Here is a 60,948-nt window from a genome sequence, read left to right on the forward strand (position 1 = left end):
CTCTGAGCAACAAAAGGCACTTATTGGTTGTAAGGGAAGATTGCTACAGGAAGGAGGACGAGCGGGAATTTGTGCGTTGCAGTGGGCAGCTGCCCATACAGTGAAACAGCCCGGATTTAGCTGAAGGGGAGCTTTGTTGAGGAAAGGAGAATCCTTGCTTGGAATGATTGCCTCTGAGCCAGGGAGAATTGACTGCTCCAGAGTGGAAAAAGGCACTCAGCTACCTCTGGCACAAACAACAGGGCTGTTGCAAATCTGATTTGAGCTGCTAACAATAAGGTATTGAAAAGGCAAGCGGATCTAGCAGTTCTCTCTGTATTCCTTAGGCTCCTAATTTGTGCTCACCTTCACTTGCTGAAGCAAACCTGTAACAACACAAATGTATATGTGGAAACAAGAGGAACAAAAATCTTCAGCAAAAGGCCAGGCAGAAAGGTCCTCAATTTTTTTTTTTTTTTTTCCAAAAATCCAGTTATTTTATATGAAAGAAAAATAGAACCAGTAGTTGGCTGTATTTTCTGATATGAAGCTATGAAATGCCCTCTTTCCCCACAGAGCTCATAAAATTGTGCTGTGCACCAGATGGATTATTTTGTTTTCCATTAAATAAAGAAACTGGTAAACAGTGCTCTGTACCATAGAGATTATAATCTCCACCATCCCCCTCCTCTTTCTTAAACACTGGAGCACGCACTTTGCAGGTTGGACTTGCACCACAGTGGAGTTCTGGCGAAGCCCCAGCCTTTGGTCACTGCAGCTTGGGGGCCAGGCAAGGCATGCTCCTGGCATCCGAGAGCATTTACTGCGTGGGTTCAGTTGTGCTTTTATCAAATCCTATTTCTGAAAACAAATAAAAGTCTTGTTTGCACAGTTTAAATGCCACTCTCTGTGCAACAGCAGCAGTTCGTTGGATTAGATCTGTGGAGCTGGCACCGGTGCAGATAGGGCAGAGCAGAAAGAGGAGACTGACTACTGAACTGGCTTTTATGTAGAAGATAGCCAAAAGTGTTTTATGAAGGAATAACTACTGGTTTTACCAGTTAAGTTGGTATATTTAATTATTCTGCCATCTCTGCAGCTTTCAAGTTTAGGTGTAATGTGTTAAAAGTTTCATTGTGATTCTTGTAACCTGAGCCACAATTCTTGACAGTGCTCTTGTAACACCTATGAAGCAGCACACCCCTCACACCAGTATTTCCCTTGCCTAATCTGTTTGCTTACTATCTTATGTAATAGTACTGCAACTTTTTTTTAATGTAGTTCTTTTATCAATAAGTTTATTGAACGGTTTGCAAAAGCAGGTGCTATTATCATCACTTATGTTTCCATTATACTGGAAATTTCAGCCATAGCTGTGGTGCAGCAGCTTCTCGCACAGTATACGCGGGCAGTGGTCAGTCTATGCCACTTTCAGGGTGGAGGAAACTGCTTTGCTGCAAATCCCATTCACTAATGCTCTTGTGTGTGTTACCATGGGTCTATAACTAGATGCGGTGAGTGATAAAGTGTGAATTGAGACCAAATATGTTGACTTCTGTTCCATCCACTGGACTTTTTGCTTATGTCCTGCTACAGAAAACTGCTCTGAAATTACTGACAAGTTGCATTCTAAAAGCAGAAAATAGCTCAATTTTAAGGTGTACCCACTTAATAAATACTGAACTATACTCTGTTTAGGTGAAGCCTAGATTAGTATTAGATGCTTTTTCTTGTTTTTAATTGATGTTTTATGTCAGTTAAATGTTGGATATTTTTTTTTCCCCTAATCAAGTGTATATGTAGCAAAAATATTGGGGCCAAATGTTTTCATATTGTTGCTTCATTTTTTTTTCCCAATAATTTTAAAATATTTTGGTAGCTCTATCTGTATAATAGTAAAAATACATTTGAATTACTATCACAAGATCTGCACGCATTTCAATCTTTTAAGTACTGAAGATACCTAATACTGATAAATATTTATGTCACCAAGTGTAATACAGAGATGCTTGCTTGATGTAATCATATAACTTTAATTGAGCTATTTGATGTTCTTTACCGTGCCTTGTGAATAAAGTAATCCCTTCTGGATCACAATTTTATTCTTCCTGTCTATGCAGTAACAAGCGACTTGTGGCCTTAGTGCCAAATGACACTTCATTCAACACCAGACGAGCCTACACCAGTGAAGATGAAGCCTGGAAGTCGTATTTGGAGAATCCCCTAACAGCAGCTACCAAGGCTATGATGAGCATAAATGGTGATGAGGACAGTGCTGCTGCTCTTGGCCTATTGTATGACTATTATAAAGTAGGTAACTCTGTCATTATCCCTCCCTGCTGCACTAGCAGGGACCACTCTGAGTCATCAAAAGAGCTAGTTTTCAAAGACAGAAGTCACTGCATCTTGTTTTCTCTCTAATATTGCCATCAAGCACCCATTCCATTATAGCAAGCCTGTCTGAAACAGTTTTGATGTGTATTTAGTTCTGGAGGGAGAAAAACAATATCAGAATTCCCATATTAAGTTTTCTATCATGTTTTCTTTTTGAGTGTAGTGTTCTTCCTCTTCCTTTGCAAGAACATTGGATGATACTTGAAATATTCTTTAAAAAGTGTAAAAGGGGAGGCCTTGTCCATCTGTAGGTTTGTCTGCTTTTCTGGTTCATTCCACACATGTTTTAGTTTGCTCTTTAACTGGAGTATCTCTCATCTGACAGTTTCCCATGTTATTTTTGTTTGTATAATGATAGCAGTAGGCTGTATACAAACATACAGTGAGGTCTAGCCCTTGCACTGGAAGTTTGCAGGACAGAAATGGAGCTGGACACAGAGCCAGAGATCTAAGTCAATTTACAGGCAAAGCACTGACACAGTTTCAGTTTGTCATGTTCTAAACCCAGGGCTTTACATAACATTTTGATAACATCTTTTATTTATATATATATATTTTTTTTATATAGTGTTTAGGTAAAGCTGTGTTTGAGATTTTTGCTGAAATCAGAAGAGAGTCCTACAGGATGCATCTCTGTGTAATGTCACTCTGAAACCCATGCTGAGCTGTTGGTACTCTGCAAACAGAATGAGTGTTGCTTCCCAAGCACTAGAGTATGAAATAGTTACAGTGAAATGAACAATCTCCATACCCCTGAAGTCAGCTATGGCTGCCTTGGACAGATGATCTTCTGTGAAAGCCAGCACAGCAATGCCAAGTCCCCTTGTAATTAATGAAGAAGTAACAGGAATGGAAATTAAAAGCCTGTGCTTTTAATATTTATTAGTACAAATGCTTTTAAAGAATGGACTCCTTCTTTTAATCTCTGATATTGAGTGTTCAGGAGAAGGGGTTGTAGGCAAGATCCCATATACCAACCTTATGGTTAAATATTATTTTAATTGCTTTGCTGATTATATTTCAAGAGATGTTCCTTGCTTCTGTGTGTTGTTGTTAGTAGAGAAAACTTCCCAGTGAGAAAGAAGAAAGGTCCTTTTCTCTGCTTGACATAGTTACCACAGTCCCAGAGTCTGTGAAAGTAAGATGGATTCATAAAATTCAGGATGTGTATGAGCATCTGGATTATTGGCTTCTGTCTTAGTAGTATCTTTCTATACAGCAGTTCATTAATCTGATGGATTTTTATAATAAAACCAGAAAATAACTATCTCAAAACCATGTTCTAAAAGACATGTCTGTTCCTTGTTCCAGGCAGTTGCAAAAGACTTGGGGTTCAGATGGAATAAGGTGGGATTAACATTTCAAAGCCATTTCCAGCATTCAGTCATAACTATTTTTGTCTTAAATAGGGAAGAAATGATAACTGCTGTTGATACTCCCAAACAGGAACTTAAAACTTAACCACTGTGCTGTAATGTGGAAGTATGGAGGACTTCTAGCACACCAGACTCTTGAATTGTCCTTATTTATTATCTGGCTCATTTGTTCTGACATGCTGGATAATATTTTTGAAGGACTTTTTCCAGTTAATAGGAATTATTTGAATTTAACTGTTTAGTTTTTTAAACTTTTCCCTTTTCTTGTAGTGATATTTACCTAAACACAGACCCTCATTCAGAGATAAATATATAATCTTAAAAGGGGAATCAACATATATAAACTATGGCTTTTATCCCAGCTCAAAACTATATGAAGGAGGTTTTTTAACCAGCAGGATGCTTAATAGGGAAAGGGGATGTCCCTAAATGAAAGAGAGGCTCTGGCTAGAACTCTCTTACTCTGCTGCTGTCTTGCAGATAGTTGATGTTATCATTGGCTACTGTAGTGCACTGTAATACTGTTTTTCCTCTGAAGTCAGATAATTTTCTGGTATTTCTTTAAAATATTTAAAGGCAAAAAGCATGGCTTTAGCTCATTCTTAGGTCTATTCTTGCTCTTTAATCCTGAGTTAATTGCTGTGATGGAGTGGATTTGTCTTCTTGTGCAAAAGATAGAAGTTCTAGCTCCCAAATTGCTGGTTCAGCAGGAAAAGAAGAATATGGTCATGGCAGCACCTTTGCCCTTGGTGATTTCATATCTGTGCTGGTGTCAGGAAACCGGTATGTGGGAATACAAATCTTAAGTCACTTGGTGTCAGTTCTGAGTCTGTCAAGGGGCCAGACTTGACTGGGTTTTTACTTCTTGTAGCTGTTGATGTAATCAGCAAAGCAGAAGTCAGTGTTTCTGATGATATACCAGCATGTCCTGACCTTTCCCCATACTAGGAGAGAAAGATCCACAAACTTTCCCTAGGTAGGAGTCCTACACTCTCCAGGCTGCTCTCTAACAGGAGGGCTTACCTGGTGCTTATGGTTTAATTGAAAAGCCTTTTTTGTCTGAGCTAAAATGGTCTCAGTGCAGAGCTCACCAAAGCATCGTATCTTCCTTCTCATCTTGTTTTTTTAAGTGAAAAGTGTGCGTGTGTTTTTGGAATAATATGAGCTTTGATTTTGAGATAGCTTGGCCTAGCTTGATATTCAAAAGATAGAACATAAATAAGAGGGCTTTGCTCCTGACTGGTGTGCCCAAGAACTAGAAAAGAAAACAATTCCTACATTTTTTCTCTTTGGAACTTTTCTTTCTGTTCACAATCAGTCTCCCAAAGAAAAATAACTCCTGGCATCTGCGACCTAGACAACACTGATAGAGTTACATTTTTCTAGTTGTTGCAGTAGAGCAGTCTGAAGCTGCAAATGCCTGACAGTTGCATTTACCTGACCCCATGCCTGGTGTTGTTCTCAGGTTCCCAGAGATAAAAGGCTGTTGTCTGTTAACAAAGTGAGTGATAATCAAGAAGACCAAGATAAAAGGTACGGTATTATTCAAAATCATACACCCAGCTACTGAAAGTGTTGATCAGTTGTGAACTGAAGGAACTGTGATAGCCCGAGGGGTTTATGGTTTTCTTTCAAAAGTTGAAAGAATGAAAGCTGTTTTAGGACGCACATTTTACTCCTTTTTACTTTTAATTGATTAGAAAAAATGGATAGTATTCTCAAACATGCAGTTTGCAAAGTAGCAGAGTTTCGCTATCTGTTTGTGTTTGGTGGTGTTTGCTGCTGCTGCTGAGATTAGTAAAATCAGATTATATTGACAGTTGGCTATTGGCTGTTTTTCTTTGTTTTCTTGTTGTAGAGCAAAAAGTGAGTAGTTTGACCTCAGTAACCTCATTTATAGAGTCTTATTTAACATAACTTAGGGTCTGCCCAGCAAATAAAGTAACTCTCTTAAAATTATTTGCTTAGAATGTTTTTCTCGCTCCTCTCAGATTTCAGCTTTTCTCTGTAGGCTAAAAGTGACTTGAGTCAAAAGAAGCTGCCTCCTACTATTAAGACTTGCAAAAAATAGAGTGCATATTTTTGTAGAAAGAATGAAGTTTTTACATACTGGAAGGTATCTCCGTATAAAATTATGATGCAGATGAGCCACACAAGGTTTATGTCAATGTAGCTAATTTGTGACAGCCTTAGATGGTCTCCACTAGCTGCTCACAAGGTGAGTGTTTCAATAGGTAGTAGTATAAATTTACTGTTTCAAAATAGGCTATGAAATTTTTTTTGAGGGATAGTTTTTCTTCTACAAACACCAGAGAAATTCCTAAATTGAGTGTGATTGACAAAACTGGCCTTCAGTGGAAAGCCAGGAGAGAGGAACTGTAGTGTCAGAGCATTTTTCCTGGTTGAAAACAAAGCAATGTTATACCTACTAAAAGTTTTATGAGTTAACAATTTTGTCAGTGCACTACTATCAGCAATCAGATTGCTTTCAACAGCAACTGTGGGTAAATGTGGGAATGCTGCTGAGGTTACCTTGCAGCCACTATAGTTACTGATCTACTCTGCTACAATGGGATTCCTGGGTTTGCTCTTTTAAAAGAGCATTGGTACCAGAGTTAAGCAAACAGTAGTGGCCTGTCAGCAGCCTGAAAGAACATGCCATCAGCGTATGATTTTTGCTGTTGATATTCTGCCTATTTCATGTGCAAAATATCTACTGTGAGTAATCCATACCTTACCTTACACTTTATTCTTATTTTGTGTCTAAAGGCTGTTGCACTGCTGGATTGATTTTTGCATCCAAATTATAAGCTAAGGCAAGAGCAACCCTGGATACCCAGAATTTATTGTAACAAGTCAAATCAAATGTGTTCTCTTTCCCCATTTGTTAAAGAGCACTGGACCTCTCTGCTTGCCTCACAACTTCTTTTGCCTAGTATTTGTTAATGTATTACTTTTTATGGCAGTGGCTTATCAGAACTGAAAAATCTCCTTCCCTGACATCTAAGACCGTTAAACTATTTAAGGAGGAGATTTCCTCTCTCAGGACAGTTCATAACATTTTTTGGTTTTGTCTCACAGAAATTGTCTTAATACCACGGAAGCTCAGAATAACTTGAGTGGGGGAGAGAACCGTGTGCAAGTCCTGAAGACAGTGCCAGTTAATCTCTCCTTGAACCAAGATCCTTTGGAGTCGTCCAAAAGGGAATACAACACAAATGTGTCTGGGAGCTCAACGCCCATCACAGGGACCGCAGTGACTGTGGTTAAAGCAGAAGAATTCACCCCTGTTTTTATGACCCCACAAACACACTATGCAAGAGGAGAAAACGAGGAACACCGAGGGGTTATCTTTGAACCATATGAAGTGTCCAACATTGCTCCCCACACAAATTATCTCAAAGATGACCAGCGCAGTACTCCCGACAGTACCTACAGTGACACCTTCAAAGATGGAGGAACAGAAGTAAGTTTTTCACCTCAAATTAGCATCTAAGAACTCAATAAAAAGCTGTAAACAAGATTAGGGTATTTGAGCTTGTAAACAAGATAAGGAGATTTGAACTGTCCACAAGAGCCATTAGAAGAACAGTGATGCTTGTTCAACAAATTAATTACTACTCCTTGCTGTATTCCTGTCAGGCTGTGCTCTGATTATAGGGGAGCATCATGAGGCATTTCAGAAGACAGTTTTAAAGATGTTTATTGAAAATTCTGAGAATAATTAATATTGATTTTTGTCTTTGGAGATATTGTGTCAAGTAGAAGATAGTTGTCATTCTGAAAGAAGGTTTATTTACCATTAACAAGATCTGCCTTCAGACCTCTTTGTAACAGTAAGAAATAGCGACCACTTTGTAACAGGGAAATTCTAGATGTTCTTTTGGAAGCACAAATGAGTAGCAACAGCCTCTGCTGCTGGATAAACCCCAGTAATTTATTCAGAAGCTGTTTGTTGCACTAAGCTCTATTCTGCAACACAAGCAAGTGAGAAAAAGTGGCAGAATTAGACTAATAGAGTGGATAGAGAATTCAACAGGCAAAGAACAACAGCATGTATATGTACAGGAATGAGGAGAAGAAAGATAAGAAGAGCTCTGTCTAACTATTTTACAGTTTTACTGAGTCAAAGAAATTTTACAGTCAGCTTTAGTATGGTGAGTACCCTCTGGCTGCTTTTGCCTGCTGCAGAATAATGCAAACAAGCTGGAAATGTGGAAAGGTAAAGATTATTTAAAGTTGACAGTACTCTGCAAATAATTAGAGATATTAGATGGTAAAGCTCCCTTAGGGTTTTTCTCCTCCCAACTCCACAAAATTGTAAACATAGCAAGAGTATAAGGCAGCTACATTAAGGCTGAGCTGCCCTGATTTGAGTGTATGAGAAATTTACTGTGTGTTTGTGGACATGTATTATAGAAAAATGCATTTTCTCCATGAGCAGCATAGATCCAGGATGTCTGGAGGTGAAATCTGTTTTCAGATATACAACTCATGTAGGTCAACTAAATGAATAAATAATGAAGACATCTAGCTTCCCATTGTAAAATCAGTAGGATCGAACCTCGGATTAGAGACACTGCTCTGCGTTATCAAATCACATTATTTCAGCTATTTTCAATTGTTACTGGTAAATGGCTCTTCTGGTACCATTCTCATGTCTTTCCCTGGGGTGCTGTAGCAGAGTGATTCCATTACACTGATTTTTTTTTTTCTGGGACACGCTGCTGAGAGGTTCCCAAACAGTTCATCTGCTCTGTGCAGAGAGCTGTCAAACATCCAAACTTGTTAAATTTGGACGTAAAAAGGAACTTGACATCTATATGTTGGCTTTGCATCCCAAATTCTGTGTTATAGTAATTTAGTGAAAATGGTAATATATTGTTACATGTTTTTAAAATTATTGGTTAATAACAGGGTGCACTACTTGTCATCTAGGCTTTCTGTGCAGTCTGTGGAGAAAGAATCAGTTCAAATCTGCTTGCCAAAAGTAGGTGGAGTGGTTTTCTAGGTGCACTGACTCTTCTCCATCTCCACCTCCCCTATTAATTCTACAAGGGACACTAAACAATTAACTTTAGGTCCCCAGCCACAGTTGTTAGGTGGGGCGTGTGCCACTGGTGGTGTCCTTCTAACCCCAAATGTTCACATGCATGTGGCATGGGAGCAGGAAGAGCTTTGCCACCATGCTGCAGCCTCACTCAGCACTGAGCCTGTCCCTTTGTTTTTTTTCAACTGCCCAAACCCCAGGATGTGCTTTGCCTGGCTGTGCTCTGGCTGCTTCTCCATCTACTGTTGTTTAGGCACAGCTTGATGCAGCAGGTGTGGGGAAACCATAAGGTAAAATGTCAAAACATACCAAAAGAAACTTAGGCTAAATTAGTATTTAGAAGTAGGAATGCAGCAGTTCTTACTAGTTTTCCTAAGTGCTTGCAAAGTATTTCCTAAGTGGTAGTGAGAATGACTGGGCTTGGATTTGCTCTAGTACTTAGAAGCATTATAAATACATATTTAGAAATGGTTTCAAAACATTTGTGGAGTGACTTAGTTGGTTATACTGAAGGAGTGCTGAGTTTTTATAGATCACTGTGGTAGTGAACGCTTTGGTCAATCACGTGCTGTATTCTTTGGATACAATTTTAACAATTATATGAATATACCGTTCTCATCTCTTTCATTTTCTTGATTAGCTGTGCTTAGTTTGTTACTTCTTTATAGTATAAACGAATTCTTTGAGGTTAGGTAAGTAAATTGAGTGTTTTTTACAATGACAACTTCTAACCTTCATATAAAATGCAACTAGCATATTAATATTCACTCAAGTTTTTAGGTATTTTGAGTTTTAATTTGTTGATGGTTTCTTTTGCGTTGTCTTTAGATAAACATAGTTACACTTTTTTTGGTATTTGCCTTTTGATTGTATCAAACAGTGTTTAATTGGTCTTATTTTTCAGAAGTATCGGAGTGTGTCAGTGGGGGCTGAAGAATATATTTATGAACAAACAAGGTATGGCATAAGCTTTGCAATGTGTTCACTGGCATCAGGCAGGAATGTACTGAGGAGTAGCTGCCTGCATCCTCTTCCTACCCTTCCTTTCTTCACCCAGGGGTACCTGCAGGGCTCCCTTGGTGCTGCCAAGCACCAGTCTCCTCTTATTCTCTTGCTCATGTTAGCTCTTGGATCTGGCCAGTTTATATCTTCACCTGTTGCCTTCGCTCAGCATTGTTTTAAATTATTAACTCCTCTGAAGCCTTCCTGAGATACTCAAGATGAAAACTGTTGAGAGGTTCCCCAGACAAAAGAGCATAGCTTTGACAGCCAGGTCATGAAAAATCTTTTCAGGATGGCAGGATGCACAAGTCAAATGTCCAGTTGAAAAGCTTCAAGAAAAAGCTTCAAAAATTGAAGTTTGAAAAGAATACTGTTCTTCCTAAGCACAGAAAAATGTGTATGTAGCATGGGCAAACACTGCAGAGTCCCTTTATCTAGTAAAGACTAGATAAAGGGACTAAAGTTTTTAAAGCTGATGCTTCATTTCATGCTTGGGAATGGTTCTGTTTATATCTGAGAGATTACTCTCACTTTAGAAACAGGAACATGCCTACGTAGTTTTCGTGGATTAGGCAAATGACTGCGACTGTGGTGAAGGTTCCTTACAGCTTGATATTTTTTCTGAAGAATGTTAAAACAATCATTAACTGCAGTGAGCTCAGAACTGAGTCATTATATAGGCAGAAGGTATGAAACAGAGATTTAGCAAAGGCTGCTCACTTACTACACTGAACATTTGTAAAATTGAATCCTGAAGCATTGGTGGTGTTAACAATTCTCACACATTTAAGTATTTTGTGCTATGGTCTAGGTCACGTTAAGAATGAAACTTTTGAATGTACATTAAGAAAACTCCCAGAAAAGATGTATTTAGTTTACCTGGAAGTGGAAGGCTCAGAAATAAGAATTTCAGATTGAAAAAAGAAGTGGTGAATATGAAAGTAGTCAGAAGTCTGCTAGAAGATCCCTTAGTGACTACGCAGGGGTTTAGTTGAGACTCATGGTGAGGTTCAGAATGGTATGATGATAATACAAGTGACTGCAATAAGTTTTAAGAGTGAGAGTAATCCTTCTGGTCTAGGCTATGCTTTGATTGCCCACTGGAAACAAGAAGAAAACTCTCAAATGGTACTGCAGAGAGGCTCCAAAATTGGCCAAGTGCAATGTGTCTGGGATTTACATTTTTTGACTGAAACATACAGAATGCCAGGAAACAGAAGGCCAGCCTGTGGCAGATTGTAGGCAGTTCTGTTAAGGCATTGTGTGTGTCTGACTTTGATCATTCTAAGCCCTTCTCAGCACATATCCTCGTTAGTTCTTCTGCCTGGTTTGAGGTTTTAAGGCACATCTCCCAGGGCACTCAGTGTGCTTTGATGTGTCATGAAGTGGTCTTGAGCACACAACCTGCAGTCCCTTTGTGTGACACTAAATCAAGGCCGTGCCCCTACCTGTAATGGGTGGTCCATCCGTAGGACAAGTGGTGCAGCAGGGTGGATGCTGGGTCTGCAGCACTGGTGGTGTAGCTCTTCCAGTCCACTCAGACAGGTCCACACTTGCCAGTGGTGGCAGTGCCTCTGTTCCCCTTGCACATGGGACAGAGGGGCTGGGCCAGCACACGCCACAGCGAAGGGGATGGCGTGCCTTTGTGCTGCCTTTCCTCTGCATGCAAGAGTCTTCATGGTGGCAGCAGCTGATGGTGTGGAAGCACCAGTGCTGCCATTGGTGGGTTGGATAGGTATAGATGAGTGTTTGCTTTTTATCTTAGTTTTGCTTTGATTTTTAACTTTTAAGCAACTAGAAAAATGGCTGGATTTCAATTTATAAGCTAAGAAACACTTAGACGTTGTCTTCATTTGATTGAATGATTGCTGCTAAACTGAATAATTGATACTAAACTATATGAAACTTCTTTTGGATGGAAAGACTGGATCTGTTGGGTTTTTCTACCTTTTCTTCAAGTGGGGATTTAAATGTAATTATTATTTATGTATTTTGTTGTAGGTTTTTCCCCTCTTGGATAGTTAAAATATTTTTTGTTTTCCCTTTATTTCTATATTGCTATGGCAGTACTATGATGATCCAGAGTATTTTCTTGAATTATAAAGTCAAGGATACGCTATTGTTTTGGACCAACATATATCCTCCTTTTTGTTCTGCTCTGGCACTGCTTAAATACTTTGCTGAATTAGGACCTTTGTGAAAATACTTCCACCGTTATCTCCAGTTCATGAGGACTCCTTGCTTTAAGGTTCCTGTGCAGTTTGAAAAAAGATTTGGATTTTTTTCTTTTTTTTTTTTTTTTTTTTTTTTTTTTTTAAGATCAACATAATTTTCATTTAAGAGAATGTGAGGAGCTGCAGGCATCATTTTTAGTGGATTATTGTTCAAGCCCATTATTGTAGGAGGTGGCTGAAGAGGCTCAGCTAACAGTTCACTAGTTAATGGTGCCTTAACTTTTCATGGTTTGGGAACTGCTTTGAAATTGGAAAGTTCTTTTGTGAAAGGAGGGTCTTTTTAAGATCTAAAGTTTCAACACAAGAGCAAACTGTTTTTCCCTGATATTTTTCTAAAGGGAGATTACTTGATTGAAGATAGAGCTAAATGTAGGCACTTCATTCAGTCTGACTAATTTTGAAAAGAAAGCTTATAAAAACCTTGATTTGCATGTTGTCTTTAAACAAATAAACTTATTGTCCCTTCTCTTTATATTCCTTCTTTGAACTGTGCTGAAAGTAGCAGTTGGACTTTCCATTCTCTGTGTCCATCTTTTGCAACACATTTTATTCTGGTTGGGAATTTAAAAAAATTATTTATTTATTTCTCTTTCTGCAACACTTCTAAGTTTAAATGTCTGTGGAGCTGATGATTTCTTTCAAATCATACTGAATCCCCTTCTGATAGTTGGCACTATCATTGTGGGGTACAGAGTCTTATACTTCATAATGGTTCCTTTCAGAGGAAGTACAGATCTAGCCTTGGATCCAAGAGACTTACAGTCCAGATAGTTTTATGCTTGATTGCGGGACCTGATGAAGCCGAAAAAAGAAAACTGCAATTTTAGATTGCCATGTGACATTTTCCTGGAGTTTTATTAGCTTCTTATGCCTTATACAATGCAATAATTGCATAATAAAAGAGAAAAGGAGAAAGTGATATGGATTTTGTGCATATTTCTCTCCTTGTCTTTTCAGCAGCACTTTTCAGTATACGCTAGAAGCTACCAAGTCTCTGCGTCAAAAGCAAGGGGAAGGACCCATGACCTACTTGAACAAAGGACAGTTCTACGCCATCACCCTGAGTGAGACGGGTGACAACAAATGCTTCCGGCACCCCATCAGCAAAGTCAGGGTATAGTCCCATTTCTTTCCTAGGTGGGAATGGAGCTCTGCAGGTTGATGTGGTTGTGGTTGATTGGCTTTTAATTTTTTTTTTCTTGGGGGAAGGACAGAGCAAGCTTATTCTCATGCTCAATGTAAAGGTGGGAGAGAACCATATTGATGGTGGTAACAAATGTTTTGCTGTCCAGTTTTTTCAGAGTGTGATCTTAGGAGTTAATGATATACATATCTGCCTCAGTTTATGGTTTGGCAGAATGGTGATTACACAGATGCTACACTTGACACTGGTGAACTTATTGCTGTGATTAAAGCAAAGAAGTCCAAGATCTGCCACACCTACTGTGTAGTCCATCTTCACTCGCTGGTGCACTTCATAAGCTGCTTTCCAATGCATTTCAGAGAAAACGTGAAAAGTTGAATCCATCCTTTGTGACATGAATTGTAAATTATTTTCATTGTGTGTGAGCTTTCACTTGATATTCACCCAGAAGTGTAATAAAATGAATGATTTGCATTTTAGATTCTATGTGTAGAACTGTAGTTTGTGTACTCAGCAATATCTACCTGGTGAATAGGCCTCCTGATTTCCTTGGTAATATTTTTGAGTTAACAAATCCTAACCCAGTAACCTTGGAATGAACAATGAGCCCTGTAAATTTTACCCTGAAGCTGGCAGAGCTGCATATGTATGAGGCTGCAAAAGTGTTTGCATCCAAATACATGAAGTACTTCAAAAAATGTTGTGACTTTAGTCGAAGGAACCAATGAAAGTCAATGTGAGCAGAGAAGGAGACATCAACCTGTATGTCACTATCATACATTAAATTTAGAGAGACTCTTCATAAACAGAGGCAATGATTTGGAAACCTGAATTAGCTGTTAATTTTTAGCCTGGTTTCCTGAGGATACAAGGCTGTTGGCTGAATCTGATGTGAGACTGCTCTGTTGCTACACAATGTCTTTCCCTGCCACCCATTACTTCCCATTTTGTGCTTCCAGCTCTAGCAATTGTAGAGCTGAAACTGGAGTCAGGAGCTCACTGGTCTGACTGAAAACCAGTCCTCATATGCCTGGTTTAGTGCACTGCCACATGAGTTTTGAAGCTGTGGCAGCAGAAGGGTGGAAATTACAAAGGAGAGTTGAGACCACATCCTTCTGGAGGATGTAGTTGACAGAAGATTGTGAAACCATGTGCAACTTTCCACAATCATGTTCTGTTTGCCAGGGCCCTACTCAAGTGACTGTTGAATTTATTGCCAGTTCCATCCAAAGCAAATAGAGGGGCAAGAGGTTTTGATGGTATTAAACCTCTACAAGTTCCCTGTAAGTGGCTCACAGAGGAAAAACGTTAGTGCTGTCCTTGGTGGAAAAGCTAGTCTGCATGGCCAGTGCTGGTTAGTGCATCAGCTGGCCAGCCACACACGCCTGATGTCCACCCAGTACATACAGGCATTACACAGGACTCCTCCACAGTGTGTGCTGCCTCGTGTCCATGGAGAGGCTAGCTAGACATGGAAGATGTGGTGATGGTGTTCAGCTTTTATAGGTGGAATGTAGAAGGTCACAGAGTAATGAAGGGTTATGCTGGTGACTGTGTGGAGGGACACAGATCATGAATCTATTGTGATCCAGCTCCTCAGCTTATAAAACATCTTGATGGTGGTTTTTTTGTGCTTAATGTCTCAGGGTTAAAGAAAGAACAGGATATTTAAAAGTGAAGTTTTTGTTCTCTGTGATTTGTTTGCACTTAATTTTAACTGACATGATCATTCTTTCATTGTTTTGTGTTGTTTTGCTTGCCGACAGCAGGGCTTTTTCAAAAAGCCTATATTGCTTGTGTAAAATTTTGCGTAAAAATTCAATCTGTTTCCTTTGAATCACAATTTAACAAAGGGAATTCAGAACATGAATTGAAAACCTCAGCAAAACTCAGTAAATAGTTACACTGAATTTTTTAAATACATGTATGCAAGAGTCCTGTTCCCAAGAAGGGTATTTGGACTGTGTATGCTAAACTGAAAATGTCCTGCCTTTAGCCAGAGAAGATGACTTTTTAAAACTAAGAATATGATTAAATTTGATTTGGGCTATCAAGAACATAATCCTGGGCCTTGCATTATTTTACAATTACATTTCTTCTGCCCTGAGTCTTTATGGACATTGTAATATTGGACTGATTAAAACCCTTCAATCTTCTACGACCAAAGTATTGGGAGAGGGTGGTGACTGGATCAGAATTAGAGGCATAGGGGATATTTTAGTTTTTGTGTTCCTGACTATTAATTATTTTAACTAACGTGACTTTGGTGTTGTTTTTCATAGAGTGTGGTCATGGTTGTTTTCAGTGAGGATAAAAACAGAGATGAACAGCTGAAATATTGGAAGTACTGGCATTCCCGGCAGCACACAGCTAAACAGAGAGTCCTTGACATTGGTGAGTGTAAGAAGATCTCCAGATATTTCAGGGAGGATTTCAGATCTGGAAAGCTCTGTGCCTTGCACAGGAATATGGTGGAATATATTGGCAATGGCTGCAAGGCTTGTACCACAGTTTCTAGGAATGGCTCATTCCTACTAGGACTATGGGGTCTATGGCGCTGGATAGGGACCATGCGGAAGGAATGGTTCTCAGTAGTTACACAGAAGAGCTGCCCCTTGCATGTATATTTAGTGGTGTACCACCTTCTGCAGTTGGGACGCCAAGGTCTGCACCTCCTCAGGCATGGCAGAGTGTCTGTTCCCTTTATTCTTTCAAAGGCTGATCCAGTCTTTGATCCAGGAACAGTTATGTTAGCTAATTGATGTGGGATTGCAGCTCAAGAGTGAAGATGTCATCACTGTGGTGACTGCAAAGGAGTGTGCAGCACTCCTACACCCCTAGAGTTTGAGTCTTGTCAGTGTCAGCAGTGAGGGAGAAGCAAGCTCTGGTGTGCTATCCTGAGAGACTTGTTTACCGTTCATCCCATCTAAAGTATTTGCAAGCTCATTTCAGCCTCAGCTGTCCTATCCACATGCTTGGGAGATTTTAGCAGAGGAAGAGCACGTACTTGCTGCCAAGGAGCCTGAAGTTGAAGTCGGTGGCAGTGTCTAGACATCAAGCGCTTCTCCCCTCCCACATGCAGTTTACACGTGCAGTCATCTGCACAGATTCCAGTCAAAGGAGTCGGCAAGACCAAAGCAGACAAAGTCTATCTTGTTTTGACCGCCTGAGGGAACCAAACCATTGAATGGCAGGAATGAGAAGGGGCAGAGAGGGGGGTGAAACCAAAGTGGGGTTACTTGTAGAGAACATTTCGAGATTTTGGGGGCGATTGAATGGGTGATCAGGGAATCAGTCCCCAAGTGGTCCTAATCACTGCAGTGCCTGTAGATTTTCAAATGCTGCAGTTTCCACTGAGGCCTGGTGTTATTTGAGGTCAAGTGTATTTTGTTCAAGCAGCTCTTCCAGAATCTTGTCTCTGCCTCTTGTCTTATCATCATTATTCTGGCTGAACTGTTTCATTAACGTCTTTCTTTCCCTACTTCCCCCCATTTTCTTTTCTTGCCCTTTGGGGTAGCTAAGGCAGTAAAACCACCACCCCAGACCAAATTACTTTTATCGTGACACATTAAAAGAACAAGCAGGCCACGTCACAGCTGTTTCTGAAGGCTGCCTGTTTTTTTGTGCTAGTCCCTACAAGCTTGTGGTGGTAATGCTCATACCTTTGAAAAGTATGTGCTGAGGAACTCGCTCCACTGTAGTGCCAACACCCTCTGACTCCACTGCACTTGTGGTGTCCTGGCACATTTCAGTTGCCTTACCCCAACAAGTTAACTTATGATACGTATTCTGTGAAATAACACTCTGCAAAATAAGTGTTGTGCATGAGCTGTGTGTTTACCTGTGTTAAGGTGAATGTCTTTTAATTTTCCATTAGTTTGAGGTGAAATAGCTCTGCGCTGACTTTTGAGGCACTCTGGCGCATATTCTTTATTTGGACTGCAAACATGAGCAAAGCATGGTGTAGTAAGACTTACTGATATAGCACTTCTTGTCAGATACAAGAGCTGTAAGAGCATGGTTCACCTCAGTTTTCAGAAAAAAAAGACTTAGATGTTGCTCAGTAGTGTTTTCTTGAGAACAACTGAAATACAGCCATAGCTCTTACAAGTATGGTATTTCTGAAGTCCATTTCATTTTCTTTGGCACTTGCATTATGACTTAACTGGCTTATTAGGCCAGAATGGCTCCCAGTTATTTTTCCCATACAAGTATCAAGCTGCATTTAGCAAAATCTTCTAGTTTTATCATCAAATGATGTAACTGAGCAACTTAATCCAAATTTGAAGTTGGCCCTGCTTGAACCAGATAACCTCCAGAAGTCCCTTCCATGCAAAATTATATTGAATGGCTCTATGAAGATTTCCCTTTACATTAAAAATTCAGATCCCTAAAGGAGTCATCTAAATACTGAGTTAATTTCCAGGCCTTGTGTAGTTAACAAAGAAAATTAAGTGTCTATAACTCTGCATCACCTGTTCCATAGATGTTACTTTTATTTTGATGTTTGTAGCGTGTTTAATATCTGTGAATCCTTTTTAATTGTTTATGAATGCACTTTTAATCTAGAACATGATGTGGTCCTTAGTAGGCAGAGGATCGAATTAATTTGGGATGCTCTAGTTCTGGGCGTCAGCTGTTCAGCTCTCAGATGGGCAGGGGGACTGTGTTTGTGCTGCTTTCCGTAGTGGCAGGGATCTGTCTGCTTTCTGGCCTGCAGTTATATTCTGGAGATCAGAGGAAATAGTGGCTTGCTTCTTCACTCCAGACACACAGGGGTCACTGCTTTAATTTGTTTTGTGTACTGGCTGGTGCACCTCCTGGGAGGAGGGATGCTTGAATGGATTAGGTGCAGTGTCAGGTCTGAAGATGTGTTGATATTAATAAGATAAGCATGTACTTACATGTATGCAAGTCCTTAGTGCTTGAGGAATGAACCTGAGGGCTTGACACTTACTAAGCAAGAAGGCAAGGTATTTTCCAAAATTTAGGCTATGTACTGTAATGGATTTTTCTGAAGGAGTAAGGTGCTTGTTTACTTTTTTTAGCAGGAATAAGGGGGGCAGGGGGAAAACAGTTGACTTTTTCACGGTGCTGTGATATTGGATCACTAGCTTTTTCTTTTAAAAAATGTCAAATAAAGAATACAATACTTAAGTGCAGTGGGTACTGATTATTTAGAATAAGTACAATAATTTGACATACTGGAACAGGTTCAAATGTGAAGAGCGGGTGTGGAAGCTTTGTGCTCCAAAGAAACTTACCCTTGGTTTTTTTCAGGATAGTTTGTATTATTTATGTGCACAATGCAAAAGTATACAATGACATGTAATGCATGATTAGTGTTTAACATTGAAAATTTGCCATTGTTTAATATGCAGTTTTTGCAACAAAAGAGGAAATAATTCTTGTGCAGCCATTTTTTTTTTGCATATTGAACAACCCTGATTTTCTCCTTCTGGTAACTCACAGCAGGAGAAGAGGAAAATTTGTAGTCACTCTAACAGCTTTCAAATATTCTGAGGTGTAAATGCTTTCTTAATGAACTGAGGATCTTTCTTTAATTGCCTGTAAATTGAGGGGAATAGGATGCACCTCTGCTTTTTAAAAGCATGTCACATAGACACTCTATGAGATTTGTGTTTGGCAATTAAAGGAGAGGCATGTGCTCAGATAAGGGAAGGGTTGGTGGGATGTGAGGCTCTGACAGCCTTTTAGGATAAGAAAACATGTGTCTTTACAAGACATCTTGTTCATGTCTTTCCAAAGTGCACCTACACAGCACGCCCATATGCAGCAGTCAGTTGCACGAGGCACTTTCTGGTGAATCATAAATTTAAGAGGTGGGTGGATGTGTGCACATGCATATTAAACTACTTATGTGTCTTCTAATTCCTCTCATTTGCATCCCTATGCTGAATTTAGATAGTGAAGCCAATGACTTCAGTTAGAAAGGAGATCTGAGTTCAAGGTGGGAATGAAAATCCTGCCTGCACTCTCAAACACATTGTTAATTTGCTACATCACCAATTATCTTGTGCTGCTCCTATGGTCTGAACAGTGATTTTTTTTTTTTTTTTTTTACTGTATCCAAAATTATTCCTGTGTCCCAGGGACACAATTTCACTTGCCCAGTGAGATGCCAGCATTCTTGTGTTTCAAATGAGAGAAAAGTATACTGATTGCCTGCCTCAAACATGAAATAATTCTTCTTGCAGCAATGGTTTTTGTTATAAATGATTTTAAAGCAGTTATTACCTAGCAATTATTTTTTAGAGACCAACAGCAAAACCATTTGTGTGTCTCACAGAATACGAAAACATCATCTTTGTATAACTGATTACAAAGCTAAGAATCAGCATGCTTCTGAAGCACAGATTTAGGCAAACTTTAGATCAGGAGTGTAATCTCAGCCCTCTGGCACTGAGTCCAATTGCAACCGTGGAGGGATTCTTAGGAAATGTTTGTCCCAGAGAGAATTGTTCCATTTGTGTGAACAATCTGGAAGTTCCTTTAATCAAGCTGATATTATCTGGTATCTCTTAATCTGTCATCAAAAAGAAGAAAATGTGTTAAACTGTTCAGCAAAGGGAGAGAAAAGCTGCGCTTTTCCTCTTTTCAATTACAAAGAAGATTTGGGAGTTGTCAGTTTTACATAATTTTCCACCCTTACTGTTTTTGTGGGAGGATTAGTCAACTTTGAAATTTTCCTCTCTCTTGCTTTTCATTCCTTCCAAAATGCTAGTTTATTGATGATAATAATAACAGTACTTGGAGAAGAAGTGAGAGGAAGGTGCAGATTTTGTAGTCAGACAAATCAAAAAATTTTTTTTTGTTTGTTTGCTGTTTTAGTAGTGTACATACTTCGGAAAAAGAATCTTTGTGGTTTCAGTTTTGTGGGGGATTTTTTGTTGGTTTTTGTGGAGTTTTTGGTTGTGTTTTTAATAATATATAAATATTAATCCAGTATCCAATGCAGTAATTCCTGGGAAAGTTGAAATGCACACTGGTGATTTCCTCCAGTGATAGCTCTTAGACATCTAGAAAGCTTCTTTAGGATTTACCATAATGTTTTTTCTTAATGTCAAGGTTTGAACAGTCCCTCAGTGCTTCAGTAGTTTTCCGTTAATTTTCCAGTTTTGGCCATTCCTTGGCCAAGGTAATGAATGCAACAACTCATTGCCAGTAGAGTCTCACTTACTTCTTTTTGAGAGCCAACAATATTTTGCAAGAACGTTAGCTAGTGATATATTATGCGTAAGACTTAGGTTGCATTGTATTACCTCTTTGCAATTAAGATTATTCATAATTAATCATAAACAATACAAGAGGTAGTTTTGATGCACTAGACAACCCAGCTTAAGAAGTAAAGAAGTACTATGAGTTGTAAAACAGAAAGTTCAAAATTTTCATGACTCTTTTGGTTTTTTCTTACAGCTGATTACAAGGAGAGTTTTAATACCATTGGGAATATTGAAGAAATTGCATTCAATGCTGTGTCCTTTACTTGGGATGTCAATGAGGAGGCAAAGGTGAGGAAAAGCCATGCAAACGGTATCCCTTTATAAGTACCCCCCATCGTTAGGCACTCTTTGACTTCTCTCCTTTCTGACAAGTAAGAGGGCTTGTTGGTAGGTGCCCAGCCTGAGAAACAGTTAAAGATTTTTTCCTGTTTGCAAAGTCAGGGGTAACACACAAGCTGAGTGTTTTCTTTCTCTAAATTATCAACTTTCTTTCTACACTATAAACATCTCCAATAATCAATATTCTGTAAGTTAGACTATGCCTTCCCTTGTGTTGGTGCCATTATTTTTTATATTGTTACATAGACTATCTTTACAATGGGGAATGAATGTTTTTTTGAGGACTAAGGCTTTTTTTTTTTTTTTTTTTAATGGTCAAGTACCCTCAGGCATGGGGTTTTTCATTCAGGAATGTGCCTGTTAAGTGGACCTATAAACCGGGACATCAGAACACCTTAACTAGTTTCTTACAGATAAGGTTCCACAAAGGCTGTCAGAGTGCTTCAACTGCCTGGACTAGTGTGGGAGAAATGAAAAACTGCCGGTAATTATAAGAAGAAGGTGGCCCCCGGAAAGCAAATAGCAAGGGAAATAGGCTGTGTAAAATGAGTGGGGGTAATGCAGTACTCTTCGGGATGTAGAGTTAATAAACAGCAAACACTGAGCTCGCCAAACTCCTGATACTGTTTTCATGTTGAATACTAAATGCCCAATGTCCAAGTAATGCTATGAATCTTTCAAATACAGAGACATCTTCATGCACGATTGCCCACTGCATTTCTAACAGCATCAGAGAGATTGCATCGTGTGAGTGAGTCCTCTGAGAAATTGTATTGAACACGGAGTGGTAGCATTAACACTTGCTGTCCTGACTGAAAGTGCTGGCTGTTTATAGTAACAGAGATTTTCATCTCTGATGCGCATCTTAAAAGAAGAAACAATAGTTCTGAAAATCACCCAGCTCTTTCAAAAGCAGGTCTTGGTAAACAGAGTTGTACTTGGCCCAGTTGCTAATGGTGCTGTGTTTACTTGTAGTGATTACATTGTCTCCGCCCCAGATATTTCCCTATTATGTGTTTCCATTTTAAAATACAGCTGTATGTTTTCCTCTGCAGTCACAACAGGTGACTGGTGTGTGTGTGTGTGTGATCACTGTGCAAGCAAATAAAGATTTGGGATCTCCAACACAACAGTCTTTCTCAAGGACCTTTATAGAAGCACTACCAGGGCTAGAGCATGGCAGTCTTGTCTCAGGACTGGCAGTTCTCTAAGACATCTGCATTTGCAGCTCCAAGCCAGACTCAGCAAGACGCCATGTTGATCTAGGAACGAGAAAGTCACACCCACTGAGGACAGGTGTTAACCTCGGATGTTTTGTTCTAATCTCACACCATTCACCTTGTTCTTGCCTTGGGCGCCAGAACATTAAGACAACTTTTGCAATGATCACTGGAAATAAAACAAGCCAAGGTTTTAAAATAAAAACTTACTGTTGCTGGATTAAAAAAGCGTTAGGAGTGAAATTTAAGCTGCTTGTATTTCTGCAGGAAATAGTTATTAAAATGCAAATTGGCTTATGCATATTTATTTTGGGGTATCAAATATCTGATCTTTTAGGAGCTTGAACTGTAAATGTATTGATAAAAGAGGATTCATAACATGCTTTAGTGTTGGGCTATCAAGCATAAATCAGATTGTACGTGAAAGCTTATCACCTTGTCTGCACTCAAGTGTTTCCCTCTCTACACATGTATGTGTACATGCTTGCTCCTGTTGGAAAGTCTAATACAATAACTGGTTACACTGGGTCTGGGGATTCCCATAGGATGCCCCTGTGATATTGGAAAGCTGTGGGTTCTGAGGCACGTCACTACAGGCTGTTTTTTCTCCACCAATTACCTCATCCAAGGGAGATGAAGAATTTCAAGGCATAATTACAGACTCCCTTTTCCTAAGCTTTTTGAATTACGATCTTTCAACTGGCTCCATTGTTTCTGTTCAGTATTGTTTTCCATTTTCACCACAATTTCAAGATTAAGACTTAACCCCCTCAGAGGCCCAAAGGCCTTTCTTTTCCAAGTCAGACAAAAGTGGCACACAACAGTTCTTTTCAGGGCCGCTGAGATGGGATGTGATGAAGCACTCTACTGGCCCTGGAAGAAGCAAGAAAAAAACAAACTTCTTGTTGGAAGTGCACAGGGGAGTGATGTGGAAAATCAAACAGAGGCAGTTGAAATCACCTAAACAAATACCCATCTCTCTCCTGGGCAACTAAATCCCACATCAAGGAGGACCTATCCTGAGCATCAGATTTCTCGCTTTCCTACTTTGCCATATTTGTCATTTGAAGTCAGACTTTTCCTCTCACACACAAGCAGAGCAGGCCCTACCCTCAAAGCCCTTCAGGATCAGGGTATAAGAGGATGGGTGTGGCAGCCAGAATCTGCCAGCTACCACTAAGCCTGTGAAGGACTGGTAAGGCAGCATCTCATGTGGGCATTAGTGGAAGAAACAGGAATCCAGAGGGTGCAGGCACAGGCCTCTCTCTGTTGTCCCAGTAACATCAATGGAACTGGGCTGTTGGCTCCAGTTCGCAGTGCTTGGTCCATTGTCTTCCAACTGATGCTTGGCAGAACAAGTCAATGGAAAGCGAATCTTGTACAGTGCAAGTCAAGATGTGGAATAATCACACTATTGCTTTCTGTGGACTAAAGAAACAGCACCAAAGTCAGAAACACCACTCTGCTGGTGTTTACTCTGCTGTACCTGGTTGACAGCAGCAGGCCCCTTTGCCTTCTGGCAGAGCAGAGTTAGTCCTGGCACATCCCTACCCTTTTGTGGAACAACATCCTTTTCTGCTGGGGCTGTTATCTAGAGGTCGCTGTGGGGCTTGCGGTTCAGAGCAGGATACTGGGAAATGAGGGGAAGGCTCTATAGCCATGTCAAACTCAGTGCTTTCTTAAGACAAAAATATTGCTGTAGGGGAACAGAGGTAGGAAGAGAAGAACGGTTTTGTACAGTCCATCTTTGTTTCCCTCCCATATTTAATTCTGTTATAAATATGTAACATTTATGGATAAGGTGATTTTTTGTCTCCCTTTGGTTGAACCCAAATGCTATGTTTGGTATTTTTAAAGGTGTTTAAAAAAAGATGAGGAAACAAACAACAGTTAACAAGAACTGGCTGACTTTTAAACTATGTTTTAAAAGTGTCTCTATAATATGCTAGAAGTTAGGTAGTTGCCTTGCTGCTGCCCTATAGAAGATTTTGCTGCAGCATCTGGCCCATTGACAAAGTTCTAGTGGAGGCTCTTGAACAGAGTTCAGCTTCATTTCTGATAGACATTCATCTATCTACTTGCTTTGTTAGTGCTGACAGAAGTTAGTTTGCAATAAAGATGATTAAAGACCCAGAATTCTCTTGGTCAAAAGATAATATATTTATCATAAATTATACCAGCTCCTTGAGATATGTCTTCTGTCTAATAGGTACTTAGCTTATTTAAATTGGCTATGATGGTGTTACTTCTGAAACAATTAATTTTATATTTCTATGGAAAGTACTTTTTAGCCTTAAAACCAAATACATTACTTCAATGAACAGTTGCTAACAAAAAATGTCACCTTAAAGAGACAGTTTTCAGTGATATCAAGAGAATACAGATTTCTGCGAAGCACTGCAACTTGGACATGCAATAAACAGACATATTGGTGGCTGTGTTATTCAGGCAGGTGCTGGCAGATACTTTTCAGTGAGTGCAGGAGTTGTGTGCTGAGCAGTTGTTGTGTATACTTGCATGCAATCATTGTCCTGCTATATTTAACTGAAATGTAGATCTTTAATCCGAAGTATGCTGAAGCCTCTGGGAACCCTTCCAGTTATTTAATGAGTTTTGGCATGGCTCATACAGTAATAAGCTGTTTTCAAAGAGTGAGTGATTTGCAGGATTAGGTTCTTGGATATTGTGGGCCAAAATGAGCTCCAATTCCAGTGGGTACAGTGGTAAAATCAAGCTTATAGAGCAGCACTATCTCTAGCAGTGATTTGTATTGTGACAATCCATATTTCTTAAACATTGTTAGTGATACTTAGGACAGGCTTTGACTAGTACAAGAATCTTTTTTTCCTTAATTGTGAATTTCCTTCTCAAGTTACATCAAATTTAATTTAATTAGGAAGGAAATTAATGTCTTTCTACTCTCAAAATGTAAAGGTTAAAGGAAAACATGCTTCATTTTGGGCAGTTAGTAGCAGAAATTATGTAGGATTAGACTTGGCAGCTACTTTAATAAACCATGTCTGTGTGTGTAAGTGTGCATATATATATATGAGTGTATATATATATGCGAGACATGCACCCACACGTGTATATATTAAAGAAGAGTTAACCTGTGGTAGCACATAATGTTGAAATTCCGTGTATACAAATGGCTTGGTAAGTATGCATCTGGGATTCAAAGCAAATGGCATTTTTATGTAGTTGCCGGGGTGTGGTGTGGGTTGAGGAAGCTTCAAAAGAGTAGTGTAAACATTTGCTGGAGACATTTGTATTGAAATAAAACAAAGGTCTTACCTTTGTGTGGGATTTATAAGGTAACGGCTGGTAGGAGAAACTATAAAGCCACACTTTCTGTGTATACAGGAATGATGGGATTGATGTTAGTCATTTGAGAGACGAGTCGTTTAACTCTTTGTTGTTATGGTCTGGAGGGAGAAACCTTTTAAAACAGGCTTTTAAAAGACCCGTCACCCGGGTTCTATGTATTGCCAGTATTCGGTAGAAAAATTGCTTTACATTTCTTATTTTGTGCCATAACGCACTCTTCCCTCCCTTCTGCCCTTGGCAGTTTCTGAAACAATGGGAGCCAGAAATGTAAATAGTAATAAAAGGCTTATGTCAGAAGTTTCGTAACTGTAGACATTTAAAGTGTATAAGCTGAGAGACCGCAGCAGGAGTCATGTTGGCTGAATTAAATAATAAAAAGGGAAATGCACTTCTGAGCCTTGCTTTCTCTTAAGGCAGCTTACTGTGTTTGTGTCTTGTACATCCCTAATTATGCTGCAGTATTTAACAAACAGCAATTCTCATAATAGCAGCTACACCGGGGAGGAGTGCCATCCCCAAAAGACTGAGTGCTTTTTCTAGACATGCTCTATAACAAACAGAAGAGTTGTCATTATATTAGGCCACTTGTGAAACTTTCTCAGCACCAAATGTTTCTCAAATTAGTATTTAATTGCCAATGGCATGCCTGAGCTGGAGAGTAGATGGGTGGAACTCTGCCATTAATTGCTCTAATCTAAGATATGCTGACATTAAAAAAAAAGACATCACTATAATGACAACCCAAATGTATTCCAGATAGCAAAACATTGCTAAAATCCAGTTTGCACAGGAAAAAAAAATTCAATCTGTATTCGGGTACAATCATAGTCACTTTTATTAATATAGTTCTAAGACAAGTGTAGACAGGGCTTGGGAGGGAAACAGTGATTTCTCTTCCTGCTACCGTCATTTCTACTTAACTCTACATTTTCTAACCTTGTTAATTCTACTATGCAAAAGACCACAGCAAGGAAGATCTTAAATCTGGGTATCTTCTAAGAAAAGTAGAGCAGCACTCCTTTTCATGGCTGCCCATGGAGTTGATTTGCCCCTTGTCTCATTGAGAGTGGGAGTACATGCATTATGAAGAGGAGCTGGGAAGAGGGGGAAGGTGAGTGTTGCAAAGGGCAAAGCAGGCTGTACTTTGACAAATGGCTGAAATCATTGCTGCTCAGAGCAGGTCACTGCTTTGGGGAGGTGGTTTCTGGTCAGACCAGGGGAGAGAGAAGGGGACTGTCCAGATGTTTTCCCAGATCCTCTTCTCCATAGCAGCCTGCTGCACTGGTGCAAATCTTTAGTCAGGCAAGGAAAAAAGAGACCCTAAAATAAATAATAGAACCTATGTCCTCTTCCCTTTCCCTCTATACACGCCCATGTTTTCCGAATCCAAAGTTAATGTGGTGCTTTACAGGAAAGCTAATAGAGCATTGCATGGAGACAGAAAATGTCCCCAGTATGAATGATCTGTGTTAATTTGAATCTGTCTGTCTGTCTGCGAGGTGCAAATGATATGACAGAAAGTGTAGTACACTCCACGTGCATGAGTGCACAGTCATTGCTCCTCAGAGAGATCCTGATGTATTACAGTGTCAAGACAAGATATTGAGTCTTGCAGCACCTATCTATTATTCATGCTGAATAATCTGTTATTGCTGTATGGGGACTCTTGAAACCATGAAGTCTGTCTTCCCTAGCTGCTCCTACTCTGTTCTGTGATTGTGGAGGCAGTGAAAGAGATGACACAGTGTATGTAGTTGATCAAGGTGGGACAAGATCTTTTTTTGCTTCTCAACTGAGTATGCAGCAGGGGTGGGAGATGTACAAACTGCTAGGTAGATCAAAGCCTGCACATCTTCTCACGTTTGAACATACATTTTGGAAAATCCCTGTGCAGAAGTATGGGCTAAAATATAGGGAGACCAGATTCTGTTTTATGCTAGACTTTGTTCCACTGCTGTGTGTTCACACACACTTTAAACCATTGCCCTGACACTATAAATTATTCTGAAGGCAAATGAAAATTCAGGCTGTCATATTTCAAAGGCGTATTTGCGGTATCTAGCTTACCTTTGGAGCTGGAGGAGATCAACTTGTAATTTGAAACAGAAATAACATTATCAGCTTCAAAATCAGAGTTTCACCTAGGGCCTTTCCCTGCCTCCTTCTTCTCCCCCCAGTTAAAGTTCAACTATTTCATTTGTAAATGCAGCTCTGTGATACAATCAGAAGCAAAAAGGAGGGGCCATTAGCTCAGTCAGGCAAACAAGCTGCTCTGGCTCCATCATAAAGACCCTGACTGTATGTTAACTTCTGCCAGGAGGGTAAAGTATCCCCCACCAGCCCTGCTGGAGCCCTTCTTTATTCTCAGCTGTCTTTCTTAGGGATGTTGCATTCTGGTCACTCATGCTGTTGGTTTATTTTCCCTGTTTGTGGAATGGAGGGGGAGAAAGGGGGTTGTCCTTCATGCTCTTCCTTCAGGAATCCTCCCAGACCCCAGGGGCCTGCTGCCTTCTCCTCTGCCTGATGAAGTGTGCATCAGGTCTGTTTGAGGGAGCTGTTGGAGATCTCTTCTTTCCTGAGTGTCCTTCTGGAGCAGGTTTCACATCCTCCTGGTTCAGGAGATATGTACTGCTGTTTTTTTCTGTCCTTTTCCTTGGTTCACTGTTTTGGGGTTTTATTTTGTTTGGTGTTTTGTTGTTGCTTTTTAAGCTAAGGGCAAATGAAAAGTAGAATGAGGTTAATACACAATTGCCCCAAATTGTTGTGTAATGCACATATTCCTCACTGGGCTGAAAATTAGATTTTGAGTTTTATGCATGCCATCCTGACTGAAAGCTATCAGTGGTATTTCAGTTCATAGTGCTTGCTTTACATCAGAATAGTCCTTGGGAGACTTTGGTGGTGGGAGACCCTTCTCCCAGGACCTGTACAGATGAGACACACCTTGTCCCATGGTGCCAATTGAGTTAAAGAGAGTGAGATGATTAATGGCTATCAAGTCTGTAAGTTTTTGTTGTAGAAGGAGAGCAAGAGATGGATTTCTGAAGCACAGGCAAGCAGGGGACTTGCTAGCTCCGTTGGTTAAAGCATGATGCTCATGATGCTGAGATTGTGGGTTCCATCCCTGGATGGGCCTTTCATTTAAGTGTTGGACCCAATGATGCTTCTGGGTCCAGAATCATCCAGCTCAGATGATTCTGTGATTCTCTGAATGCAATGTCAAGTTATGTGGATGCTATGTAACGAAGAGAACTTCTGAGAAGAGGTCAGGAGTAGTTTTATAAATATTTGAAAAACTCCTTCCCAGTTTGAAAGACAGAATGAGATGCATCTTTAAAATTGAGGGAAGACAGTGAAGGGCCCTTAAGGTGAAACACAGGAGTATCTGTTGATGGGATGGAGAAAGCAGTAGTGTTGATGAGAGTGTGAAGAAAATTTTTACAATAAAAATAAATAGTAGAGTTTATTTTTGTCCCACTGAATTTGAATTGTGAGCTGTCAGATGAACAAGCCATACCTAAGGCAGCTGGGAAGGATGAAGCAAGATGATCTGCACAAATAGTGCAAAGCTACAGAGTAGTTTTGTAGAGTGCAACAAGTAAAGGCTAAAGACCTGACATCCACGTGAAGCACATATTAGGAGGTTTTATCTCAGATTATCTTTAGTCAGTTCCCATGAACTAAGCAACTATGAGCAGGTGGAGGATCTGAGGAGTGCTCCTAGAACACATCTTTCTGGTCTGGCTCTTACAAAAAGGATCCAGTTCATGTATTCTGAACTCTCTGATATGAACCAAAGCATGGTATGTTGGGACAACCAAATAATTCACCTCAAATGTGACCTTCTGATCCAAACTGAAGCACCAATATATGGCTTTCAAGTTTGCCCTTCTTCCCAGCATGGGAGCGTCTTTGCTGGACAGAAGTGGAGGATAAATGTGTGAATTGCCAGAGCGTGCATCATAGCTGAATTAAAACATTTTTATTTTATTTTCCCATCTCTTGTCATGTATTTCTGGAAGTTAATTGTTTGCACCACATTTTAAAAGTAATCTCTCTGGCACACAGATTTTCATCACAGTGAATTGCTTGAGCACAGACTTCTCCTCACAAAAAGGAGTAAAAGGGCTTCCTTTGATGATTCAGATCGATACTTACAGCTACAACAACCGCAGCAATAAACCTATCCACCGAGCCTACTGCCAGATCAAGGTTTTTTGTGACAAGGTAAGTAGAAAGCACAGTTACCATGGATGAAGGGGGAATCTTGTTAGGCAGTTTATTGCTGTATTTTAGACCTAATTAAATGTTGTTTCTTTCCTTAGAGAATTCTATTTTACCATAGCATTTGGACCAGCTGTATCACAAATCTAACAGATTATCATGTAATTATTTTACTGCTTTGCAGCCTTTTGGCCCTGATTCCTCAGCTTGTGAGCAATAGTTGGACTGTTTAAGGACAGCATGTTGTAGGTCATGATTCTGGAATATCAAAAAAGTAATAGGAAGTGCAAATGCAAAGATCTCTACTTGGAAGGTCAGTGCTGATCACAGGCTCATGTACATGGCAGTCTGCCGATGTTGTCCTTTCTAATTCTTACAGCCAGGATAGGTAGCAGGTAAACTTCATGCCAGTTTCTTTGACAGAAAAATGCACTTTTCAGTGAGGGTCTGCTAAGCTCTCTTTTATGATGCAGTGGAATACAGCAAATTCCAGTGACACAGCTGATGGGTCTTCACACCTCCCTTGCTTACAAACGGTTATTTTGGAAGCTTCAATGAGACTTTTATATTGCTAGGATTTTCTTATCAAAAGTAAAATACAAAAATATATTAGCCATTCCCCTTTTGTAATTCAGTAACTATTTTCTGTGTGTGTTCACACCCTCTTAAGCGAAATTTTGGTTTTTTACTATAGGTATGACTGCTCCTGTGTGGGAACCAGTAAGATTTTTCAGCACCTAAACATAGATCATGCCTGAATGAATTAGACAGTGTCATGGTCAGCTGTATATATCACCAGGTAGAAACAGTTGCTCAGAAATGTCGGTGATGATTCTTTGAAGAGAGTGTGACCACTTTTCAGTTTTGCTTAGCATCTACCAGCTGATGACTTTATTCATGCCGAGAAAGATCTTTCATAGGGGAGCTGATGCCTGGATTCTAGTCAAGGTTCAGGGATTCAGGAGCCTACATCTATTTAAGTGACCTGGAAATTTATCCAAATTAGTCTTGCCATCCTACAGGTGGGAATAGAAAGACAAAAGGCCATGCCCCAGGCAAAACGTAACATTAACTTTTTAATGGAAAGGGTAAGAGTTCAACGGTTTCAGGTCTCTGTGTTGCTGTTCCTTCCCCCTTTTCAGTTCATTCCCTGGTTGCTGTCTTGACAACGACATCTTGAGGGCTAATCAGTCAGTTGCGTTAGTGGAGGAAAATCTTTGGAAATAATGAATGTAAATGTATGCACTGAGGTCTTCTTGCAGCCAAAATGCTATGCTTTTAATTGTGACTTTAAATGTCAAATATTGAGAGATTTGAAGCTACAGCTGGGTGTTAAAAGCTCAGTAAAAACCAAAGTAACAAGTCGTTTGCATCTACCTGTTTCTGAAGAGCAATTAGAAAAATTTGAATTATTTAAAATAAGGAAGGAAATTCAGAGCACAAACTCATCAAGGGTGACCTCTATATACAACTGGTGGAGATTTTGAATAATACATATTCATTGCATCTATTGGCTTAATTGGTGCTTCAAATATCCAGACTAGAAAGCAGGAAATGAATGTTCAGTCTATTAATCAAAACTGTCTCAAAGTAGGAGGAAAGATCACAGGGGTAGTTAAAGTGTTATACACATCAAAAATGTATTGGAAGTGGGAACTGAATGGCTCAAGGGTATTGATAATAGGCTATATATCTGTTTAATATAAATGTATGCACACATGTGGAGCTTTTTAACTGAATGCAGGTATAAAAATGACTTGAGCAAATGGAAATTATCGAGATCTATTCACATGACAGTTTGGGCCTTGGTAAGAGACAAATTCTTGCTTCTCTCCAAACTTACGCTGCCAGATCTTTACCAACATCCCTTTGTCACAGGGCTTTTTTAAGTAAATAAATGTTTGGAGAATTTCCACTTGTTGCTGGTGGCACTGGGAGAATCCATCATGCTCAGAGGAAGGTAGCTGGTGTGGCTGGGTATCCTCATCTTTCTAAGATGTCAAAATAAACCCCTGGCTCTGGTTAAGATGGTGCTAAATGGTTCAGTTTCTCTTGCTAGCCTGTGACTCTCCCTCCAGTGACATGGACATAGCTTGCTGTCTCTTTGGGAAAGGCCATGAAGCTGAGACTGTTATTTATTGCCCACCTCCTTGTCATGATCAATTAAAGAGGTACTATAGTAGCATTAAAAAAACCCCAGCAAACATATAATGATCTTTATAAATTCTGAAAGTGTGAACAGCACTGTTAGGCCCCAATCTGACAGCCTCAAAGAGAAGATGATGAGAAAAGTACCTGATTTATTACAATCACCTGGACTAGTGGAACTGCACAGTAAAGTCCTCCTGCCTAAGTATGAAATGTTTTTCATTTTGGAACATGAAAGAAAAAATATTTCTGTGCCTAAGGTGTTATTACAAATGTTTCTTTCTGCAATGGTGGTGCCTCTTTAGGACCAGTATGTGTATTTGTATATTCACTTGGGTAGATCACAGGTAGAGGTGTCCAGTTTTTAAGAACATTCACTGACAAATTTATGTCTTGTAGCTGAAACACAGCATAGCTGTTGTGGAAAGAGTTATCTTTGAAGAAATAAAACTGATGTAGCTAAGTGGTTCTTATTATATATATTTTAGTATTTATTCTGGCAATTCCTTGATTTTAGTAGTAATTTACATATAAACTAGAGAGCAATCCCAACTCACATCCAGTATGTGCTTGGTGACATAAATGTATGGAGATAAATACTGCAAAGGCTGTAAATGTTACTTAACAAATGTTACTTTACCTTACTCCCTATTTGTTCTCCAGTCTTTTGTCCATGTTTGTTTTCCAGTAGGCAATCTTCAAAGCGCTTGTTACAGTCCACATCTTGTTTTCTCAGTGCTAATTCTCTGCCCTTGCAGTCTTTTTATCATGTGTTGATCCCTGATGCTGCATTGTAAGAATATATAGTTTTTATTCCTTAAGTAGGGAAACTTGCTACCAGGCCTATTTATATTTATATATTGCACAATGCTTTAGCCACTGTGTATAAAAGAGCTGGGACTTCAGAGCTATTTGATTTTCTATATGTGATTATCTTGGCTGAAAAGAAGCAGAACTTGACTTGGCAAATACCATAACATTGTTCCAAAATACAATAAATTAATCCAGTTTTCTGTAGTCTGAAAAAAATACATGTTCTTTGGAATATATGCAGTTCTTGCGTCCTTGTTTTTGGTGTGGAACACCATAGAGAAAATGGACAATCATAGAGCAACTCTAATTGCCTATTAATCTTCAGCATTGGAGAGAAGAAGGCTGATGTCTATGTGCCTGCCCAACGAGATGGGGAATGCTTTAGCCTGTACACTTTAGCAAGTGTACACAGGAGCTTCAGAGTTGTGATGGTCCTTATGATGGCAAGGGCTTTGCCAGGCTGGAGCTAGAATGCAAGACTTAAGTTTAAATGAGTTGAAGAATTAGGAAGAAAATACTTTGAGTCAGCTGAAATTCCTAGACTGCATTTTGCTAATGATTAGTAGCAAAAGTACTCCTTGCATATATACAAAGCCCAGATATCAAGGAAAAAATTAAGAACTCATTTCATTATTTCACTGGTCAGAGCATAGTTTATAGTTCCCTATAAGAGGGTTATTTCTTCTGTCCTGAAGATATATGCAAACTGTGGTTTATTAGGTATGTGTCAGATGGCTTAGCTGTCAAAACTATGCAGCAGAAATGCTCTAGTATGCAAAAATCATTTTGTGGTCCATTGTCTTACCCCTGTGATGGTGATGTCCATCATGTAGGCTTGGCTGGCCTCTGCCATGTGCCATGTGGGTTGCTCTGAGCTCAAAAGGGCTGGTAGGTAGTTTTGTGGGTATTGCCTCATTAGTGAGGTGGCTGTGGCATAAATAAACACTGGTGGATGGGAATGGCTGCCCAGCTCAGGGATTGCCTGCACCCCAGAGAACTTGGGGTGTGTTGCCTTGAATGAATGAATGAATGAATAAAGAGAAAACTGTGAAGCTTCACCAACTTCATGGTTACAAAGAATATCACAGAAAATCAGTAAAACATGTATTTTTAATATGTATAAAAGGCTGAGTCCTCCTGAGTTTCTGCTTTCCTGAGAGGAAACTTGCCCTTGCTGCCATGTATGAAATACTTTGGTGGTTCATCCCGTCCCTGTGAGCAGCAGAGTGGCAGCACTGAGTGGCAGGTAGGGCTGCGACCATCTGGCAGAGCCCTTTGTGCACCACAGGTTTCTCAGGATGTGCTTTTTGCCGAACAGTGGCTATGACGTGTATTTTTGCTCCTTTACAAAGAACAGGTAGCCTTAAAGGTTACAAATGTGCCCCTAGAAACAATTTCGATAAGTGCACAACTCTGAATCCTTTGGCTTCTGTGGTTGAGGTCAGTGAGTGACAACTGGACTGGGACCTGGTCTGGAGGCAGTGTTTCTGTTTGACACATTCGTGTTTTTCTAAAGAGCTGTTTCTTCCTCCAGCTCTTTCAGCCTCTGGAAATCTACTGATAGATCACAGCCAGGAGTACATCTTTCCTTACATTCTTTTTAAGCTTGGTTCATTGACTCATGTGTGAATTTTGCCATCTTGAGTGGGTATTTTTTTCTTTCCTTACCTCCCTCCCCTCCCTTTCTATTCAAGAAACTTCTAATTTTAATTTGGAAAAAAATTCTGTAATCTTGCATGCCAACTGTCTGGGAGCATATGGATCTTTATTAGCCTTCACAACGTGACGGGTATTATTTATAAAGTAAATTAGGAGAACTTCAAAGGAGGTGTTGCTGCTTTTTATGTCAATAACAAGTTTTATTTTTTAAACTTGTTGAGAGTGTATTTACATAACAGAAGCTGCAACTTCCCAGGAGTTTCTGGTGCCTAATAGGGCAGTGCTACATTGCTTTCCTATTTCTGGAGAGCTTCTCCTGGTTTGAAATGCCTGTAAGACATTTTCTGTAAGAACCCTTGCAATGTTGGCAAGCTGTCAGCACAGCCTTCTTGACTATCAGTTCTCAAAGGCTCTGCACAGCTGGCTACAGTGGAGCAATGCCACCCCCAGACAAAGTGGGTGGAGGAGAGTATAGGGAAGACCTCAGCACAGACATGATGTAAGATGATAGTAGTCCTGCAGGTGTTTTATGCCATTACATACACGGAATATTTGGCCTGAGCACTCTGTCCATTGCAGAGACACTGGTTTGGGATGCCCTTTGCACGAGTTGTGCTGGCATCAGTCCTGATACAGACTGCACACTGCCTGTCCTGGCTTCTCCAAACCAGCATGGGGATATATGTTCCTCTTGCTGTCTGCAGCCCTGGGAACTACTGGATGTGCCAACCTGAGTCTCAGGCACCGGTGATCCATGCAAAGCCTGGTACCTTCCCAACAGAGTGGACAGATCTGTCTTCAATGGAATAACCAGTTTCTCTTTTAGCATTTCTGTTGTGTCTGTTGCTGTAGTTCCAGGTTTTGTGGAGTACAATGCTCACAGTGGTTCCTCTTTGGGTAATATCTGTGCGTTGTCTTTTTTGCATCAGGGAGCAGAAAGGAAAATCCGAGATGAAGAGAGAAAGCAGAACAGGAAGAAAGGCAAAGGCCAGGCATCCCAAGCCTCATGTAATAACAGTGAGTAAAGCGGGCCTTCCTGGTTGGGGGCTAAGTCATGCTTAACATGCCTCCTTTCACAACCCTGTGCTTTGTGATCCACCTAGCAGCTGAAGGGAAGTTGAGTGCACTCCCTCTGCAGAAAAAGAGTGATATCACCTTCTTCAAAACAATGGCTGACCTGGATTCCCAGCCAGTTCTCTTCATACCTGATGTTCACTTTGGAAACCTACAAAGAACTGGACAGGTAGGAAATAATGAGATGAGCAGGTGCCCACTTGCCATCTGACTGCCTCTGCTCTGGGGCAGGTTTTAGGGAAATAAATCACTATTCCTGGGGGCTGCTTGTTTCAGCTCTCATTTTGATAAATGAAGTTTTGGTGCATCACTTATAAAAGACCTCACAAGACACAAGTACCTTTCTGAGTTCTTGGTGTGAAAAGGGAGTTTATACTTCTTTGACATCTGAATAGTTTGTTACAGTTTTGTCATTCTTTTTCTGGGAAGAAAGAATGAAACAAGTAGTCAAGAATTTTTAAATAGAAGGTTGATTTGTGACTGAAATAAAATCTGGTTTTGAGTGTGCTCTTTGGCTTGGTGAAATGAAGTGCCACCTTGTGGTAGCAGAGATCCCCCTCCCTGTCACAGCTGAAAACAAAGACCAAGCTCTTAGATGTGTAAGAAGGTCAAGAGCAGGGTCACTGAACACCACTACCCATTTTCTGTCGGCATCACCTAGAGATCTGGAAATTCCTTGAAAAAAATATTTTCACTCTTCCAAGTAAAGCTCCATCACACTAATGTTAATACTCAGTATTGGCAGTTATTATCACCAGTAAACATAAGGAAGTCTTTGCTGTCTTGACTCTTTTCTACTTTATCACCTGCTGGGAAGTTGAAAACCTGAATTGGAGGGTCAGCTCTGACAACTTTTTTACTATGAACGTGTTATTTATTAACATTTCAGGGAGTAGAATGAGACCTTTATGCAGGTGTTTATAAAGAAAAATAGTTGATGAGGAAATTTAATATGCATCTTACTGAAAAATAGTAAAATGAGGAAGATGAAATGAAACTGAGTGTTGGAATTGTCAGTTATTTTGAAGCAGTGAGAATTGTGGTTGAGCAAAGCACAAAGAGCGCAGACATTGCAATCGCAGCTGTCACTGCCTTACTCTCCCAAATTGGAAAGACGCCCACTCACATATCAGTGCTGGGTACCTTGTGTCCTCATGGCTTTCAAACCAGAATGTGGATTTGTCTCAAACAGGAGAAGGTGGAAGCATTCCTTAGTATATGTAATCCTGTAAATAATTTTCTAAACTAACTGGAAGATACCCCATTTCCTAGCTCTTAGGCAGCGTTCAGCCATGTCTTTTATTGCTGTAACTCATAGTTACAGACCTCAGCTTTGCACACACACACCTCTGAGCTATTTTCATTGCACAGGTTCAGAAGTGAAGGCTCCCAGTGAGAGCCAAGTGTGCTCCAAGTCCTGCCAGCACAAGTGCTGGAGGCCCACCCGGGGTTCCTTGCCCTGCCCAGCTGGACCAGCTGCGGCACCCTGTGCCTCCACCCCACGCCTGCACCGCAGCTCAGCAGCTGGAGGGCTGGGACACTTGTTGGTGCAGACTTGCAGTGTGGGCATGTTGTGAGGATTTTGGCTGACTGTTCTGTAAAATGTTGGACAACAGACTCTGATTTTATACCTCCCCTACTACTGTCAGCTGCATTTGCTGCTGTTGTAAATTTGGTCCCGGTGACTCTGAGCTATGTGGGTTTACACAAAACTGACTGGGGCTTCTGCCTACAGCCTGTGGAAAAAATGTTCAGCTGTAACATTAGTAATTGTATTTCCATTAGGCCTGTAGTTTAATCTTGTTCTTTATAGTTTAATTAGATTTTCAGATATTATTAAATACATAAAGAAGCTTGTGAGTGGTGTGGCTTAAACTGTATTAGGAGTAATTTAGGCGGGTAGTGATCTGATTTAGAGGATTGCAAAATAATTGGGAAAATGATATAAACCAGGGAAGAGTGTAATGTCTCTCAAACTTTGATATATTTCCGCTAGATGATACTCAGCAGGAGTTTCTCTAAGCCATACTTCTTCCAGATGACAGTTAGAACTATAGGTGTTTGTGTTTTATAGAAGGAAAAGGATTTTTAATAAATGACAAACTGCAAAACATTTGTTGTCTTTTCTCCCTTTTGAAGTTCAGTTAAGCAAGTGCCTGAGTTTTGGGAATAATTGATTTTTATTTCCATCCTTCTAGGTTTACTATAATACAGATGATGAGAGAGAAGGGTAAGATATTTATTGTTTCACAAGCTTTGCAGTTAACAGTTCAAACTCATAGAAAATCTATATAAAATATGAAATCACATAAAACTGATCCCCTTTCTCCCCCTTCCCTCATGTTCTTCCACATAAACTGTCTGCTTTTTATATCTGTATTTTAATACCTTTCCAAGTAACAGGGCCCTAAGGTTCAATACAGGGACAGGACAATATATTTGATAATGAAGCGCTGTCTATGTAAGCATAAGGGATCTCAAATAATTTAAAAACTAGTAATTTTTTATTGAAGCACTGAGCTTCACTGCATTCCTGAAAGCTGTTTAGCAGTGCACACATGTGTATGCAACAAATACAGGAACTGCAGAGAGATTGGCCAAGTGCCAGAAGAGAAAGGCAGAAAGAGAACAGAGAACCTGGGAAAGGAGGAAGGTTGAAAATGGGAGTACCCCCTATCTGACTTTGGAGGGACTGGAAGAACTGATGAAAGTCCCTCTAATAGTTAGAGATGACATGAAATAAGGGTTTTAATATGGGTGGCTGACCTTCAGCCCACAATGTGTGCCAGCCCCATACTTTTGTAAGTTGCTTGAATCCCCAAGTCTGAGATTCTGGAGTAACATAATTACACTCCCATAAACCTGCAAAAAGTGACCTGTGATAGGGAGTGGCCGAGCAACTGCAGTTGACGTTGACTCGAAAACATGAGGCCCTTTTTATTTCTCTTTGAAACGAATGTTCTTCGTAAGGCTTACAGTGGAATTTGAGAAACAAAGGGGTTTATTTCACCAAGCAATAGCCACCCCCTTTCCTCAATATTTAAACAGTTAGGGGCCTTTGGGGTTTTCAAATTAGTGTGTAACATCAGAACATATTTTTCTGTCACCTGTCCCAGCCAGTCAGTCTCGGCAATTTAAGAGGCCTGGATAGTTGCAAATGCTTGCAGTTTCTGCTTTTGGTGCTACTTGAGTAGCCAGTGGGTGTTTTTGCCAGAGTACCAAGTGAGTAATGACTGTTGCTGTTGTCTCCTCTTCTACTGTGAGCACAGTTTTACTGTGACATGGTCCCTGTTTTGTGTATTCTAGTAGCAGTGTCCTGGTCAAAAGGATGTTCCGGCCCGTGGAGGAAGAGTTTGGTCCCTCCCCTTTGAAACAAATCAAAGAAGAAGGTCTGAAAAGAGGTAACAGTCAATTCTTAGCAGTTAAAAGTAATTCTGTGGGACTCAAACCTCAAGCTGGGAAGGGTAGGTGTGGCTTGGGCAGAGTCGGTTGTTGGATGCTAGTGCAAATATGGGTAGATGGGAGAAGAGATCTTTGCATCTGCCAGTCTATAAGGAGGTATTTTAACAAATGCTAGAAATTACTTAAAAGAAAAAAACCAAAGGACTGTGCTCTCTCAAGAAGGCATCAGGACACAAGTGTATATAAAAAAAGCTAGAAAGTTTATTGGTTCCTCGCCAAGCTACATAGTTCATAAAAGTTCCAGTACCAAATCTGTGATGGTCTGTTTTTAACTTTTGCTCATCTTTTCTGTTCTGTCTGGGATCACAAGCAAATACTCAAGATGCATTGGGTCAAATACAGAGACCTTAACAGGCAAGCTCCTGCTGACTGCAGACTTAGATTGGCTGGAATAAAATCTCAGAAATTTCCTACCCTATTAGACATATAAGACATGGAGAGACATCTTCCATCAGAGCTAACTGTATTGTTTAAGAGTTTGTTTCCCTTAACTGTTTTTACTGCCCAGGTGGATATTATTACAGTTGCATTTCATATACTCTACCAACTCCTGTTTTCCAGTCTGCTACAAGTGAAGCTTAAGTTGAATTAACATTGAAGCAACTGCTTAGGTTGAGCTGTTAAACTTTGCACTGGAGGTGGTTTTGTCCACAAAGTCTGTTTTGTGTACAGTTACTTCCAGTGCAGTGCCATTGGTGGTAACTTCCTACACTGTCACAGTAAAACACCATGGATAATATTTGCCATTCCTTCAGTCTCATGAGTTCTGTCATGTAAATTTGTTGACAAACTTAAGTAATTCAAACTTGCAAGTATTTTGAGGTTCACCCGTCAGGTTGTGAGACAACAAAGCAACAATGTACAGAAGGGTTTTTCTTAGTTGCACCATCCGTAAGACTCCTTTGAGCTTTATAGAAATGACTTTCCACAAGCCTTCATTTGCAAAGTTTCTGTGTTGGTTAGGGTGGTGTGCTTGAACCAAGGGAAGCATAGAAGATTATAGGATGGAGACTGGTATCTTCTGGACATAAATGTGAACATATGATTCTTTTAATTAAATCTTAAATTAATTATGTGAGGTCAGCATTGACTATGGACTTGCATTTGGTTGACTCAAGACCTTAGCCAAATTCACATTATCAGGGCTCTATCAAGCAGAAGATGACAGCCATGAGGGCTACATAAAGAACTCTCATTTCCTACAATTTCACCTGGGTTTCCCAGCTGGAAGCCTAGGAAGTTGCCTGCAAGGAGGTATTGGTTTGCTTTGATTATTCCTGTCTTTTGCTGTGGTTAGTTGTTTTGATATCATCCAGGACTTGCAAGTATTTCAAGGGTAAAGTTAGAAAGGAAAAAAAAAAAATTCAGCTGGTGGCAAAACTATGTAAAATGATTAAATCCAGGAGAGGCACAGAACCAGAGAAGCTGGAGTATGCTCTCTTCACATCCCCTTCCTGTTCAGTGTTTCTCTCATCTTGGACTATGCTGGCTTGAGGCCAAGCCTTTCCCAGCACGGCCTTTGCTCTGGTGAACTTCCTGCCATCCGGAGCCCTGCATCTGTGATTGTGCTGATGGAACGCAGCTCAGCTGAATCTACCCATTTGATAATGCTGTCTTTGCCACAGAACTCACTTGGTACTAAAATGTTCCGGGGTTTTTTTTCCCAGCTTTGCCATATTAGAAGCTTCTTTTCTCAAGATTTATTTGGTACGGCAGAATCAATAACTCCTAGAGAGCAGGTGTAGATGGGGTGCTGGTGTAATGTTTGAGAGAGAGCATGTCTGATAGGTGAAAATACACATTAAAAACAATGTAATCCCAAGGTGTCTCATTAGCAGAGCAGTGCAGGTAAGTTGCAGCCAGTGAGGTGTCCAAGCCCTGCTGAAGAACTGAAGTGAAAGTGTGTAGCCTCACCTCTGCCTGCTGGACCTACTTGTAACACTCTCTGGTGGAAGTAAAAATATTAAGGGGCAGCCTTCAAGAGAACAGGTCTGAAGGGGTTTGCAAACAAGGTTCACATTCTCACTCAGGTAGCTGCCTCTTTTTGAATTATTCTTTAATCTCCTTGACCTTTAAGGGAAGTCCAAGCGCCCAACACAGAAATGTGAAGTATGTTAATCTGTACCAAATGTGCATCACAACTAGTTACTTGGCTAGACTTTTTTTCCTGTTTTGAGTTCTCAGTAAGTTTTCAAATCACTTTCCGATTTCATAGGGAGTTTCCCATTAATTATAAATCCGGCAGCTGAGTTATAGATCAGGTGGATTTCCAGTCCTGTAGTTCTCAGTTTCAAGAAAGTATTTTTTTGTCTAGCTTTTGTCTCTTAGGAAAGTCATGTTAAACTACTCTGAAACATTTTGGATGCATAACAATCAGGGGTTTGAGAGCCATCCCTGTGAAGGGCAGCATTCATACTGTCACCAAGGGAATTTGTACTTGGGCAATAATGAAAACTCCAAATGTGAGGAAGGAAAGCCAAATTACAGCTACCAGACCTTCTTTCCTTGACTAAGATGTACCATATCTCCATCAAGAGACCACTTAACAGAGACTGTAGTTGTTGTTCATAGGGTGTCAGTCACAGCACTGGTAGTGCCCAGGCTCAGACCTTCCTGATGTCCCAAGTCTTACTGTCTTGTTGTGTCCTTAGTTTCATTTTTCCACATGTATGTTGTTAACAATTTTGAAAGAGGTATCTGACATTGTTCTTCTGCATTCACACATAAATCCTCAGTTCAGTGGCCTGGCTTCCAGAAGTCTCACTGGTGCAACAACATCCCTTGCCTTGAGCAAAGGCTGTTTACCCCTCTGCAATTTGGTGTATTGGGGCTATTTCTTAAGTAACTAAGGATAAATTCATCTCCCCCATCTTTTGCAATTCTTTTTAACATCTAAAGAATATTAAGGTCTTCAGTGGATTTCAGTGCTGGCAAGAAGGGTTAAGAGCTAAGACCAGGGAGTAGATCAGACAAATTTGAATTTATCTTTTAACTTTCAGGCAAAAATAGCTCATTACCTTGTACAAGATTTCTCCCTTGTTCCCCTCCAAACCTTGTAATTGGTACTATTAGAGCGAGCCCATCTAGATGCTATGAATGTGGTGACAGTAGGATCAGAGGACATAAGTAAGAGTTGTGTTACATGGTCACAGTGATTCAATGGCAGTGCTGCTGCTGAGCCAGTGGAGCCTTTGCAGCCCCTTTCCCTCCTCTCTGGCTGTGCTTCCCGCTGCAGCTGCCTCTCCGCTGCTCTGCCAGCACGAAGGCTTGGGGGGCTGCATTGTGCGCTGAGGCAGGATCTGGTCTGTTTGAAGAGTAACTCAAAAAAAGGGTTTTTTCACTCACATCTGCTGTTTGAGAGAGTTCATCACCCAGGAAAGTTCACTGAGATGAGCCAGAGTAAGAGAGCATAAGGGCAGGGATGAGACAGGGGCTTCCTAAGGCATCACTGTCACCAGAAGTCATTTATGGAAAAGTACCCTACTGAATCAAAGCCAGGGTTTTCATACCTGTTAGGGAAAAGAAAAACGCAACAACCGCGCATATGCTTATTAATCCTTCCTCTCTGTGTGCATAACAGTAATTCAAGTTCAGCACTGGGATTGTCTAGTGTCGCCAACTTTAACCTTGGACCAACTGATTTTTTTTTGCTCCTTTCAGATATGGTTGTAATTGTTAAGGCTGGCAGAGCTCCAGATGTTTGTAAAGCCAGGAGTTACAGGACAACCCGCTGGTCACGAGGAAAATAATTACTAAATTAATATGTGTTAGTACTGGTAAAATTAGCCCTTTGTGTAAGTGCTTGTTCATGCAGTTAAACATATCAGGCATGGTAAAATTTAACTCCTGGTGTGGAATTTTTTTTCTTTTGTATTTTGACAGTTTAGGTTGTGACACAAAATTGTCTCAGCTTCTAAGTGCATTAAAAGGATGTTCTCAGGCTAGGCCCCAAAGAGTTGCTAAAATATAGGTGAAAAGGATGTAGCTCTGCATGCTGTGCTAGCAGTTTTGTGGCTTGTACTTCTGAATTGAAAATGCAAAAAGCCCAACATTGTCCTGCATGTTTGGTTTGTAGGCCAAGTCAGGGGACTTAACTATCCATTATTTTTTTTCCAGTCATTTCAAAACCTGAGCAAAGAAGCTACAGTTGTGTGCAAATGGGCCTTAGTCCACCCTGCTACAGTCTTGGCCTGAGAATTAACTTCTAAACAATTGCTTCTGTATGAAAAATACCATCATATTTTTTGGTTCATCTGCACGCCATCTACTGAGTTACCTGGTGAAGATATCTTTTGGACCACTATAATATGCAGTTTCAAAAGATGCTCTTATCTGTCTACCAAAAAAAAAAAAAAAGGTGGTTACCAATGTAATTTGTCACACAGACATGACAGTGCATGTGTATTTGTGCCTCATGTGCAGCACTGCTATTTGAAAAGGCAGTTTATTTAGGAAACAGAATAAATTGTAGAACATCATATTTAACCTGTTACTTATCAGTCATGTGAGATCATGCCTAAAACACTTTTTAGTGTCTATGCTTATATGGTTTGTAGCTGTCTGCTTTGCTTTTGCCATGTTATAGCAGGTTTCTTCCTTTTACCTGTACAAGTGTGAAGAAAACAAAAGCTAGGGAGGGCAGGGCACTGCACCTGTGGACAACTAACAGCTAGCAGGGCATCCAAGGGAGGAAGAGGAACAGAAATGGCATTTGGATACCTAAGCATGCGGGCACACTGGTAAATGCCTTCCTGCCAGCTGTGCTCTTGAACGTCTCCGCTGTAAAATCTCTAATTACTTTGAACTCATTTTTCCCAGTGTTTATTTTCTTACTGGTCAGGCCATTTCCAGTCATCTGCATGGTAATGTCAGAGAGAACTATTTCTTTACGTTTCTTTGATTTTGCTCTCAAAGGCACAGCTAAAGGCAACCCAGACTTGCCTTTTGAATGTCCTTTCCCAGCCTTTTAGATGAAGCCTGGAGAGGTACAAGCCAAGACAGAGGTTTAAGAAGACCTAGCTTGTGTGTTTTGTCCTATGACCAAGGGACAGGGCCCCAGTGCTTTCTAGCTTCTTTCTGTAAATGGAGATTTAAATTCTGGAAGATAAAGATTCTTCACATTAGATTAAATTTGCTGAATTTTCAGTACTGTGTTTTCAATGCGACTATGATGCATTGTCCATGTCTAGATCACTGATGATATTAAAGGTACATCTTTTTAAGTGCAAACCATCTTCATTTTATCTGTCATGGATTAATATTTGTTTTTCTATTCATTGTGGGGTATTTCTTCTGTGCAATTGACTGAACCTGCTCCAAGTTTGATTTTTTTTTTTTTCTATTTCAGTGCTTTTGTATGTGAGGAAGGAGACAGATGAGGTGTTTGATGCTTTGATGCTGAAATCACCCACAGTAAAGGGGCTAATGGAAGCTGTAAGTATCCAATGTCCTCACATTATTTGTCTTTCTTGGCAAGAAAATCTTGAGGCTTTCCATGTATTATTGAGATAAACTATAATATAAGATGAAGTTATTCTCAAATGTATTTAAAGCATTTCTTAAAGGCTTTCTGGAACGCAGCTCTGAAATGCTGGCATGTTCCTAATTCAGTGTTGTCAGCAGGTTACTGGGTTTAAACAGCATCACAGAGCTGATTATTGGAGACCTGAGCCTTGAGGAATAGCAGTAGTTAACCAGTGTCAGGGAAGGAGAGAGGTGCAAGCTTTATTTTCTGAAATGCTTCTTTCTGAACTGATGGTTCAGAGCCTGTTGAATCATTTCCTGTAATGCTTATCAATACCTTCCCAGCCTGGTTTCCAAGAAGAGGCCCAAGGATGCACTGTTTCTGTGTGAATTTCATATGGCCTTTGTGCAATTGCTGTTCAGCGTGTAAGAGGCAGGTGCTGAGCCAGTGCAGCCTTGTCATTCATACATCATCTCAAATCCCTTCTCTAGCTGTCACTTACAGTGTGACCTACCTACCAGTTGCCTCTTTGCTGCTTCTTTGAGTGGAGTTTTTACTTGTTACCCATTAGGTGTCATCATAAGAGTTCCTGTTTTCATGTTTAATCCTGTTTATATGAGCTGATGACTCGTGAAATTTGGTAAGGGAAGAGTTAAGAAATAATCACGTGTCTCACTGCTTTAGTGGGGGAATGTGAGACTGATATGTGGGATGCTGAGTTGATTTCCAGCCTTGTTTACATGTAGGGGAGAAGATGGAAATGGATGAAAGTGCCCCTGGAGAACTCAGCCAAGTCCTAGAAGTGTGTGTATTCATACTCTCTTAAAACTGTCACAGTATCTTGTTGCATGTACTGAATACTTTTAATGCAGTAAAGATTGAGTTATTTGGTCAATATTTGGCCAGTAGCAGAAGGCAGAGAAAGATTTGTGGGTTAGTGAAGTTGTTTAAAGCAGCTGTTTAGATGAGGGTATCTCTGAGGAGAGTCATGGCCAAGGATGTCCTAACTGTGCTTCTGCCAGTGCTGTTTGTTAGCTGTGACTGCAGCTCAGTCGTTAGGCAGAGCACATGCATAACAAAAACCAGGCTTTGCTTGAAGAGGCTGCAGTCTGATTCATGGTAAGCTGCAACATGATTTCATCTTGTCTTTGCATGGAAGTTAGAAGTATGTTATAATCCTTCTGTAACTGTTCAAGCTAGCATGAATATATTATCTCCAGTAGTCTGTGCCACTCCATGCCTGTTCTCCAGCTCCCATGTAGCAAAAACAAAGCTGGTGCAGAAGCAGGAAAGGTTTCTGCATACCTCAGTCAGTGCAGCTGCTGACTCACTGGCATGTTTTCGGCACCAGAGAAATCTAATCTGTTGTAAAATGTCCCAGTTCACTGGAAGGAACACATTCAGAAAATTTTAATTCTCTTTGGTAGGATATTGTGGGTAAAACAATCCCAAAAAGCTGTCAAAGTGCATATTCTTAAATATTCACTCTACAGTCATTGCAGCAAATCATATAATTTTGTAATTGTGCATATCCTGAATGCTCTGTTCTAGTCTCAGTATTAAGAATTTAGGAACTGAGCCTCTGAGTATTACAGAGCCCCACATGTGAAAGAGAGCTCCAGTGATCCTCAGTCATACCCTCCTTCTCTGTTTGTGGATTTTACTTTTTTTTTCTTTTCCTTAGTCACTATTCCTGGTCTTTGACTTTTTCCTAACTCTGTTATTAATTATATGGTTTTCTTGGATCCTATATTTATTTTATTCTCACATATACCCCCATTCCAAATGAACAATTAGATTCCTTCTCAGATATCTTTCTTTTGGCAAATATCTAGTGGTCTTGGGTTTCAGAAATACAGAGTGTCTCAGGAAGTGATGCAGATGTTTGGTTTTCACTAGTCAGTCTTGATGAACAGAAAATAGCAAAGCAATTGCCCATCACAAAACATCACACATATGTGGTAACTGACCAGCTCTACATCCTGCTTTCAGCCTGATCCAAAGTCAGGATAACTGTGGATCTCAGTAGGTACTCAGTCTTACATTGTGCAAAATTACGTATTTGTGCAAACTACAGAAGGCAGTTAAATTGGGAAATTCAAGCATCTTCCAAAGTCTTTCTATAATTAAAAGCTCAGTTCAATAGAGCTAGTTTAAACTATTAGATACCTCCTTATATATGTGGTCTTCCAGTCAGTGTAGGGCAACAGACTAGACCACGTCATATAACTAATCTGGCTAAGATGGTTTCCTGCATGCTTTGACCCACCCATATATTGCTCTTTCTGGCTTCCTGACTCCAACAGAGAGCATTTCTGGTGGCTTGTTCAGTCAGACAAACTTGCCATGCCAGGGGACTGCAGCTCAAAGGGACACCCAGAGATCTATTTCAGTGCCATTCTGAAGGCTGTCGCACTGCTTTGGGGATCTTAACAGAAAGAAATCTCTGCTTAGAAGATTGACAAATGGACAGTGGAGGTGATAAGGAAAAATATTTCTCCATATAAAGATATCTTTTTAAAATTTAATGTAGCCTACTTGGGTTCAGGTGAGAAATCGTGTTGTTTTGTATGGAAGTTGGCATTAAGTGGTGTTCCCCCTGCCTGGCAGCAAACACCCTGAGAAGAGGGTGTTAAGTGAGATGCCCTAGCAGATGCTTGCTCTCTCCTTTCTCTAGTTCTGCAGCAGGACTTAGCACATTTGTACTGGAGACTGTGAGGGGGAGGCTCTCCCATACCCCCACTTTGAGCCTTGCTTCCACAGCTTGCTGTTTGGTATAATTGGTTGAATCCCAGGGGTTCCTGAGAAATGTGCTTATTCAGTCAGCTGGAAGTCTTTCGCAAAGCTCACTAATCCCTGCATGTTATATAAATCCTACACCTGTCATAGGCAGTGTGACAGGCAAGGCTTTCTCAGCCCGAACTCTCATAGTTTATGTAGGAAGTGATGTCCCAGAGTCCCAAACTGCTTTGAGCAACATTTGGAATGCATGAGTGTTAGGTATGCCAAATATCCTAGGGAAGATTTATGCCGGAATGTGCAGAATGCTGTATATTAGCTGCTATTAAGCCTCCTTGGCAAGAAATGTTTTGCTCAGCTTGTTTATTTGCATGGAGTCAGTGAAAAGTGTCTTCAAGTGCTGATCTTTACAATTTCACTAGGATTCAGAGTTAACAACCCAGAGAGAAAGATCGTTTCCTCATGTTCACACAGTTGTGACACTTTCTACAGTTTCAGGTTGCCAGTTTTTCTCCAATGCCTGTTACAAAGGATTTTTTCAACTGTCTGATGAAACAGAGCCATTTTTATTATTGTTTTACATGAAAAATTTAGGGGTACAACAGAAGCACAGATACAAAAATTCAATACCAGATTGTTTATCTGATGTCATTCTGCTCATGATAAGCAAAGCCAGAGGATAATAAAGAGTAAAGAACAGTGAAACATGCTGGTGCAAGAGAAACTGAAGTAGCAAGTATCACCCAAATTTAGTTTGTATTTTGTTCTCTGCTAGGTGTAAAACTTCAGGAGTGGATGGGTCTATTGTACCTCATCAGTTATTCCCCCTTCTGTTAGCCACAGATGCATGCTAGCAGTCAGAGGAAACTCTTTCCAGTGTAAAAGAAGTTTTATTGGTTCTTGAGAATCTTGGCATTATGCTATAGAATGCCTGTCAAGCTGATACCCTTGTGCATCATTAGGGATACTTTTTAAGTACAAAATTGCTTCTTGGCTAAGATGACAATTACTATTACAGGTGAGGTAGACAAGTATAGGCTAATTAATTCTTTCTTTCAGAGAATCTTGGCTGTCTGGATGGGAGCCATGCTTGGTGTTGAACCTGTGGCTCTTTGAATCTGTCCTCGATGCTGAGTTTATCCATTCCATTTTCTATGTCATGATAATTGCTTTAATGTACTTCTCTAAAATACCTTTTCTCAACTGAAGTCTGAACGCAAACACAAAGAAAGGATTTTACAGTGACTGATGTTTGCCAGTCTTTAAATGGATTTTTAATTGGGCATTTCAGTTCTCTAATGCAGAAGATAAGTAGTCAGCTATTTAGCTGCAACTTCATTTCACCTGGGAAGAGCTGAAAACTTACTTTACTTGGCAGTAGAGTACCACAGGACATTAATCACTGAGGAAAAAAAAAAGTAATTTTTCTGTAACTATTTTGCCTTTTGGGACAATCCTCTTCTAAAATGTGAACTGTGAGACCTGTTCCCTCAAAGAAGAGTCATAATTTAGAAAGCAAACCTGGCTCAGATGAAGGCCCAGGGACACCATAAGCACACCACATATTCACTGCAGATTAGACATCCAAAAAAGTAATATACTGCTGCAAAGCAATGCCAAAGCATCCCAATGAAGTACATGTTGGCATGGGTAATTTGTCAGCTAAGTAGTTCTTCCTTCTAAAGTTTTACTGTATTTTCTGCTTTATTGTTTTAGTAACTGACAAGAAGTTTATTTTACAAGTCCTTTACCTTGATGACACACTTCTCTGTTACATCTCATCTTGTTACCTATACACTCAGATGATGTTTTGTGAGCCAAATAGTGTTTTCATTTTGCTACCATAGTAACTAGACTGAATTACCCTCCCAACAATACAGAAGCTTCTTAGTCCTGTGTGCAGGATGTTGGTAGCCCTCCCACAATAAAAGGTATCTTGACAAAAATTTCAGACAAAAATACCACCATGGAGAGTCCTGTTAGCTTAACAAACCTTGAAATGTCTTTGAAAAATAGAAATGCGCATGTTTTTGTTGTTCCGTTGGTCCGTCAGCTCCTGTTGGGTTGCCATGTGTCTGCCTTCTGCCTGGTGGGAGAAGCCTTTGCTTCCATGAGCCCAGAAAATCAGATTAAGAAACTACAGAAAGATCAGATTGAAATTCCCTGAATTTCAGGTAAAATCTGAAGCTGGGAAGAGCACTGACTCCTTGAACAGAGTGCTAGGAGATGCTGGGGTAATTCTGATGACTCGCACCCTATAAAAACTATAGTGTCCTGTTGAGGCCCTCTCCCTGCCATGTGGCCCTGGGAGAGGGGTCCTGGGGGGGGAGGCACAGGGTTTCCCTGCCCCTGGTCAGCCTCCTTCCCCATTGGTTGTTTTGTGTTCCCCTGCACGGGCAAGGACCCTCGGGTCCCGTGTTTGCCTCAGTTCCTCGGCAGAGCTCCGGCCATGCGGCTGGAGAAATAAACACCTCTGAAACATCTATCAAGAATCGGTCCATAGATATTTCTTTCCCATGGGCCTCGTTGTCTGATACATTGTGTTGCAGTTTCCCTGCTGTAACAAATGGTTGATAATGCAGGCAGAATGATCCCCGATCCCTAAGGACAGTGACTGATTTGTGAGTAAACTCTGGATTCCTCTTCTTGTTTTGTTTTGCTGTTCCATCTCTAAATTATGGAGGAACCATGGAAAGACTCTTGGCTCTCCAAGCCGCATACGGACATTTATCTTAAACTTGAAAAGATTCTTGAACAACGATTTGTAAATTTTAGCTTATTTCAAGCTCAAAAGGAACTGAAACATTTCCTTTCCTGGTTGTTTAAGAACTTTTTCTACGTTTCTTGGGATTTAATTCTTACCAAAGACTTTTGGAAGGCTGTTTGGACACAGTTAATTTCTGAGTCAAAATATATGCCGATGGAAGAATATTTTGTGAATACTATTTAATTACCGAGACTGTTGAGCAATGTCAGCTGTGTCCTGGTGAAGGGAAGCCTGGCGCAGGGACCGTGCGGCCCAGGCCCCGTGCACCGAGCGCTCTGCGAGCAGCAGCGAGGCAGTTCCCGCGTGCGGGCGGAGCCACGCGAGCCGCAGTGTCGGTGGCGGAGCGAGGCGCGGCGGGAGCGGTGGGACCTGGCGGTGCCCACACGGCCCCACACAGCGCGTGGTGGAGCGAGCCCCGGGAACGCCCGACCGAGAGGGGCGGCGCGCTGTCGGCGGCGGGCGGCGATGGCGGTGGAACGGAGCGGAGCCGAGCCCAGCCGAAACACGCGCTGGAGCAGGGCACGGGGGGCTGCCGCTCGGGGGCCCGGCCGAGACGTGGGTGCAGCACCAGGCAGTGGCAGCGCAGCTGAGAGCAGAAGCGGCAGCGCGTGGGGAGCTGAGCGGCGCAGCCCGGCCCGGCCCACACAGCCCCGAATGCGACCCCGGGAAGAGCGCGCAGGCACGAGCAGCCCCGACAGCCCCGGCAGCACTGACAACCCTGGCAGTTTCAACACGGGAGCGAGCGAAAGTGAAAGAGAAAATAAAAACGCAGTGAGACAGAAAACAGCAGCCACTCGGAAAAAGGAAAAAATCACCATAGCTAAGGTTTTAGGAATAGTAAAATGGTATAATGTTAAACAAAATTATGGATTCATAACAAGATGTGACAACCAAGAAGACATATTCATTCATAGAACTGCTATTAAAAAGAATAACCCTAAAAATTACCTGCAAAGTGTAGGAGATGGGGAAGTTGTACAATTTGATATAGTGCAAGGAAAGAAGGGTTTACAAGCAGCAAATGTTACTGGGCCTGGGGGTATTCCAGTCAAAGGCAGCGTTTATGCACAAAATTATAAACAATGTCCATCCCAGCAACTTCCCTACCCATAACCTACTTTCCCCTTTCACCCTATACCCAATATGAACCCTTTCCTAAGTTTACCCCATCCCCAGTTTATTCCTAATCCGTTTTTCACCCCATGGCTTCCCTATACAATTTCCTTTCCCTACAACTCCTCTCCAATGCCAAGGGGGGGATGAAGAGGGGGAGGGAAGAAATTACTATTGTTGTTTAGAGTTCCAACAGGTACAAATGGAAGAAACCCTCTCCTGCTTCAGTTTCCCCACAAAGCATGCCCAGAGAGTCCTGTTTCCCTTCTGTCAGCCTTAAGATGTTCCAGAGAATCTGTTTGGACATTTAAAGACTCAGGAGGGTGGCTTGTTTTGTTTTGAAACTGTCCTTGTTATCTCATGTTTATCCAGTTGTTTTCAATGTTAAGTTTCAAATCTCTTTTGTTAAAAATAAATGGGTGAAATGTTGGGGTCTCCCCTCCTGCCATGTGGCCCTGGGAGAGGGGTCCTGGGGGGGGAGGCACAGGGTTCCCCTGCCCCTGGTCAGCCTCGTTCCCCATTGGTTGTTTTGTGTTCCCCTGCCCGGGAAGGACCCTCGGGTCCCGTGATTGAGCAGTTCCTCGGCAGAGCCCCGGCCATTTCTCCGGCTGGAGAAATAAACATCTCTCTGAAACATCTATCAAGAATCGGTCCATAGATATTTCTTTTCCATAGGCCTCGTTGTCTGATACACGTGTTGCAGTTTCCCCGCTGTAACAGTGTCCGAGTTCCTGGATGGAGACAATTGTGGGTTTTGATTAAGCTGTTCAGGATTATTTCTCCCTAAGTCATCCTTAAATGAAAACATGATATGGTTGTGACTGACTTCCCTGTATAGCTATCCTGTCAAAGTTCGTAGAGATTTTGTTTTAATGTCTTATGTAAGGTAAGAGGTGATAATTTTATATTTCTCATTCATTTTTAGTGATATTTCTTTTATTATTTCAGATCTCTGAGAAATATGGGCTGCCAGTTGAAAAGATTGCAAAACTTTATAAGAAGAGCAAAAAGGGGTAAGTTAGTTAACTAACTAAGGATCTATTTCGGAATCCTTTAGAAGTACTCAGAGATACCAGTTACACTTGGGGCCTCATGATGCTGGGCAACATAAACTCTTTCAGAAGACATACCCATGTGCTTGAACTCTTCATGTCTGTGGAGACTGTAGGCAATGGCAGAGGAGGAAACATGGATCTCCAGTCTGTGTCTGACATAAGTGTTCATAAGCTTACTGTGAAGAAAGACTTTGTGGATATGTGGATAAAGTCTGTTTTGTAGACAATATGCTTAATAACATTGTGGAGGGCCAGCATGGGAGATGCTGCCTTTGCTGTCAATGCAGTGTGGAGTTTTCTTGCAGTGTTAGGAAGTAGGCCACTGTCCTATTCTGAAAGACAAGCAGGCAATGTTTGCTGCAGGGGTTTCAGCTGAGTAAATTTAGACATGAATGTCACAGCTGGACTTTTAGAATAGCTAGGCTACTGCTTCTTGCCATAAAACTAAATCTCTCCACTTCAACTTTTTTTTAGTTCTATTCAACCACAATATTGTAGTGATATAATTTAAACCAATCATTTATTTTCAGCTGTAACTCTAGTTTAGGGCATTGTTGTGTCTGGGGATTTCTTTAGCTTTTGAGAAGACAGGTGAAATTTCTCATGTTTTGCTTCTTTCTAAGTGACAGAAAAAACACTTGGAGGTAAAGAGTGAGGAAAACACTCATATACACTTCTAATAATCATTGTTGATAGTCTCACATCCAAGTGAGTTCTAAGTGTGAGCTGTGTGCAAAGCACAAATTACACTGCTTCCCTGTGTTAGCAACTCACACCACAGAGGTGCAGCAGCTCACATGGCGTGCCTGAGGAGTAGCATGGAGGTGTCTCTGTGGGAGCCAACGCCAGGCATGGGAAGCACCAGCTAGCTGTGTCTGCCAGGGATCTGAAGTGCAGCTCAGCTGTAGGTAGCCTAAGTGTGTTAACATCCCAGCACTGGCGTCTCCACCTCAGCTACTCTGGCAAGGAGCAGCCTCTAATCCAAAGGCTATAAGGGACTACAGGGTAGATCGTGATGATAACTCCCACTAGTGATTCTGTATTGGCCTGTGCTGGAGTCTGGTTTTGTATTGTAGAGAAGTGAGTACATGTGGCAGAGTGCACAGCTTTCCCTTTCAGTACATAAAAACATATGGTACATAAAAACATTGATTTCTGCCTTTGTCACCAGTATCCTGGTAAACATGGATGACAACATTATTGAGCACTACTCCAACGAGGACACGTTCATCCTGCACATGGAGAACATGGTTGAAGGCTTCAAGATCACACTGACGGAGATCTAGCCTCAGGCAGAGCCTTTTTGTAAGGAACCACAGCATTTCATTCTTCTTGGAAAGCAGAAGATTCCCCGTGAACTTGACAGACGTTGATCAGAGAAACTGTTACAAGACTGCATTGAAAATATTGTCCATTCTGCACATGTGCACCCACTGCATACAGACTTGGGTTTGTCAAGCACAAGGCCACTCACATTAACCTGGTCCCTTATTTATTGTTCCCTACTCTCTAGTGTACAAGCAGTTACCAACCCCCATATTTGTAACCAGATGACCCACTGCAAATGTGAAATGCAGCATTTTAATCCATACTTCAGTGTGGATAAGCTCATTCTAAAACATGTTAAGTAACTATGCTGGTCTAGTTTCAGAAATCTGGTATAAATCACTTTACCAGTAGTTGTCTCTGTCATTGCTAAAAATCTGTTGCAGTGCTAAAGATGGGGAAAGTGGCTGACAGTTCACTTGCTCAGACTGATCCATATATCTCTATACTGTATAGTCTTGCCAAATACCTCTGGTAGTTCTCAGCACGTAGCAATGAGGACTTGTAAGTAAGGCATTCAGCTACAAATGTCACTTGTAAGTAAATGGTAAAGAAACCATTTTAACCTTGTATATAATGTTTATAATATGCAATAATATATTTTAACTACTGTATGTGGGCATGTTTACTGCCTCTATGTTTTTGTATGTATTTGGTTTAGGGTTTAATAGAATCTTTCCTAGAGGAGTAAATCGCTGCAATCTGTTAAGGAGTGTGTACTGAGAAGCTGATAACTGAATCTGTACTCATATGCTCCATCCTCACTCACACAGTTATATATTGAAATATTAGAGCAGACTCTGCTACCAGGGGTTGGATGCTCTGGTACAATGGGGCCCACCTTAGGTGCCCAAGTCCCAGCTGTAGATACCTGAGTGTCCCATGCAGCCATAACAAAATCCAAGAGACACCGTGTGTCTGCTGCCTGGTTTGCCTAGAGGTACAGAAAGGAATTCTTCCTGGTCGTCTTCCTTTGATGAAGTGGAGGCTCTTAAAGTGTCCTTTTCTCAAACCTGTAGTGGGAAGGTTCTTTCCGCAGAAGCCAGTACATCAAAACATTTCTCTAGACTGTATGAAACAGGACTTCAAACTCTTCCTCTTAAGTGTACTTGCTCTTGTATTTCGATTGAATGATTCTGTTGTGATTCCTAGGACACTAGGACATATAAGCCTGGGCTTGGTATAAATATTTTATCAAAACTGGAACAATTTTTCCAGTGGAGAGTGAGTATCCAACAACTGAGGTGTGGAGATAGGTCCCTCTCTCAAGGGCTGCATCTGAATCCAAGTTGAACTGCATGGTTATTCCATCAGATTCCACGCCTGCCTTATGAATTCTGTGAAGAGATAAAGTTGTGCAGGCTAAAATCATACCAGGAAAGGGGTTAAAGGCCTGAATGTCCCTATGACATCCAAACCCAACACCTCTCTCTCTCCATTCCAGCTCCTCTGCCTATTGTAAAGAGCTCCTCATGCAGCATATAATTCCATGAGTTTCAGCTGCATTTTATTCTCTATGCACTAAACATGGATCCTGTGTGACAGACAGAAGTGTGGGTCCTTTCCTACATGCAGCTTTTAGAATTTATTCTTTTCCTTCTGAAACCTTTTCTCCTTTAGAACCTTTATTTTTAGGTGGTTAATGGCAGAAAGAAACACTGCCTAGTATAACAGGGCTCACGTAGTGTTTTGAGCTGTGTGGAGGTATTTACATTCAAGCAAAGTAGCTGGGGTAACTGACCAGTGTGATTTGGCCATATCTGCATGAATTATCCTGCAAGTTCTTGCACACTTCCTTAACTTCAAGTAGCATTCCATTAAAATCTCTACTTCTGTTAGAAATGTTAGATACATGTCAAGGTTTCTGTGGGACCAGAAACTATAAAAGGTTCAGGCTGGTAGTGTCAGAGCTAGCATCCAGAATCCACATATGCCTGTAGAGCAAAGTGTGTATCCTGTTTTCCTCCTGCCCTTTTCTTTTGGTATGCACTCTTTCTCCTGATGCAGAATTCTGTAGTAATGTCCTTAACTTTATATAAAAATGCACTCCAGCAAAACGCTCTTGCTGCCCTGCTCAAGAGCAAACATCCTGGGAATACAAGAGATTTAAGATTGTTCCATTTGTTTCTACTTGGCTTAGACTGAGATGAAAAGTCTATGCTGATTTATCCCAGATACTTTTTTCCTAAAGGAAAAAAGAGGACAGTTTGGACAGGAGGCATTAGGAACTGGGACCAGCATGCAGGACTGCTGAGCAATACTGTTAGTTCTTGTATTTCTATGTTGGTGTTTAGAATCCTCAGAATATCAGCTAGGATCTCTCAGCTGGTCAAGATGTCTGGGCAGAAGCTGCAGGTTAAGTGTAGGAGTAAATGTATGCAGGAGTTGAGCCTTGGTTCTGCCCCCAACAAGCCTGCTGTCCAAGGGAATGCCTGGGGCTGGCCTGGGTTGGAATGTGCTGTGTTATGAAAGGACAGTGAGAATTCAGGCATCACAGAGAAGGACAGGCTGTCCTGGCAGCACCAGCACTCAGTTAATGGGATGTTGTTGTCTTACACTTGGGTGGAGATGAGCTGAGATCGGTTGGGTGCTGCAGCATCCTCTGATGAGGAGCAGTGCAGGATCAGTGAGAAGTGCAGTGCTCCAGGAATACTGGGGCTTAAGGAACTATCTTTCCATTGTCATTTTAGGAGCTTTCAGTCAGCCACTATCCAGAGAAGGAAAGTTGCTTCCAAGATTAACTGAAAGCTATTCTAAATACATTTTAAAGTGTGCAAATTCCTGATAGTAGAAAGCTGATACTGCTGACTTTAGTTCCTTCTTACAGTCTCAACGAAGTTATCAGGAAGGCAACTAGATTGGTGGTAAGATTATTTTAAAACAGCAACTAGAGCTAGGTAAGAATGATCACCCTTAACTTTGTCTGCCAGGGTCTGAGGGCTTTGTTTCTATGTCACTAAGACATTAGAAAGAGTATCCATACTGCACCCCTCCAGCTGTAGTTAATAGCATCAGCTGCTGGAGGAGCACTGAACCTTGGATGCTGGTTGTGGCAAGCTACAAGCTCTCAAGGTTCACGTTTGTTGGTCCAAATCAGCCCATCAGAGTGGTGGGAAAGGGGCAGTATGAGTAATGCAAACTTCTGAAGCAGTGAGTACCTTGTGCCCTGCTTGACTCAGATGTCCTGAGGAGTACATAGTGCTTACATGTATATTGTTTAAAATATACATGTTGCTTTTGTATGATAAAAATTATTGGTTAATGCTGGATTTTCCAAATGTTATGAGTTAAGTGGAAGTAAGATTTGGATACTGTTCAGCAGGGGACAGGAATATCTGCCTTGCCTCCTTTTGTCTCTTTGTGGCACTGCTGTGGTTGTTTATTTAAAGGAACAAAATTCTCATTTCCTCTTCTTCTTCAAGACAGTAGTCTTGAATCTTAACTAGTGCAGCCTGAAGAGTGGCTTGCTGCTCAGTGCATTTTCCCTATGAAGAGTTACAGCAGTGCAGTGTCTGTAGATGTTGTGTTTTGAAAGACTCGGATAGAGATGTACAAAAGGAGATCAGTCTTCTAATTTTGGTTCCTGCTGCAGATTTGGCACTTCATCCATCCATTTGATGTTTTATTATGAAACCCTATTCAAATTCTCAAAATCTAGTTCTTTCTCACGGTCAGGTGCTGATATCTCCAAAATAAAGTGCATCCTTTGAGTAAAGCTTTGTGGATGTATGGCGATATCCCCATCAAGACATTTTAGAGGATTTATACTACTGAGTGTAAACTACAAAGAAAAGAATGTTTTCTTCCTGTGTGTCCTCTCTTACAAACATTTTGGTCAATGGAATTCAAAGATCAAATATCTTTCTTATATATTTTTCTCTTTCATTTTATGAATTGTTTAAATGTAAATTAATTCAAACAGTAAAATCTAAACTCTCTAGCTGTCAGAGATGCTGTACATTGATTGAAATGGAACTGGAAAGGAGTATCTTATGACTTATAAAATGTAAAGCTTATTAAATGTTTATATGCTCTTCCATTTCCTATTAATTGAGACAAGATACAAACAAGAATGTTTGTGCCAAAGATTGTGACAAGCCTTCTTTCTGGCAAACAAGGAAACTATGTATAAATAGTGTGCTTTTATATTAAGAATATAGCTCATGTAACTTAATAGTGTTGCAACTGGGAGAGGGGTTTGATAAGCTGTAAATACAGTTATTTTATTTTTTGTACATTTTTAAGAAGGAAAAAAATAAATATTCCTATGTATGAGATAATATTTCTGTTGCTGTGGTGTGTGTCACTACATCTCTCCAGGAGAGACAGTATCAGTATGTGAAAATACCTGAAGGAGGGTGCAGAGAGGATGGAGTCAGGCTCTTCTAAATGGTGCCAATGACAGGACCAGAGGCAAGTGGACACACGCTAAAATACAGGAGGTTCCCTCTGAAATCAGGGACTGATTGTGTGTGTGCGTGACTAAGCCCTGGAGAAGGTTGCCCAGAGAGGTTGTAGAGTCTCTATCCCTGTAGGTATTTAAAAGCTGCCTTGACATGGTCCTGGACAACCAACTCTCACTTGCCCTTCTAGAGCAGGGGGGTTGGACCAGATGAACTACAGAAATCCCTTCCAAGCCCAACTATTCTGTGGTTCTGTGACTTGTTGGAGTGTCCTGGGAACCTGGCTGGAGGCACTGACACTAACATCTTTGTGACTCCTGGGCACCTGGGATGAGATCCTTACTGTGTCTACTCCAAAAGCACTGAAGCATATCTGGGCACACATCTTGCAGTAAAACATTTTCATCAAACATTTTATTCTTCACCAGTTGAGTCTGGCTTTTCAAACAAGAATTCAGGAGGTGAGAACATCTAAGTAGGTGGGAAATTGCTTGGGAAAGCATTTGCCTCAGGAAAGGGTGATGCCCCAAGCAGTTGCAGGACAGCCCTGTCTTACAGTGGGGTGGAGTTCAGTGCTCTGGATGAGCAGTGCAGGGTGAGCCAAGATCGGCTCCCATGAAGCTCTTTAAGGTAATCACGTTTCCTGGGCACTGCCTGTGATAGATGTTTAATTATGTTTTATAGGAAGTAGTTTTACTGAGTGGCTCTTAAAATGCAAATGCTTGAAAGCTGCGTGGTTGGCAGTGCTCCATCTGCGAGGCCATGGAGGGGTGAGGAGGAGTGTGTCAGCTGATGGGAACCACTGCACCCACTGCATGCTCAAGGGTTGGACTGTGTCTGGCATGGCTGAGACGGGGTTTAGCAAGGTGACTCAGGTCACCTTGATTAAAGGTCTTTAAGAAGAACTGACTCCCTCTTAGGAGCAGGGAGCAAAACACTCCACCTCTAGCTCCTGACTGAAACTTTAGGGGACTCACTGGAGCAGCAAAGCTGTGGTTTTCAGCACCTTCCCAATCTCTTGGCTCAGTTTGTGCTGCAGAAAACAGTGATAGATTCTGGAGCATGCTATTTCCTAGATGGGGCCATGAGCTGCAGATCTCAGGTTCCTTCCTCCCTGAAGTGGTGGGAGGTCCAGTCTGGGATCGTGGGAGTGCACCATGTGCTACAGTGCCTGGAGCAGAAGTTTTGCACAGCAAGATGCAGAGATGCATGGGACAGCACAGGCGGTAAGTGGAGGATTTTAGCACCCTGTACAAATAAACACCTCCTTACAGCCCTGTCTTTGTATGCTAAATCGTATGATGGCCCTAAGGGGAGAGTGTCCTGGGGTGATGTTACGAAGCTGCTTTATTCCTTAACCACCCTCTCAATGCCCCAGGACGCTGTGCCTCTAAGATGGATCCGGGGGATGGGGCAGTCGAACGGTTCGGCCCAACGGCTGCAGGTGCTCGGCAGGGCTCGGGAGGGAGTGTGCTGGGAGCACTGGGCTGCTTTTTGGCTTCCTTTGTGTTCCAGCTAGCTGGAAAAGGGTTCTATTGGGTTTTTTTTCTTGTTCTTTTTTCCCTTTCCTTCCCCTTGCCTCACTGCCTCCCTGCCTCCCTTCCCTCCTCGCCGGTCTGGGGAGCCTGCAGGGGTGGCCCCGGCTGGTCCAAGCCCGCCTGTCTGTTCCCTCTCCGGGAATTTGTTATATTTTGAGGAGGTTGTTTTTATCCTGTTCTACCCTGTTTTGTTCATGTGTTAATAAAGAGTTTGGTTTCTTTTTCCCACTGTCACTCCTTGTGACCCATTTGTCTCATTGACGGAGGAGAAGGGGAGGATCACTCATTCCGGAGTGTTTCCTCCTGAAGTTTTGTCTCAAAAGCCAAGACATAAATTTGGTGCCCCAATATGGGGCTCGATCCCACAACTCTGAGATTAAGGGTCTCATGCTGTACCGACTGAGCTAGCCAGGACAGAGGGTGAGAAGAATGTCCATCACAGGAGCCTGGCACACTGGAAGCTTCTGTAAGAAAGCCAGTTTAAAGTTGCACTGAGCACAGGAGATACCTGGTAACTGATGCTTCATTCAGGCTCCAGCCTGTCTCAAGCTTATATTATTAATATGCAGTTCCACAAATAGGTGCTTTTTTTTTTTTTAATCTCAAAAGGAAATAGGCACTGGTTTCTGTTACCTTCCAGTAGGATTTAAACTACTTTTTGCACTCTGCTAATCCCAGCACCAAATTTAACCTAGGTAAAAATTTGAGGAGCTTAAGGAGCATGCACAGAAGCATCAGGCAGCCCCCTTCAGAGCTTGTGTGAGGCTGGCAGAGTCCCTGCTGTGACAAGCTCTGCTGCCGCCTCATCAGCCACATCTCAGAGAGACTAACCACAGCTACCACCCTGCCAGCCTATGCTCCCTCGCCACATCCTGCTCCCTTGATGTTATGATAGTCATTAGGAGATAAAAAATCCCCTAAACCTGGAGAGGGATTTATCTATAGCAGAGAAAGTTGCTGTCAGTCAGCTAAGTTGGCCTTTCCAGCTTCAGGCGATCAGGTCTCTCAGCCTTGTGCTGTCCTTCCTTTGCTTTTATACCCTACTCCTTGCCCAGCTGCTGGCTTTAGCTGCTGGAGGAAAAAACTGCATTAGCAGTGGAGTGCCCAGCCAGCTGCAATGTGCCAGCACAGTGCCCATGCACAGCTTAAGCCCTGGCTGAGCCCCCCAAATTGGCTTTCACAGCTGCTGGCTCCATGCCCACAGCAGTGAGTGCAACAGGAGCTGTGACAGCAGCAGGCAAAGGCTTCTCTGGGGTTTTCTCACCAGACCATGGGGCTACATGAGGCTTTAAGGCACCACCATGAAGGGAGTAAAGCGCATGGCACACCGTAGCTAGCTGCAGCAGAATGTTTATTAGTAGGAAAGAACATTTAGGGGATTTCAGTAGGTGAATTTTTTTGAACTGTTGGTATCCACCATACATTGGTTTTCATCAAGATTGTTCAAAGTCACATATTTATATAAGAAAGCAATAATTCATATTTAGGTGCAATCACTAATTCCAGTATGAAAAAGCACCGTGTCACAAACAATTTACAATACAAAAGTCTTCAAAATCTAACATTTAAAAACAATATATTTGTTAAACAGTAATAACAATACAGTAAAAAAATTCTTATTTCCCTTCAAACAATACTGCTTATATATTTTGGCACTCAAAAAGAAACTATCACAAATGTGCCTTTTTAGCCACACAATGCTGTTCTGTGAGTGTCTATATAACAACAGAAAACATGCTTTTGAAGTCAGTCATTTTGCCAGGTGCAGTTTGAACTGCTTTCTCCATTAAAAAGGAAAAAAAAAACAAACCTGAAAGAAAAATAACTCCTAAGCTGCAGCATGTCTTGTCTTTT

The 60,948-nt window shown here is 41.0% G+C and overlaps 1 protein-coding gene across 1 annotated transcript; it reads left to right on the forward strand.

Moving 5' to 3' along the window:
* Window positions 1-1,488: 1,488 nt before the first annotated feature.
* On the forward strand, window positions 1,489-53,113 carry GRHL2 (grainyhead like transcription factor 2; the record flags this gene model as incomplete). Its single annotated transcript, XM_082287471.1, has 16 exons — window positions 1,489-1,493; window positions 2,100-2,289; window positions 5,215-5,282; window positions 6,831-7,215; window positions 9,704-9,756; window positions 12,993-13,149; window positions 15,462-15,573; window positions 20,617-20,711; window positions 29,378-29,536; window positions 35,083-35,170; window positions 35,257-35,396; window positions 37,426-37,457; window positions 38,534-38,628; window positions 44,037-44,122; window positions 51,721-51,785; window positions 52,999-53,113. 16 exons carry the CDS (start codon window positions 1,489-1,491, stop codon window positions 53,111-53,113), a joined length of 1,845 nt encoding a protein of 614 aa, XP_082143597.1.
* Window positions 53,114-60,948: the final 7,835 nt, after the last annotated feature.

Source organism: Coloeus monedula (genome assembly GCF_965178545.1).
Source record: "Coloeus monedula genome assembly, chromosome: 1".
Taxonomy (NCBI): domain Eukaryota; kingdom Metazoa; phylum Chordata; class Aves; order Passeriformes; family Corvidae; genus Coloeus; species Coloeus monedula.